This window comes from Lygodium microphyllum, chromosome 14 (genome assembly GCF_053477565.2).
Source record: "Lygodium microphyllum isolate KBCC chromosome 14, Lygodium_microphyllum_v1.1.10, whole genome shotgun sequence".
Classification (NCBI taxonomy): domain Eukaryota; kingdom Viridiplantae; phylum Streptophyta; class Polypodiopsida; order Schizaeales; family Lygodiaceae; genus Lygodium; species Lygodium microphyllum.
In genome coordinates this window covers 35,423,860-35,495,948 of record NC_141148.1, presented here as the reverse complement: position 1 = coordinate 35,495,948, position 72,089 = coordinate 35,423,860, and the positions used below count along the sequence as shown (strand labels likewise).

The following is a 72,089-nucleotide window of genomic DNA, read 5'->3' as shown; positions in this document are numbered from 1 at the left end:
TAAGCTTTCTTTGTTTTTTCCAAAAAAAGAGCTAAATTAATTTTTCTTTCTTAGTCATGCACTCCCCAAAAGCTAATTATTTTTCACCATTTCTTTATTTCTCCAAAATAAAATTAGGGGTTTTTATTTTTCTCTATTTTTCTCTTATTCCACTTAACATTTTATTCCATGAAAAGTGCATTGCCATCTATTCCCTGTGGATTTTTCCAAATACACTCTCAAAATTGGATTAAGATAATGAAAAGTCATAAAGTGACTAGTTTTTTAAGACAAATGCATCTATGCAAATGGTTTCACTTGATTTTGATTTTAATCATTCAATTTTAAATTGTCAAATTTTTGCATGTTTTAATATACGCATTACATTCTACTATTTATGCTCGTGTAATGTGCAAAAGTTGATAATTCACTTTTATTATATGCAAACACTTGTTTGATATCTTTTGCACCATAATTTTTTTCTCTCAAAATTTCATAGCATTTTATTAGTAATCCCAAGGATATGAACTTTTCTTAGCCATCACCCTTAAGAAAATCATGTCTCATTTCAAGTTCCTTGAAGGTGTGTATAATTCTTATGAGTGGGACTCCTACAACTCTTAGGTAGCTTTGATGTTACAAAAAATGGCTTGAAGCTATTGATTCATTTCTTCAAGCATAGCTTTATAAGCCGTCACCTTGAGAATGGGATACAAAAGAAAAAAAAGCACAATTGACATTCTTGTTCATATAGAGCTTAGAATGGGGACGTATTGATTATCCATTAGTATGTAGCATTAGAGGCAAATTCTACAAGTAGTTGATGCTCAATCCACATTCTTAGCTCTATGCCACGTTAGGATATTAAGATACCTTCTATGATCAAATTCACCCTCTTAGTTTGACAATTGTTTTGCAATGATTAGTATTGAAACATAATTGATTGGAACAAGCAAGCCCAAACTTTCAAGACGAAGTTGAAATATCTCTTTGGAAGTTACACTCTTTGGCAATCCAAAAATTCTAAATATCTCCTAACTCAAGATCTATGCAATATCAAAGAATTTGTAGATAGTCTTAGTTGGAACCAAGCAAGTCACTTTGGTCAACCTATCTACCATTACTATGATAGATTCATATCCTTGAACAACAATGGGTAATCCAATTATGAAGTCCGTGCCTATAGAATCCCATTTAATTTGTGAAATGTGTAAGAATTGAAGTCCTCCCAACACCTTAATTCTTTTTCCTTTGACCCTTTAACAAATTAGGCATTGGTTCACGCACCACAATGCATTCCTTTCAATCCTACTAATTATAATAGTTCTTGCAACCTCATTCAGGGTCTTTGCATAACCAAGATGTCCATCTATTCGGCTATCATAAGTTTTCCATAAGATTTTAGCCTAATCACTCTAACTCCTTGGAATACGATGGAAATAAAGACTTCCATTACTCATATGATAATACTCTATCTTGGCATGTCTCTTATCTGAGCTTCTACCTTGGAGCACTCTTTTGATGAGTACTTCATACTCTTTTCATGGGAAATGGCTTGTAAGCTATAGAATAGGGTTGTTAGATGTGGATACAGTTCTTCAATTCAGCACCTTGACACTCCTAGTAAGGAATGCTTTTCAACTTAAGGTGCCTCCAACCACATTATCCCTTCCATGTCTATACACTTCTTTGTCTAATATTGTAGTGTACCTATTCTCAACCCTATTTTATCTAGTGAACTTGACCTTTTTAAGAACCATATTGATAAGTTAAAATGATCCCATAAATTTTTTAATTAGCTTTATTATACTTTATTGGGAATCTGTATGATATTTGAGTTGTTTGACAAAAAATTGTAGAGTACATGTACTTGAAGAGACTTAATAATATATTTTCCTAGTTACTCTAACTTATCTTAGTTATTGTAGCAATCCCATAATTTTTTTTACCTATGCAATCTTATTCCAATAATTTAGCTAGTCTCTTGATTTGACAATTCAAAGTACCTACAGTGATAACCACCGAATACCTATAAATCAGCCTACCTACATAAAAAATATTAATATTCTCAAGGTTTGGAGCAGCCCACTAATATTTAGACCTTATAATGATTGGAGTGTATTTTTAGATTTAATTATTTTAGAAATTTTGGGGGTAAATGTGCTTGTGCATCTACGTCGCCTTGTATTTACTTCACACATCGTGTCAACACACCTGTACACTACACGTGGCATGTAGCCATCACTATCACTTTATTCTTTATTCATTCAATAGTGACTATTGAATAAGGGAAGGCCAGTCACACATTATGACTATTGGAGTTCCCACATTCTCTCTCTCTCTCTCTCTCTCTCTCTCTCTCTCTCTCTCTCTCTCTCTCTCTCTCTCTCTCTCATAGCTCTTGCTTTGCTTTTGCTTTCGCTTGTGTGCTTCCACTCAAGCTCTATCTTTCAACTCGTATCAAAGCTAACCATTCCATGAGCTTCTTCATCCTTTGCTTTAACCCAAATTCAAAGCTTCAAGTAAAGGTTTCATGGTAGCCATTATTTCTTCTTCCCAAGGTATGCATTCATTCTTTTCTTCTCCCAAGTTAGTCTAGCTTGCTCCTAGCCTATTAAGGAGCTTCCTATGGCTTAGTTGAGCATTGTTGAGTGCTTGTTGTTGAGATGAGGAGCATCCATTCTATCCATTTTGAGTGGATATAGAGCATGTTGTAGAAGTTGTGGACAGATATGGCAACTTGACAACAATGTTATATTTTGGCCATAACTTTTGTATATGGTATTAGATTCAATCATTCGATAGTAGTAGCTAAAAATGAAGAGAGCGATGAGAGCTATAGATTTGAGTACTCATAGAGTTTATTATATATAGTTTTTTATTCTTTATTCCACACAAAATAGGATAGCTCTAGTTTGGATAATAAATAATAATAAATTCCATAATGCATGTTTGATGCTTTGGGGATGCTATTTTGATACCTAGAGAGTGTGTTTATGATTTTGTGATGCTATTTGGATTGTTAAGAGCTTGATCAGCTTAATTTTGTAGAGGTTTATTGCTATCATAATAGTTTCGACAGCAAGCATACAATAGTAAGCTTCATGCTTTGAATGCCCATTATATCTACATGGTATTTCAAGTATGCTACATGTCTATGGTGATATCTAGCATTGGTATATGTGCCCGGATATGGTTATGACATGCTTGGGAACTTGGATTTGAGCTACATTTGATGTGCTTAGGCTTTTCTTAGTTGCTTTGAGCTTTTATGCTTACTTACAGGTATTGAAGCTTCATTTGACACTTATGCTCCCGAAAGTATTTGTGATGCGCTAGGGCTTCTTGGATGCTTTGATGTATATGTCTTGAGCTTCGATTGCTCACTTTGAATTCCAAACTTGCTTCCAATGGGAGGCACTTGTACTTACTTGGTAGAGCTTGGTTCTTTGAGACAATGGGACTCTTGATTCACATATATGATATGTTCTCATGTATCCTATTGGATGCAATTACCTCAGCTTGTGGGTTGATTTAATTTTATATGATTTGGACATCAATACTTACCTCTGCTAGTAGTTCCTTAGTGATGTATAGCTTATTGACAATTTGAGTTTGTGACAGTCTTTAGTACTAGTGGTCTATGCTTAGTCACTACTAGTTGCATTCTTTGTATCCTAGTTGCTACTCTGATATCCCTGGTACCGGGAGCTTGCTTTCTTGGCTACTTGCCCATTATTGGATTGACATACACAATTGTCTTTACTTTAGCATTGCTATAATTATAGATTTCCTTCCTTTTGCCTTTGTTTTGATGAGACTGAGTTTTCGGGGTCGATTGGTAGTCATTTATAGTAGCCCATTCTCATGGATTTGACATTGGTCTATAGTATCATTATGGCCGATTCTTCAAATGATTGTGCTTTTTTAAATATTTGAAAGCTTGATGGCACAAACTTCACCTATGGAAGATGTAGATATAGCAGACATTGGTTTTAAAAATAGGAAGTTAGGCCTTTGAAAACCGAGAGTGTAAAGACTGAAGGCATTGATCAAGATACTAGGATGAGTTGGATTATCTATATAAATCCACTCTTATATTATCATTGTCTAAAACGAGTTTAATTCAATGTTGTGGCACCCGAGCATAATGCTTGGCAGCTACTATGGGAAAAGATATGCAATCTTTATGATAAGCAAAGTCCTACTTCACATATGCATTAATTGAAGCAGCTTATGGATCTTTGCATGAAGAAAGGAACTAGTGTGTTAGCGCATTTGAATAATGAGTTTCACTTTATTTTCAACCATTTTACTTCTCAAAGCATTGAGTTTAAGGATAATATTTCTCCCTTGTTGATTGTAACACATCTTGAGTCATGGGACACTTTCCATATTGCTATGTGTGCTAATATACCTAAGGATGGTTTGAAACTCCATGATGTTGATGGTGCCTTATTCACAAAGGAGATAAATAGAAATAATGTGGATATATCCCATCCTTCTCATGCATTGAGTATTAGGGACAAACATGATGGTAAGAGCAATAATAACTACCATGGTTGTAATACTTCCATGGAATAAAAGTTAGTTAGTTAGTTTGAAAGTTCGTTGGTCAATTAATAAGTTAGTAAGATTACTAACTAAAGACTAACTAAAATAAAAACTAACTAATGTTAATTACCAAAAAAAATTATTTCAAGAAAAAAAAACAAGGATTGTAACCCGATATTTTTTTCGGATTGACAAGGACTGTAGCCACCCATCACAGAAGTTATCACATGAATGAGAGTTATGAGCCATATTAGTCATTACTGTCAATGTGTATAGTATGGATGGTCCAAAAATATTAGATTTGTGGATAAAACTAGCATATTTTTTATATTTTGGATATTATTTATTGTAAATATCCTAAAAAGCTAACTTTTAGTACAAGATATGTAAAAAAAGCAAGTGATTTTTTTCAACCAGTTTCGGAGATTTAATGAAAAAGAAAGGATTGGTGAAATCGTGTGTATTGCGATTGCAGTTTATAGGCAGCAAACAACACTTCGAATAGGGAGAAGAAGAAGGAGTGATCTGGAAGATCTCTAATCAAGTGTCTTGGAGTTTTACCCCCCTTTTGGATTCAATAGAACCATCAAATTTGTAATTTGAGCATTAGATTGTTGATTTTGCCAACATCCCCTCCACAAATAGCTCTTCTTCTCAGCCATACAATCCTTCTTCTTTAATTCAGCTATAAATAAGAGGCATGGGAAGCAGTTTAGAGAAGCACAAGGAGACCCCAATAGCCTGCAAGAGAGAGGTAGAGAGAGGAAGGTAAAAGGATACCTCTCTAAGAGGCTACAAGAAGGAGCTTGAGAGAGAGAGAGAGAGAGGATTTACCCCGAGAGGCCCAGGATGGGATCCTGGAACCCTAAATACTAGTTACAAGGGTGAAATCTTAGTGGGCATTATACCCTAGTTGAATTTTGTATATCTTCCACACGGTCAGAAAGATGGAAATTGTAATAAACTTACAATATAATAAAGAAATTTATTTTAGTCAAGGGTTGTTTGAATTGTATGTGTGTCTGTGAGTTAAATTACGTAAAGGAACCTGTGATTTAAAGGACTAATTAAGGAATCTTGTTGTAGATGTTCCAATAAATGTGTTGTAGGTAATTAAAAAACTAAAGATGATTCTGTCATCAAAGGAAAGCGGGTGGGCGTAACCCCCGACGGGTCTATCCCAACAGTATGGCAGTCTCGGTTTGCTAGAAGCTTTTCTAAATCCGCTATAGAAATAGGAAGACGATAAATTGACCAATTAGTCATTAGGTAGAATCGACTTGCATTGTTTTAGGGGGCCAGAATGGGATTTTGCCTTATGGGGGAAAGAGGGTTGACATACCACACTCCCCTCCGTCTCCCATTCTCTTTGAACCAAGTACAATGGCAAGTCTGCTTTATTTCAAGTAATCCTGTAGGAAGTGGGAACTCGAAATTACTGATGCTAGCTGGCTATTAGGAGACTCGTCTGATTTTAGGAACCCAAAAATTCAAATCGATCCTAGTGGGTTCGGTCAAAACACTTTCGTTGTGATGTAGACTCAGTGTGGGGTCTAAGTGACAAACCCCCTGATGTTCCAAGGGAGCATTGGGTGACATCATTTGGAAAACCTATTGATGGACTACAAAAAGGTGCGCCTTGGAATGAGCCTGGTGAATACCTCACAGTTGGTATCAAAGCACACGTTAGTATAGAACATGACATAAGCTTAAGAAAAATATTTTTTTCTCTTTGTTAATGTATGTTTTTGAATTCTCGCAAAGCAACGAATCTTGGAAACGATTATTGATCTTTCAAGTAATGTTTATGTAAGTTATGCATTTATCCAGTTTTGCCGAGAGAAATCAAATAATGCAGATATTATATCAGTTGTACAACCCCTCGCCTCTATATCGTAAAAGACGATGGATGATTAGCGAAGGATACTACTATATCGATGCAAGCCGTCTAACTTATCTTTAGAATAATCTGAAAAGGGTAAAATTGATGGAAGATCTTAAAGTTGTCAAGATCTATCTATTTTATGAAGCTAGTGTAAACTCAACCCTATATACTAGAGGCAAGAAGATCAAACTAAACCAGTATATCTATGAGAAAGTTACGAACATCCTTCAAGCTAACAGAATAAAAGTTGTAGGTCACTCTAGCCATTGCAACTACAAAAAGGACGGATTTCTTGAACTCCCTAAAAAATATAGATTCCTAGATATCTACTCTCAGAATCCAAGTTACTTCATAAAGGATGTATCTGAGTGTCATGCTTAGATTGTAGTAGGGAATCCTTTTCTGGAAGAAAATAAGATGAGATGTGAGCTATTTGAATAATGTATTTATTCCCATTTGATTACCTTGTACATCCATTATAATAAAGATTGATTGCTATTTTATCAATCAGAGAAATAATAGAACCCTACTTTTCCATTGAAACCTTTGAAATTGAAGTTTAACTTTAGTAATGGAAGAGAGTTTTATTTGAAAATTGTTTCAATAAATTAAGCAATAAATAATTTGAGTATCGAACTCTAATATTAACGCTATATGAATTTTGTAAAGTTTAACTTGGGAATTGTTGAAAACTTCCTAGAATTTCGCACCCACAATAATTCCCAACGAAGCCCAAGAGAAAAGGAGTCTTTTGAATCAAGTCAAATCTCTGAAATTTGACAAAAAAGGAAAGAATGTGGAAGCCGATGTAGAAATTTGGATCGAATCTATGGAAGATTATTTCACTGCTGCCTAGAACTGTCCCAACCAACCAAGCCATGATAGCTAAGCTAAAATTAATTGGTGAAGCTCGACTCTAGTGAAAGCAGTGGTGCCGAGATCAAGGTGTCCCTGAAAATACCATTACTTGGGATTTTTTGAAAGAAGCTGTAAGAGAAAGATATTTGCCTCCATCTTATTGCACCCAGAAGATGAATGAGTTATTTAATCTGAAGCAAATGGGACTGTTCCTAGAAGCATATTACTCCAAGTTTGTTTCTCTTCTTAAATATGCACCCTCCACGGATATTGCTCAACAAGTGTCCAAGTTCTGCAATAGGCTAAATTATCCTCTGAACACTGGTTTGGAATCAATGCACCCAATAGACCTCCAAGATGCTTTGATTCGAGGAGCTGCTCCTATTGTGCGGAAAGTACAATTAAAGCCTAACAATAATAAGTTATGGAGCTACAATAACCAAAACAAAGGAGGATTCAAAGGTCAAGCAAAAAGAACCCATGGCCAATTTTATCAAGGTCAGAAGAAAAATGCAAAATCCAATGCAATTGGAAATTTTGTTCCTACCCAGGGAAATAGGAATGGTCTTAGGTGCTTTCACTATAATAAGCCAAGACATTTCTGGAAAGATTGTCCAAAGCTTGGTGGAAATCATCGCCAGGGGTCAAGGTAGAACTACCCAAGGCACGTGGCCAAGTAGCTATGGAAAGAGGAAGAACGTCAAATATCACCCTAAAGAGACTAATGGGGATGAAGACCCTACTATGGAAGAAGATATTGAAAGGGCAATTGTTCATGCTGCATTCCACATGAAGGGTCCAAATCATCAATATTCAATATTATAGACACCAGCTAGTCATCGAGGTAAATCATTTAAAGTTTTTATTGACTGTGGAAGTACACACTCATTTATTTCACCCAAGTGTGCTAAGAAGTTAGGAATAGATATAGTAAATGCATCAAAACTGATTTGGAATTAGCAAATGGAAAGTAAATACTTTCTACACAGCAAACTGCCAAGGTAGAGTTTAACCTAGGAGAAAACCTTTCAAGTATGAGGTTCAGAGTAATGAACTTAGGAGCTTATGAATGTTTACTGGGAATGGATTGGCTGATTCCTAATGATGCTCATATCCATTGTGAAAAAGGTCAAGTCACATTTCAGGATTTGAAAGGTAAAATAGCAACCACACAAGGTGAAACAGGGAAACCTAAAGTTCAATTAGCAAAAGCTTCTCAAATTGTAAAAGGCTTAAAGAAAGGATTACATGTTTACTTAATCAAGCTTGACAAGGCAAATCAAGATGGTCAGAAGAAGAACAATTCTAGTTAAAAGAATATGCCCATATATTTTCTGAAGAGCTAACTAAGTTACCTCCAGAAAGAGAAGTCGATCATGAGATCAAACTTGTTCCAGGAACCGCTCCAATGGCAAAAAGACCTTATAAAATGTCTATTCCTGAAGCCAGCGAACTAAAAGAGCAACTCAAGCAACTTCTAGAACAAGGGTATATTGAGTCAAGTAGTTCATCATGGGGAGCCCCAGTATTATTCCAAAGGAATACAGATGGAACTCTCTGTCTTTGTATCGACTACCAAGGGCTAAACCAAGTAACAGTAAAGAATAAGTACTCGATCCTAATGATAGACGAGCTTCTTGATTGTCTACAAGAAGCAAGTATATTTTCTAAGATCGATCTTTGTCAGGATATTACCAAAATCAGAATCAAGGATGAAGATATTCCTAAAACCACCTTCAACACAAGATACAATCATTTCAAATTCATCGTGATGCCATTTCGGTTGACAAATGCCCCAACTACCTTCAATAGGTTAATGCATGACATTTTTAGACCTCATCTCGATGATTTTGTTCTTGTATTCTTTGATGATATCATAACTTATTCTAAGGAGGAAGAAGATCATGAACCACACCTTCACATTGTCTTAGAGACAATGAGAACACACAAGTTGTATGCCAAGAAAAAATAAGTGTGTCTTCTTCAAAAAGAAGATTGAATACTTGGGATTCATAGTGTCTGTTGAAGGTATATCAGTAGATCCTACCAAGGTCAAAGATGTTCAAGATTGGCCACCTCCAACCACTATCAAGAAAGTGATAAGTTTTCTAGGTCTAATAGGATGGTATAGGATATTCACTAGAAACTATGCCCAAATTGCAGCATCTCTTACAGATCTACTCAAAAAGCAAGTTGCCATTATCTAGACGCCAATTGAACAATCTAGCTTTGAGCAACTAAGGCATAGTTTGGTAACTACTCCTATCTTAAGGCTATCTAACTTAAGCAAGGAATTTGAAGTTGTCACAAATGCCAACTCTCTTGCATTGGGATGCATGCTAATGCAAGAAGGTCACCTTATAGCTTACTCTTCGAGAAAGTTAAAAGCCCATGAAAAGAGATATGCTACTCATGACCCTGTAGAATTTTGATCCACAATCATTGCCTCATATTAAGATCATGAGTAGTATATCATTCCCAGATGAAATTGAAGCTTATTAGCATGGACTTTGTAGTTGGGTTACCTTCTGTACAAGGAGGATATAACTCAATAATAGTGATGGTAGACATGCTAACAAAGGTCACTCATCTTATTCCAACAAAAACCAATTAGAAAGTTTCATATATTACAAGAATTTTTGTAAAATAGATTTTTAGGTTACATGGGTTACCTAAAAGGATCATCAGTGAGATCATGATTCTCTTTTCACATCACATTTTTGGAAAAGTTTATTTGAAGCCATTGGGATGACTTTGTTACAGCTTTTCTTATCATCCATAAACTGATGGGCAGACAGAACAAGTTAATCAAGTAATTGAGGATATTCTGCGCGCATATTGTAGTAAAAAACCTAAAAGGTGGATTCAATATCTACCCTTAGTGGAACTTTCTTATAATGTCTCCTATTATCGAAGTATTCAGATAACTCCATTTCAGGCATTGTATGGTCAAGATTACCATATGCCACTTAATTTTTCCCATCCTACTCTAAGGGTAGAAGCTTCAAGAAAAATGTTAGAAGAAATGGATGATCAAATCAAGACTATTGGACATGATATTCAAGCTGCCAAGGATTGACAAAAGGCGTATGTGGATCTAAAAAGGCAAAAATGAATCTTCAAAGAAGGAGACATGGTCTTCATCTGTATCCATCCAAAGAAGAGTTCTTTGTCTTTAGGAGAATTTAAGAAGCTAAGTCCAAGATATTGTGGACCCTATAAGGTTCTCAAGTGTTTAAGACCAAGCACTTTGGTGTGCAGATCAGATGCTCCATGCGTGCGCAGCGAATGCCATAAGGTTCCCAAGAACAAAGAACTCTACAAACTTTAATAAAAGCAAAAGAAAATTTGCACGACATGAGACCAAAAAGACAAACTTGGTGCAATCTCTCCCCATGCCTTGTGTGAGTGCTTCACAAGGCATGTATTTATAGATTTATTTATCTTTTAGCTCAAAAATAGCCCACTTTACAAATAGCATGCTTTTGCTTTTGTGTTTGCTTTTGCCCAAATATAAAGTAAGGTGTTTGGGCATTCAAAAATCAGGTTGTGCCCAAATACAAATGGCAAATAATGAAATATTTAATTGAGCACCAATGTGTATACAAGATAATAAATATTTTGTAAAGCGCTTTAATAAATAAGTATGCTTAAATAAGTAATGGCACCACACCTTTAGTGAGAAGGTGCACATCCATAAAAAATAGTAATTCTTCTAGGCATTTGGATTCACGTCATCGCCCGGTGCTACCCAACACCACTGCTGCCTACTCTACATATCAACTGAAGCATTTAAAATTGTTAGAAAATAATTAGATAAAACCCAACAAAAGTGAATACCTAGTAGTCTTCAGCTACAAAATAATTAAATAGGTTGGAGCTCTGTCTTGACCTTAATTTAATTTGAGTGTGCACTGTGGAATATGCCTCCTTGCATCATATTCCCAAGGTGGGATAGCAATTGTCCTCAAATGCTATTAGCTCAATGTGGAGCGAGCAGTGAGGGGTAAGCACTTAAGTCGCGGACGTGCATCCATTGAGCCTCTTCCATAGGATGATTTTTAAACTTAACCAAATATCTAGAATATCTATGGCTAGTTCTAATGGTCATAAAGTTAGTGTCTAAAATAGTTTCAGGTTCAAGGATTTTAGTTTCTTCTTCTAACAAAGGAGGGTTTTCATAGATAGGGTGGATAGGTACTTGGCCTCTAAAAGGTTGTAGCAAACTGATATGAAAAGTATTATGGATCTTCCAATGTTTGGGCAGTTCTAATTTAAATGCATTGTCATTGATCTTGCAAATTATTTTGAAAGGTCCATAAAACCTAGGTGCTAAATTAACAACGAGGTGTTTCTCAATACTTTGCAATCTTCTCTTTTCAATGCATAACCATACATAATCACCAATATTGAAACTCGTGGCTTGTCTTTTCTTATTAGCTTGTTTAGTGTGTGATTGCTGAGCTTTTGCAATCATGTCTCTAACTTGAGCAAAAATAGTAGCATGCGTATTGACAATATCATCAGCAACTTTAACTTTATTCGACAATGATGTGACATGTGTAGGAAATCTATGTCCATGAATGATTTCAAAAGGTACTCTATAAGTATCTTGTGTGGTGTATTATTGTATGCAAATTGAAGTAGATGCAAATGTGTGTCCCATGTTTGTGATTTTGAAATTGTGTATGCATGCAAAATATCCAAAATTGTACTATTAGTAGCTTATGTTTGCCCATTGGTTTCAAGATGGAATGCAAATGAAAAATCAATCTTAGTACCCAAATTAGCAAACAAAGTAGTCCAAAAATTATTACAAAATCTAGAATCACGATTAAAAATAATAACTTTTGGCAAACCATGAGTAGTGAAAACAGACTTAAAAAACAATTGTGCAACTTGAGACGTAGTTAATGTTTTCTTGCATGGTAGAAAATATGCTTGTTTACTAAATCAATCTACTATAGTCCAAATCATATCATGATGAGCTTCAGTATTAGGCAAACCAGTTATAAAATCCATTGAAATATGTTCCCATGGATGGTCAATAATTGGTAAAGGCATCAACAAACCATATTGCTTACCATGGTGTCGCTTGACTCTTTGGAAAATTAAACACTCAGAAACAAAGTTAGAAATATCAGATTCCATTTACGGGCCAGTAAAAATCTTCAACCAATGTTCTTAAAGTGGAAATAATACCTCTGTGGCCTTGATATGGAGGACAATGAATTTCGCGCAACACAAATGATCTAAATTGAATAGTGACACACAATCTTTTCTCATAAAACATAAATCCATCAAAATAAGGCAAAGAATCAATTGGAATCCAGTTATTAGTGACTAATTTGTTCCAATCAATTTGAAAACCGGGGTCATGGTCTTAGGTATCCTTCATAGGAGTAAGAGAATCAAAAGATAGAACATAAGTATTATGGATACTTGGTCTTCTACTCAAGGCATCTGCAACAACATTTTCTCTTCCTAGTTGATATTCAATAAGTGGATGAAAGCTTTGAATGAAAGCATCTCATTTAATATGACAGTCAGAAATTTGTGGCCGACTAAAGAGATGTTTGATACTTTGCTTGTCAGTTTTAATCATAAATTCAGATCCCATCATATAGTGTTTCCATTTATGTAAGGCTTGAACTATAGCTAATAATTATTTATCATAGGTGGAATACTTCAACTCATAAGGTTTAAGTTTGCAACTAGAATAGGCTATGGGATGTGAATCTTGCATGAAGACAGCTCCTATTACTGATCTGCTAGCATTAGTGACTCCTAGGAAGAATAGTCAATTAAAATCAGGTAATTGCAAGACAGGTGCACGTGTTAAAGCATGTTTCGACAAATCAAAAGACTTTTGATGGTTATCAGACCAATGATACACAACACCTTTCTTTAACAATTTTATCAAAGGCAATGCAAGCAATGAAAAAGTTCTCACAAATTTTCTATAAAAGCTGACAAGGCCTAAGAAAGAACGTAACTCATGCACATTTTTAGAGATTGGTCAATTCAAAATTGACTCTATCTTTTTAGGATCAATGCGAATACCATCAGAAGAAACAATGTGACCTAAGTATTCAATCTGGGTTTGGAAATATTCACTCTTGTTAGGATTAGCATACAATTGATTCTCTTTCAACAATTTGAAAACTAAAGATAAATGTTCACAATGCTCATTCTCATACTTACTAAAAACCAATATATCATCAAAGAAAACAATCACACAATTCTGATACTTCAAAAATATACGATTCATCATACGATTGAATGTAGCTGGTGCATTAGTCAAACCGAAAGGCACAACAAGAAATTCATAATGACCAAACTGAGTTCTAAATGCAGTCTTAAAAATATCAAGTGTATCCAAACATACTTAATGATATCTAGATTTGAGATCTATCTTGCTAAAAGCATTGGCCCCTTGTAGTTTATCCATGAGGTCATCTACCCTAGGGATTAGATATCTATTCGTATAACAATGATTTTGTTTAGGGCACAATAGTCAATGCACATCGTATAGGTATTATTTTTCTTCTTAACTAATAGGACAAGTGTACCAAAAGGAGAAATATTAGGCCTAACGAGTCCTTGGTTCAACAGTTCCTCAACTTGTGTTTGGATTTCTTTTTGTTCAATCTGATTATGTCTATAAGGTGCTTTACATGGTGGTTGAGGACCTAGGATTAAATCTATTATATGGTCTTCAAGGCGTGTAGGTGGTAAACCAAGTGGTAAATCAGTAGCAAAATAATCTTTAAATTGTGAAAGAAATTGTGCATGCTTAGGATGCATTTGATTTTCCTTAGCTTCAATTTCATTCACCCATACTAAATATGATTTACTACCTTTTCTCAATGCACGTTTAGCCTATGTATGACTAAGTAGTGGAAATTTATCAAAGGTGTGCAATCCATGTAATGTGATTTGGTTTCCATTAAGATGAATTTTCATGAAATGTGTGAAATAATCTATGTCAGGATTATATGTATGATGCCAAGGCATTCCTAAAATAATATCACTAGCTTGCAAAGGCACAACTAAGAAATTTCTATGTTCAACATAATCACCGATTTTAATCTCTAAATCATGCAATTCTTGTGTACCATTATATCTAATGCCTAAGAATGTAGCCTTTATGTGATAATGAGTAAGAACATTAGATAAATTCAATTCTTTTACCAAATTTGCGGAAATAAAATCATGCGTGCTTCCATCATCATGCAAAACAATCTTTTCTTGGCCATGCACAAAACATTTCATTGTTAATAATAAATGAGGATTTGGCATACTTGGTAAAGTATTTGAAGCATCACTGATATCATCATCTTCTTCAGTGAAGTCTGGCATATCTTCATGATTCTCATCATCAGTTGCTCCCAAGTAATTGATTTGAACAGCTTGCTTTTTGGACTGACAGTTTACTGCTAAGTGTCTAGGCTAATGATACTTGTAGCAAACCATAGGCTTTGCTTTGGAGACATTGTTGGTAAGGGCTGGAAGTTTGGGTATATTGAGATTTGGCTGGAGGGAAGGCTTAGGGTTTGAATTTGTATTTGATGGTAAAGCAAGAGGTTGAGTCCAAGGTTTATGAAAAGAAGAATGAGCAAAGAGATTTTGATTGAATCTTCGGAAGTTAGAATTGAATTGCTTTGTACCAAAGTTACCATTAATAAAAAATTATTGTAGTCGCTTTTCTCGTCCATGAATTTTATCATCCGCATCATGCACTAAAAAATTTGCATCCTCCAAAGTCTTTGGCTTGAACATATTTACTTTTGCATAGAAGTAAAATTTTGCAAAAATTTCTTTTGAAAGGCTTCCCAAGTAGAGGGACAATCAACACTCTTGCGGACAACAATCCACCATAATGATGCTCTGTCTGCTAGATGGTTAGTGACGCATTTAAGTTTATATTTTTCAACATATTGCTCTTTATGAAAATAGTCATCGAACTGACTAGTGAAAGCAATAATAATTTTGCCATCACGTTGCCCATTAAAAGTGCGGAATTTAAAATTTCTTTTACTTATCTTGGCCTCTTTCTTGAGAGCCTGTGCATCGAGTGTCGCATCAATAGTACGTCGAATAACATCTTTAGGTTGCGCTCTGTCTTGATCGAAAGTAGATTGTTGAAGTGTAGCCAATTGTGCTTGCAAGTTTTGACGTGCCCTTCGTTCTTCTTAAAGTTGCATCATGATTATATCCAATTGTTGCTCCATAGTCGGCTGTGGCAAATTTCATTCACCCATAAAATCGTCCATATTATGATCCAACATCGTGGATTTGATTGAAGATCCGTCGCTAATCCTCTAGTCATTTGTGAAGAAGCTCACCACGAACTTGCTTTGGTTATTAGGATGCCTTTGCTTTTATGATCTTGCTTTTCTCGAGTACGACAATTGATAATGATCTTCTTCCAAGCAAAACAATCTTCCGTATAGACTACACATGATAGCCTTCTTGTTGTAAATCCGTTCAACCAAGTTGTAGATGGGAACACGGTCTTGCTGGAACTTCAAAACTAGTTCGAGAGTACCATGATATGGACACCCGCTAGGTAAGAGATTAATAATTGAACTTTAAACTTTAGTTTAAGCTTAGTATCTTCAAGCTTTTTAATAAAAACTTAAGCAAAATGTTGGATCAGTGCATAGAACGGCGGCACGTTCTGGACGTAATCATCATCAACAAGTTCATGCCAAATTACAAAATTGAAAAGTTTAGATCTTAATCTCTCTAAGCTTAATCATTAAGCTTAACATTGCACTAATCATGAATTGCTTTATCTCTGAGAAAAAACAACTCGAAGAGGTGACTCCTTGAGTGGTCCTCTGCCTCTTGGGAGAGGTCCTTTACGATCAGAGGGTATAGCAAGGGGTTCTTCACTACTAGGAATACGCCTGTGTTGTCAGTTCATCATGAGACAGCCTTTGTAGAACCCATTCATTCTAGGAGCTTCACCTTCAAGCGAGATGGTAAGCGATTGGAAGCTCTTGATCTCAGCTTCACTCTGATATTACTGATGTGTAGATCGGATGATGTATGTGTGCGTAGTAAATGCTGGAAGGTTCTCAAGAACAAAGAACTCTACAAACTTTCATAAAAGCAAAAGAGAATTTGCACGATATGAGACCAAAAAGACCAATTGGGTGCAATCTCCCTCCCATGCCTTGTGTGAGCGCTTCACAAGGCATGTATTTATAGATTTATTTATCTTTTAGATAAAAAAATAACCCACTTTACAAATAGCATGCTTTTGCTTTTGCCCAAATATAAAGTAAGACATTTGGGCGTCCAAAAATCGGGATGTGCCCAAATACAAATGTCAAATAATGAAATATTTAACCGAGCACCTATGTGTATACAAGATAATAAATATTTTGTTAAGTTCTTTAATAAATAATTGTGCTTAAATAAATATTGGCGCTATGCCTTTAGTGATAAGGCACGCACCCATAAAAAATGGTAATTCTTCTAGGCATTTGGATTCACGTCATCGCCCTATGCTACCCAATGCCACCGCCTCCTGCTCTACACATCAACTGAAGCATTCACAATTGTTAGAAAATAATTAGATAAAACCCAACAAAAGTGAATACCTAGCAGTTTTTAGCTACAAAATAATTAAATAGGTTGGAACTCTGTCTCCTGATCTTAATTTAATTTGAGTGCGCACTCTAAACTCGTAAATGTCCATTAATTTAATATATATTTTATGAAATCACCTACTGTGGAATCACCCACGTGCACATTCAATTAATCTGACTCTCGAAAAGGACAGACATCCCCGTCAACTTCTTGCACAAGGAATCCATCTTGTGTACGAGCCCTTACAAATAAATATGATCATGGAATGCACCGTGGAATATACCTCCTGGCATCACGCTTATAAGATACAACTCCCCGAGAATATAAAAATCCACAATGTATTTCATGTTAGCTTATCGAAAGCATACGTAGCTAACCCTAACCATATCCTTGACGATCGACAAGTTGTAATACCTAGCCAAGGAGTCCTTGAGCTACAACCTGATAGAGTAATTGATGTAAGGAAGAGAAAATTGAGAAGCAGAACCCTTAGAGAATACGTTGTTCAATGGAAGGATTATCCTAAAGAATATGCGACATGGATAGATGAGAATATTATTTATCAACAATACCCATAGTTTCTCTCGAGATGAGGACATCTCAATTTCTCTAAGGAAGGGGAGGAGGATGTAATACTTCCACGCAATAAAAGTTAGTTGGTTACATTACAAGATATAGGCCTTATACTGACGTTTAAAGCGACGAAAATATAAACAACAAAATTTGCCCCCGTCGTCGCAAAAAGCGTCATTATTAACGATGCCATAGAAAAAATAGCGACACTAATAGAGACGGTTTGCGACGCGCATAGCGACGCCAATAGCGACGCGAGCAGTAAAATTTGCGATACTAATAGCGACGGTAACTTATAGCACTGTGTGCTTTATGAGAGCCATACAAAATAGTTTTTGCACTACTGTGTACAAAGCGCTTGCAAACAAAAAGAATGTATACTGAAATCATAAAACTGATACATGAAATAAATACATGATCGCATCAAAAGCGATTGTTACAGTCATGACAAGATATCACTAATACATAGTACATATCTACATAGATCAGGCGACTCAAAAATAAAGGTGTGTGAGCTCCAAGGATCCAAGGGCGAGCTATGCATCCTCCTCCCCCGAAAGCTCGTCCCGCCGCAAAGGAGCATCGAACAGACTCTGCAGAAAAAGAAACAACACATTAGTCCACCATACAATAATGCATTCAAATATCTCATGGTAACTACGAACAAGAAAGATGAGTGACTTACAAGGCCGTTGTGTCTATACAATCGATCGATCAATGCATTGAGACCGTGCCTCTCTACATATCGAGTCTCAAGGCCGGTCGGATCGCGATTTGTAATGGAGTGCCGCAAAGAAAATAAAATGCTAACTGTTAGAAACATGATTGTCAGTACAAAGAATATTTCAAATAAACAAACAAGCAAAACAAAAGAAAAACTTACAAAGTCCTCCAAATATGTCCTGTGGCCGCCGCCACTCCCAAGATGATGGACCACTCCGGCCTCGAGTCGTGCCCTTGTCGCCTCGCGCTCCTGACTCCAATGTCCTGGAGAATCTGTAGCCTCCTCGTCTGCATCTAACCACTCGGGCTTTGCAGCCCCACTCTTGATTGCCTTGCGGCGTCGAATCGTCTATGTGACATGTATGCACGCATGCAATCCATCATCCAACCCTTAGAGAATCTATCTAGTGCGGCTGGCACCAGAAACTCCTCGTGCAAGGATGCTACTATATAGTCATTGCTCCCCTCCGGTATGTTCTTCCAATGATCCAAGACGTTGTGCCAAAAAACTTGTTGGCACAACTCTCTCATGCGAGCCATCACCCTCCTCCCCTCATCATTTATGATAATGGCTCCTGACCTACTATCGACCAGATATCTATAACCCCTAGGAGTCTACCTAAGATGGGTCCTCTCCCATGTGCGCCCACGCTCCTGGGCATATTCAGGAGACCGCTCTGCATCCGGTGTACCGAAAGGGGTAATCTCTCTTGGAGTGGCACCCAAAGGGGTGCCACCCTGCTGACGGCTGCGCAAAAGCCAGAGTAATTGGAGTAGATGTCCCCACAGGTGTGACAAATCTTGGAGGTGATGCAGCTCCAACTGAACGACGAGACAGAGACACCACATCTGTGTCTCCACATCAACATCCCCTTGATCCCGATGCACTCCCTCCCTCTGGCCCAACTCGTGAGCATCGAGATCGTCTGCTCAAAGCCGAAGAATCTGATCGTGCTGAAGCAGATCTAGCAGAGCGCCCTGACGAAGAACGAGACAGCTCCTGGTCTGCTATCTCTTTGAATTTGGCGAGCTGGTCTGGAGACATGTGTGCGAAGATGTCCTGTAACTCCTCATCGCTCATCCCTCAACTCATCCTGAAAATGTCACCTGCACAGACAAAAAATGATGTTAGAATAATCAATTTAAATCATATAAAACACAGTAATATAAATTATTTTTAAAAAATCTCACTTAAAAGGCATATCTTATGTACCTTTATAAGAGATTGGTCAACGAATTGAGTAAGTGGATGCTCCAAGTATGAAGTATCCTATGGTCCCATGTTAATCTCCTAGCACAACTCCGCATACACTGGAAGGTCGATAGACATATCACCACAAAAGAATGAGTTCGTCTCGTTCTCAAAAAATTCTTGGACTCCTGTATTTCCATCATTGTTAGCCGATGTTGGATCCAAGATTTCGACGACCTCCATCCCTTGCAATATTGGCCCCTCTATTTGCATATTATCTTCATCTATGCTCGGAACATCGCTTTGATCATATACTCTCGCACTTCGGGGAGTTGAAGGTATAATATACCACCATCGAGGTTGTCGGGGGTTTGAATAGAAGATTACATGTTCACAAACACGTACAAGAGAGTTCAAACCATTGTGGCATAAACCATGTCGTAATAGAATTAGCAAGCAAATGACTCCATGCAATTGTTCACAATGGGCCGGCAACACAAAGGTGTCGCACAAATCCGTCCATTTTTTTTGGAATCTATTTCGAGAAATCTAGATGGACCTCCTCGAATTGTTGCTCCAGCTCCTCCAAGTACCACTTTGAACCACTACACATCGAATAGTATCATGGAGAAGCTATGATAATCCACCGTAATAATACTTTGCAAGTTCCCAAAATCAATGAAGCCTATGTACAAGGTACCTGAACAACTTGGTCACACTCGTATCAATCCACATGTATTTTGCTTGCACACTTAAGAGTGCAAGCAGTGTCTTCAACCGAGATACTCGGCACCCATCATATAATGGTATGGATGCTTCCTCTCTAAGCGGATCAGAAGTCTCGACGTCCATGGGAATCAATGCATCGATCATTGCCTCCATTTCAGGCTCCAAGATTGTAGGTAGGTCTGGAAGGTTGTCTGTCTCCTCTGGCATTGACGGTATAGATTGGCCTTGCGAGTGGTGGATTGGCTCATGCACTCCATCCATCGCACGCCCACAAACTCTTCTAATTGGCCGCAAAGGGTGCACTCCCCCTTGGAATGAGACATCACCTCCTTGGATAGAAAATTTTCCAGCAATACCTAATCTTATTGTATATTGTATTCAATTAGCTTGCGAGTACAATGCATGATTGATATTAACTTCAAATTACCATTTGCTGAAAATCCGCAATCGCTTGATTAATAATCTGAGATTGAAACTCGCCAAATCGTCGTACGTGTTCTATAGACAATCGGTGTTTTCGTCTAATTGCCAACTTGCATTGAGAGCAAGGACATGGGACACGCTGATTAAGATACGCCTCGCGATCTTGAACAACAAGACCTTCCTCGTTTTCCATCTTGTCTACATTACAACAAATAATTTAATGACTTGTAATACAATTTGGGAAAATGAGGCTCAAATGGATAGCTTTATGGAGATGTATGTCAAGTTGCAAGTTGAACATAAGCTCTTGCTTGAGAGGTTTTAGCCTCTACAAGAGGTTGAGAAGCAAATTTTGAAAAACATTGAGGTTGATATTGAGATGGTGTTGAAATCTAAACTTCAAGATATAAAAAATGCATGGGACGTGTAGTTGAGAGATTTATTGATGTTATATCTCGGCCATATACCATGCTCAAGGATTTGTTTGTCCCGGTAGATAATTATTCATTATTGTAGAAAAAAAAGGCATTGGTTCATAAGGTTCATGAGTTGAAGACTAAATGTTTGGACTTGACTAAAAGATTGGATAATGCCTTAGATGCTAAAAGGAAAAGTGATGAATATGTTACTTCATCATTGCAACAAAAAGATTGGTGACAATGAGAAGCTCCCCATCTCCTCTATTCATCTTCTTCTCTTCTCTACTCTTCTCTTGTCTCGCACAGCTATGGAGGATGGAGCTTGTTGGAGAGGGATTGAGGTTGCTTGAGCTTTCTTGAGCTTGCCTCAAGGATCGTGGAGCTACCGGCGTGCACGGGAGAGGAGGGTACTTGATCGAGCATCAAGGTAAGCTCACTACACCCCATAGGTAGGGAGGGCGCGTCGGCTATGTGAGAGGTAGCCATGGCCGCTCGGCTTGAAACACTTGACCAATAAGCAGTCCGTAGGTCTCGGGGGTTGAGCTTGTAGCTCCCTTCAAAGCATGACCTTCACTTTTCCTCATCTTATGCAACATTTTCAATCATGCCAGATGGCAAGCCCTACACCTTTCTTGTTGACATATGTGCCTGAATTTAAGAGATACATTGAGGGATACTTGTGTGATTCCAAAGATACACTTGTTGGTCACTCAAAACCTCTTCAATTTTGTCTTTATATGCAAGGAGATACACCTCTCATGCAATATAAGATGCATCCAAATTCCCCAGATTGGTTACCAAGAGAAGGTGGCATTGAATTATGGAAGAGAGACCTTGCAAGAAAGTGTACTCTTCCAAAGGGTGTTCCAATGTTGCTGCCCATGTTTGAGTACGTTAAGGATCATCAAGAAGCAATAAGTGGAGTCAAAGATTATTTGAAGTATTGGGAAAGATGGTCAAATGTACAAGGACCTAAAGCAGATTTCACAAAGTTAATAACACCAGTGATTGATTATTGGAAATATATGATCTACGCTCTTCAAACTCCAAATGTCCAAGAAGATTTATTTTTCATTTATTTTTGGCCAAGAACACAAAGTGATGTAACCAATATAGATGTAGATAATGAAGATGAATTTATTGGATTGGAAGAGTTGAATGATCACTATTGTGGTCCTCTAAGCAAACGACCCAAACATGCATTTGAACCAAATGCTTGATGTTAAGAAAGATGACTTTGTGCTTGTTAGACCTTCAGATCCAGTATATCCAATATGGCTTGGTGTTGCACAAAGTGAGGTTGATACAAATAAAAATTCCAAAAACTTCAACAAGGTACGTATACAATATTGGGCACCAGTTTGTAGTTGTCAAAATGCTATAGATACAAAGGTGTATTTTAACTGTTGGGATAAATATTGGATGTGCAACAAAAAATATCTTGAGCAATGGGAAAAAATAAATAGCATTCTCTTCTCTTGGATGAAGAAAGGTACAAAATCTCTCAAAATTTTTAAAATTCCCCCAAAGGTTGTATTGAAGGCCAAAGAGAGTCTACAAGAATCCATCGATTGAAGATTTTCCTTGAATATTTTCAAGGATATTAAAACTAAGGTGTTTATTAACACCACCTTTTTGAGTTTTTTTCAATCTCTTGGAAACAATCATAAGCAGTAATATGTTCCATTTCACCAACTTCCAAATTAATGAAATTCCCAAAATTTACGAAATCCATTTTGATTTGGTTTTCCCATATTTATGGGAAATTCCCAAAATCCTGAATATAGAGTTGTTGCTCATTAGAGGGAGATGGTACATAAAAATGATCGTAAAAGAATATGCCCCTCTTAGCCAGTGCCGCTTCAGTCCTTCCATTATAAAGGTCCTCACAAATCGAGAAGTGGAGACATCTAGTGAAACACGAACCTTCATTCATACTAGAAAGTAAACTTAACTAAAGTGCACTTATAGTTGGATCTATGCAAAGGAAGATTGAAGGCATTTGGCTCAAGATGAAGCTTATTGTACATGAAAATATTTTTCACAAGCACTTCTTTGACTGTCCTCTTGGAGCCACTGAGCCTAAAATATGTTGCCATGCCCCTCCAACATGATAAGAAAGGGTTGGCTATCAAGGATCTCTTTTTCCTTTTTTGCTATATAATTATCCAACTTTCCCTTGTTATAGTCAAGGAAACCCACTTTTCTTGCTCATTGAGCATATTATAAGTGTCTATGGACTCAATGGAAGCAATGGGCATTTGGCACCGGGTAGACACCTTCGTGGAGTGGGAAGATAGAGAGCAAAAATGTGCAGCAACTTCCTCTTGTTATAGTCAGGAAAACCCACTTGTCTTGTTCATTGAGCATATTATAAGTGACTATGGACTCAATGGAACCACTAGGCCTTTGGCACCAAGCAGACACCTCCATGGAGAGGGAAGATAGAGAGCAAAAATGTGCGGCGAAGTGGATAGAAAACAAAGAGGAACTCCCACAATTGTCTAGTGGAGGGAAGAGAGGAGGATATGAATGCCAAAAGATTTCAAATAGGAGGATTTTGCCACTTTCTTTTTGCCTTGATATGAGAAATGGTTGAAATGTGGCAACAAAACATTACTATTGGAAAATGACAATCACTTCAACCCATCTCAGTGAAACTAACAATTGATCCACTTTACTATTGGAAAGTGCAATTACTCGAGCCATTTCAATAAAACTAAAATTTTTAAAAATCCCAAAATGATTTTCTAAAGATGCCAAAATGATATTTGAAAAAGAAGTTATATAACGAAAACTTTCTCCTCATTGGTGGAGCACACTCTCTCTCCTCCCACTAAAAGGCCAAAAAGTGACGTCAAACTCCTACTAATGGGGTGTCCCATTCACTTTGGCTCTTTTATGCATGAACATTAGGGTCAGGGTTTTGACCCAATATAGGATCAGGATTAGTGTTTCTACACATGTGGGATGCCCTACTCATCTTTATGGCTCATGATTGATAGTTTCCTTAATTAATGCTTCCACCTTAGGTTAATTGGGCTTAGTCTAGTGGGTCTAGTCTAGGCTAAAGTGAATAGAGTTACATTACCATCTATTGGGTCATCTAATTATCCATCATCGAGAAATATTATGAACTACATAGGAGTGAGCTTGACTCTCACAAAATATCACAAAAATCATGGTTTTATTATGGAATAAATTGTCAATTTTTTAAAATTGTATAGTGAAGCCTTAGAAAATACCCCTTTCAAAAATAAATTCTAGTACTTTAACTTTGACTTCCATCACGACTTTGCCATTCACTTTTTTAATTAACTTGTATCCCCTTCTAAACAAGTGCTAATCCCTTGCCATTCACTATCAAAGGTAGCACAATGAAACTTGCACCATAGATGTGGAATTCTATGGAAAGTTGTGATGATGTGCTCCTATTGGAAGACTAGTGGTTGTCTTTGATGTGATGAAGTTGAAGACCAATTTTGATACTTTACTAAATGATAGTTGAAGTTATGGTTGATGTCTTTGGTTGTAGTGGAGGTTGTCATTGTGCTTCCTTTTGCTGAAGAACAAGTGAAGGGTATATAGGCCACTAATCTTGATGGATCTTCCTCTTGGGTTTTCAAAAAGAACATACAACCAAATATGGTCTTCCTAAGGATTTGACTACCTTACCATACAATGAAGAATGTGCTTATACAAGTACAATGAGAGATGGTTCAAACTCCAAGTATTGTCCCACACTTTATGACTCGCTTAGTGTAAAGTTACTCATGTAATGGTAAGATAAGGGTGGTAGGTCGTCAATCGAGTAAGTTCAGGAGGTCCTAACCTTGATGTGCCTTGAGGTTTTCCTTCGGAGAAAAAGGGTTATGGGGTGAGATGGAGCCATCCACTCAAGCCACAAGGCATCTCTAACTTGAGGACCCCTAGCGATGATGAATGTGCATATGCCTATTCTAATCTTTTGCTCACTTTTTTTTTTCTTTTCCTTTTTAAAAATTCATGATAGTCAAGATTCATGGTGTGGTTTCAAAGTTCATGATAAGCAACCCTCACTAAATAGATAATCATTCATTGATTCCTGTAGTTTGATAAAGAACTCTAGATAGATAGGATGTATGGATAGGTGAGCCAACTATAGACCATGTCTTCTAATAGAGCAGCACAAGATGATGGAAGGAGCAATCCTTTAAGGTGTTATGCCATTGCATCACAATCAATCCCAGCATTCATGTAGAAAAATAATTGTGGTGGTAGACCATCTTTACAAGGAGTCGATGGTAGAACAAATTCACCAATAGTTGAAGTTAATTGCATGTTTTCATGAATGATGGGGTCTAGGTAGCTATTGAATTATCTGATGAAGCTATTGAATTATGTCTTAAGGTCTCATGGTTGGAACATATAGATATTTTCTAGTATCACAACTTGCATATCATGATTTTTTGAAAAAATATACCTCATGAAGGTGGAAATTATGTTCTTTGTCATGCCTTCTGAGATATGGATAGTTAAGTACATTGGCCCACTTATATAAAAGTGAACTAGGCATGGTCATCTATCTCTAAGATAACATATCACCATTTTGGCTACATCTTCCACATACTGGTGGGGGTGCAAGTGTGACTCAAAAAAGGTTTCTTACGAGCCCAAAGCTCCAATAACTTGTCTTGGTTTTAGGATTGCAATTTCAAGTAAAGTCTACACAGAGTTAATGTTGGTGGTTTTGTTGATTACCTTAGCATATCTTTTTGAGCCTACACTACTCCACCAACCTTCTCGTCATATCATACTTGTCTATTATCTTCTCAAGTTTGGTCAACAACCAGAATTTTAGGTTTCCAAGGGCTCACATGACTGGTCAAAGGTCAAATTCTTTTTATTGATCCATTGTGAACATAATCTTGTCATCATTGTGAAGGCCTATGATGGGAACTAGTACTTGGGATTCTATTGTCTTTAATGATGATACTTGGAAATTTTCCATAAACACATAAGGCAAAAGGACCTTTCATGATAAGTTTCAAGTAGTCAAAGGAAAAACAAAAACAATTGACAACACACATTATCTTCATCGGTTACCACAAATTCACAGTATATCTCTCCCCCTACAAAAGAAAGACTCCAAGGAGCAATAAAAAGGGAATTCAATGCTTCTAAAATACATTTCAATAGCAAGACCTCTTTACAATCTCTTGATCATCTAGGAATGAACTAATGAGTACCAAATTGCTTATGAAGCATTGCAGAAGGATCTTGCCACAGCCCCTATCTTACAAGCCCCGAATTGGACCATAATGTTTCTTTTGTACATTAATGCTTCCAAGGTTGCAATTGGAGTAGTAGAACTTGTGAGTAGTTCAAGAGGAAAAGTCATAAGAATAGTTATCCGATAAATTCTAGACTAATATGAGGCAAAGACGAAGAAAGACAAGGAATTAGATAAGATAAGACAACATGTGGGCATGGTTAGATGTATAGGAACATCAGAGGACTCAATCTTAGACCTAGTGCAATGCCAATTGCTAAACACTCTACTAGCGTGTAAGCCTACTCATTGCAAGTAATGAATTTACTAAGTGACCTAGGTCATCTCATTGCAAGTAATAAAGCGCACCCAAAGATCCCTCTAGTTTTTAAGAAATTGAAATACAATGGGATACAATCCATACAACTTCATAGTAAATTTTGAGTAAGTAGGCAAGGCTAACAACCTTATGACATGTGAGATGAAGGCACAACCTTTCAAGTTGTGTCTTGGAGGCAGGGGATAGACTAGGCTCACTAGTCTCAAACTAATAGAAAATAATAGCTTCTCAACTCTCAAAAACCTACTCACCAAGCAACATTCCAAAGTTAGTTATGCAAATAACTTTATATTAACACTCATAGAGATAGGAATATAAAGAAAACAAAGCCATTATAGAATATATGACTATTGAGCTAGTCACATAGTCAATTCACACTTCATTATCATCAACATCTCATCTCCTCACATTGTCGCAAGAAAGCAAGCAATGAGAGCTTATAGTAGGCTCATCTTCTCACCTCTGTGCACTCGTGAAGGCTCAATGATGGCCTCATGATCCAAGTTGCACTCCCTTGACCTACTCCTATTGCTCCTTTATCATTGATCCACTCCTCTACTGCTCCCCCAAAAAGGAGAAGCTAGAGAAGAAGAAGGAGAATAGCTTCTCCACTTCTAATTCCTCACTCTCTCACACTCTCACTCCCTCATATAACCCTCTCACCACAAATGTGAAGAAAAGAAGAGTGGCAAGAGCTAAGGAGAGCTTCACTCTACGAAGTTCTTCACTCTCACTCTCAAGTTTGCACAAACCTGAATCAGCTCTTCAATGCATCTTTAGCATTATACATGGGTTTGGGATTTAGGGTTCTTACCAATAAATTGGGTGCTCATCCACTTTTTGGGATTGTGGCATATCCCTTTCCAATACATGCATACATCTTATGATAAGTGGACCGATCTCGTCGAAAAGTGAATGGAAGATGAACACCCACAACCTCTCATGGCTATGGGTGTTAATCCTTGGATATTCTACAATTTTCACAGGATTAATCTAATCTCTAAAATTAATGTTACAAAATAAATGTGCAACTGTAAGAAATAATATAGATACGATCACATATAGTGGATGATATTGCCTAAAATATTCAATTTGGAGACTAATCCCTTTCAAAATGTTTCTAGCACATCATATTTGAATGTCTCTATTGTGCTACTTTGAACTTGCATCCTTCTTCATGCACCCAGTAACATTACCCCCCCCCCCCCCCCTAGATGAGAACTAGTTCCATGGCACTCACCACGATAGGTAGCATGCTTCAATGTGCAGTAAAGACATAGAATGCTCCAGATATCTAGAGATTGTTGTGGTATTCTTTGATTAGGGGTGTTGCTTGGTACTTAGTGGTTGATGGTTGAAGACATTGTTGGTGGTGAAGTTAATGAAGAGCTTAGGGTCATTGGTTGTTCTCTTGATTGATAGCCCCTCCTAGTTGGATAAAACTTCCATGGGTAGGGGATTATAGAGTGTAGAAAGTGGATGAGGCATGGTTCATGAATAGGTGATGGCACAAGAGTCCTCATAATCTTCTCTACCTACAATAGAAAACCTCTCATACACTCTCTCCCTAGGGGAAGTGAGTCTTCTTTTTTCATACACCAAACATACTTTAATGGTTTGGGAAATGTGTCAATAAGCCTAGAGTTTTTTCTCATGCTTTAAGGACCCAAAACCATGCATAGGCTATCATATGAATAGGTCATATGAGTGTGCATATGCTTACTTAAGTATTTACTTAGGTAGAAGATGGCTTTGTTGGTTCTTCAAGGTGACTTGGATGATAAAATAAGGGTATTTTGGAAGATGGAAGAATTTTTGCTATGGAGGAAAGGGTGCTTAAAAGAGGTTATGGGGGGATACAATTGGTTGCTTGATTCAAGAAGTAGCAATGGGTTCCCAAAAGCCTCCTAGGTGCTCAAGAATTGTCACTATGGAGGAAGGGTGCTTGAAAGAGGTTATGGGGGGACAAAGTTGGTTGGTTGTTCATTGGAGAAATCAATAGCCAAGCCCATAAAAGACAAAACCTCTAGCAACCATAGGCACTACACTTCTATTGACCACCACCACAGCAACCACCTCAAGAGCTTGTATTTTCCACAATCACAATATGTTAGTAATATACTCAACTCATGAGTGAGTCTAGGCATGCAATTTAGTGGGCCAAATATTATAGTGATTTTAGGCATTTTATATGTGCCATTATTATGGTGATTTTGGCATTTATTGCTTGTCAACCATCATTTAATGTTGACCAACTTGATCATATCTATGGCATATTTTTGTGCTATATATTCAGGCTCCTTCCTCCATAGACATTCATTCATCATCTACAGATTCCAATGTAGGCCCTATTGGAAAGAGGGAGCCGATGCCAGTTTCCACCATGTAGCTTGTGAGTCACTGTTGTATATGAATATCTCATGTTTGGTATGTAGATTCTAGTTTTCGAGCATATCTCTGAGTTGTATGTTCTACAATGTTCTTTGTTTTCTTCTATTTTCTCTTTTTCTTATAAAGTGTAGTCTATTACAGCAGTCTTCTATGCTTCCATCAGTGCACCAACTTCTAATATGATATTAGACATTTGTGTTCTAGCTCTAGGTTGTTGTGGATAGTCTATCCTCACAATTCTTTGGTGCTCATCAATTTTCATATGTATATTGCATCTTAGGAAACCAAATTTCAAAGATTGTTAGCCTTTCATGCTTTGTTTTTTAATGCTATAGTTTACATTTTTATTTTTTGCAATGTTTTATTGTAGCAAAACAATGCTTCTACTACCTACATTTTGTACTCAACATTTGTGTCCCTTAAATTTTTGTGTCCTGTAGGAGGATGACAATGTTTTTAGCCTCTACCTATGTTTGCTAGCTATTGTCATTCTAATTCTCCCAAATAATACAGAAGTTTTGTGATCAACTTCCCTTGACACTACATGTGAACTCATACTTTGTGCAGTTTGTGTTGTGCTTTGATGTACTTTCTCTCTCTCTATACTTTATCTTCTCTTCCTAGCCTCTCCAAATGGCTTCTCCCTATTGTTCTACCTATGACAATCTTTATGGCCCTAATTATTTAACATGGAGTGTTGTTATGAAATCATGGTTTGTGCTGAAGCAATCGTGGTACATGGTTTATGAAGCTATTGAGCATCCTCAACCTTCCACTCCTCTTCCAAATGATTGGGACTAGGACAAACACAAGGAAGTTGTGCTAACATGGGATTTTGATTATATTGGTGCATATTCTACTCTTCTTCATTATATCTCTAAAGGGTTTCTACTAGTGGTCAAATCCTTTGGAGGACACTTCAACAATATGGGAGCACTAATAGAAATGTACTTCATACCTAGGATGTGGTATACAAGAATTTGACAAATGCCTCTTACAAATGCCTTAAACAAGGTCACTTCATAAGAAACTACCTTGATTAGGGCACCACCCAAAAAAAAAAAAGACACCTCCAACACAAATTTGAATGGGGTGGATGAACAAGGATTTCAAAAGGTTAACAACAACAAGAATAAGCCCAAGACCCACAAAAACTTCATCCAAAAAAAAACTAGCCAAGCTAAGGGTAAAAACAACAACAGGTATGTTGCATTCCTCTTTAATCTGGAAGAGACGAATACTTCTACTCATGATAAAGGGGATAATACAATGGATGTTGATGAACTTGATTCATCTAAAGAAAAAGATTTTGTTAATGGAACACAATTCTTTTAGGAGGAAAACATGTAGAAGGAAGATTTCAAAAAGGAAATCAATGATTACAACCTAAACCGACCCCGCTGGAGGAATCGGACAAACAAGGAGATTTATTGGAAGAGTCTCAAGCACAGGAGGAGGTCCTACTAAGGGAGAATACTATAGGTATGAAAGCAATCGAGGCAAGTATGAGCTCTTCTACCCCCCTCCCCCTTCCTACACCAATAGTAGGACTAAACAAAAGAGGACTCTCCAAAGTCGATCATGGTGTTGATAGTCCTATTGCTGCTAGCAAGAGCTCCAAAGGAAAAGGATCAAACAGTAAACTTAGTAAGAAATAATGTCAAAAACAAAGCAATCTCATACAATACCAAGGGGCTCACCAACCCCGTACATGCCAAAGTCATCCGAGGTTGGCTCCAACAAGAATCCTTATGGCTAGATTTTGTTTGCCTACAAGAAATCAAAGCCTAAGGCACACCATGCAGCATGATTTAGGGAGTGAAGGAGCTTCCATAGGATTCCATAAACGAGCTGACTCCAAGAAATTATTGGGTGGCAGCTAGGGTACAAATAGAGGAAGAACTGGCGGTAGTCTCAATGTACGCACAATGGCAAATAGGGTTAGACTCTAGAAATCCTTGAAGAGCATTCAATGCCCAATCATTCTAATAGGGAATTTCAGCATGGTGGAGTCAATAGAGGATAGATTTGAGAGGAGAGGCCTTACCATTAAGGGTATAGAGTACCGTGAATGGGAGAGTCTTAATGCATTCCATGGGCCCCTTTGTAGGATTTACACGGTCTAATAACCAACGGTCCACCTCATCTATGTAAATCCTACTTGAACCAATGCTACATATCTTCTAGGTTGCTTGGGACCTACATAGACTGTAGGCCAAAAAAACTCCAAACCATAGTGCTTTCCAGCCACAAACCTATCTTGACCACTTTGTCCTGAAATCAAGATACCATTCCTAAATTTGGGTGGTTTCAAGCTAACCCAAGCCTTTTCAAGTTTCAATATGTCCAAAGAGGGATCAAAGAAATATGAAACAAATATTTTCCAACCCTGGGAAGACCCTCCAAGGCCTAGACTGTGGCAGTGAAGGAGTCCTAGTCTTTCCTTAGTGCTACTAAACACACATTGATGTGAATTAGGCAACAAAGGAGAGATCAAACCTATTTAGAGGTCATCCAAACTAGAGAATGAAATTAAGTAAGGAGCATATCACTTGTGCAAGAGGAATTGCTATTAGCCAAAGCTGCTCTACAAAAAGAGGAAATCATTGAAGCTAAAAGCCTACATAATTATCTCCAATCGTGGTTGGCAGATAAAGGGGATAGACCCACCAAGGAAACCTTTCATGCATTGAAGCAAAAGCAAACAAAAAGAAAATTAAGAGACAGCACATTAGTATTTCTATGAAATATTTAGAATGATCAGGCCACCTAATGAGCAACTAACAAAAGCTAAGGCAAAGGTTTCCTTATGTAAACAAAAATTAGTTCCTTAAGAAATTGCTAAACTTCTTGATCAAGATCTTGAGGAAATCGAATTGGAGGATACAATTAAGGCACTTGCTAATGGTAAGTCTCTTGGGTTGGATGGGCTACCCAATGAATTCTTCCAAACGTTTACGTTTAAGGACATTATAGTCCACCCCCTACTTGTAGTATGGAAGGAGGCTATACACTATGGTGCTCTTCCCTCCATCAATGAAGAGGTCATCAAGTTAAAACACAAAAAAGATGAGAAGGAGAACCTAGGGAATTGGAGACCTATCACATGCCTCAATATGGCATATAAAATATTTTCAAAAATGATAGCTCGAAGGACGTTTTTCCATCTAGACATCTGGATTAGAAAAGAGCAAAAAAGGTTCATTAACGGTAGATACATTATGGATGCCATCATTAGCCTTTGGGAGGAATTAGAGTATGTAGAAAAAAAACCAACAAGACTACTTCTTACTTAAGATAGATTTTGACAAAGAGTATGATAGGTTAGAATGGGACTTTATCCTCCAGTCATTACTTGATATGGGATTAGGTAGAAGACACATAAAATTTGTTTCAGTCCTATTTGGGAATGCAACCACCCAAGCAGAAATTAATGGAGAGCTATCCAAACCCTTTCCCCTCAAACGCTCCATAAGACAAGGCTACCCACTAGCCCCATTGTTGTTTGCCATAAGGGCAAATGGTCTTGGGTGGTTAATTCAAGATTAGGTGCTAAAAGGAAATATAAAAGGCATAAATCTGCTAGGAGGGCAAAGAGAAATGATACTAAATTTGTTTGCTAATGACACAATGCTACCCTGAACAATGACCCAACATCCATAACTGCCTTTTGGGATTGCCTGGAGGTTCTCTGCAGGGCATCACGATCGCAGGTGAACCATAGTAAAATAGTGATCAAGACCCTCATCAAAACCCCCCTAAATGGATTCTTGATGCAGGATGTCAACCCATATAAGAAGGAAAAATCATTAGTCTTTTAGGAATCCCTATGGGGTTGAATGTTACACTAAAATAAAGGTGGGAGTGGATAATGCAAAGACTGAGAAATAAACTAGATAGATGGAATAATCTTAACCAAAACTTTACATGTCGAGTGGTCATCCTAAACCACATCATTATTCCTACATGCTTATTATACTACTTGGCATGTTGGAGACCCCCCAAAGCAAGTGTTAACCAACTAGAGGCCCTCTATGTACTCTGCCCAAAGATTGTAGAGGATTTGGAATAATAGATGTTCAGAGCATGGCTGGTAAGCTAGTAAGTAAATGGATCCTTAGGTGCCTCCAAAAGCCTAAGGAGGATTGGGCTATCCTCTTCACTAGTAATGTCAAAACTTTCAGACCCTCACTATGCCCTAGATGGCAAACCTCCCAGTCCGCACTGTTATTCTCTCCCCAATTCTATTTCTTCTCAAAAGAAGTCTCTCCTCTTAATAAGAATATTTGGGAGGCATGGTAGAAGTATAATCCTAGCATAACTTACATGAAAAATGCCAAAATGATGAGCTGGTCTAAAGTAGGATTCATTTCCTCTTCCTCCACACAATCCACTTGTGCTATGCAACATGCAAGAACACTAGAAAAGGACGCCTTAAATAAGTTTCTTTTTTTTGGAGAAAAGAAAAGTCTATTAGTGACACCTTAGAGGAAACCCCCACCCCAAAAAAAGAAGGTAAAAATATATAGCATAAAGAACGCTCTGTAAAGAGCACCTAGGTACATCATGAAAACAATGGTTGAGTGAACAAACAATCTAGTGGGCTATTAGGCCACAAAGCATAAAATGCATTAAAAACTTGAAAGAGTAATATGAAATATTTCTGCATTCCTTGTCATCAATGGACAGACTACACATTCCCTTCTTATCAGTGGACAAACCGTTAATTATAATCACTTCACAAATCACTTAGGACACATATTGGAGTGCATATTATACAATGTCTTTAACTACAACCAGTATACAATTAATACCAGTCAACCCACTTCGTTGACATGGTTGGCTCTCTTTTCTTTGGAGTATATCTACCATTCTCATAAGTAGCACGAGTCAGTAGACTTTCCAATAGAGCAATTTCATCAGAATAGAGAGTCCCTTCCAATGCCCTGCAAATTTTGTGAACAAAACACCCACAAATGAGCTCAATTGTGACTTTTGTCTCTGTGGATCATGAGCTGTTTTATGCCGTAAGTGCATTACATCATTGAAAATCTTCAATTTAGTCTCCCTCATTGACAAAAAACAAGCATTTTGGGATACATGAAATGCAAATTGGAAAGACACATGCAATATGATTTCAACGCTAGCCATCATCTCTCTGCTGAAAAAGGGGTAGATAAGAAAATACCTTTCAAGAACTCGTTCAAGCACATTGCGCTGGAGAGGGGTCACATAATAGATGCAGTTTCTTGGACATTGGCCAACAGCGAGCTGTACAGCATAGTCATCAGGGGGACCTAGAACAGAGATAATCTTATCTGAGACAGCCACAAGAAGCACCAAAAGCACTCAAGAGCGTACAGAATCAAAAGGTCACCTTGAGCCACAGCTCTTGCACGACCTGTGTCAGGAGCAAATCTGAAAACTGTAGGAGCCCTTTCCACACAAGAGTATGGACAGCCTGCAATATCAGCAAAATGGATTTTATTGGCACAGAAAAACACAGATCTAGAGCATTTTGCTGCTAGAATGAGCAGTTACCTCTGCCAATGCACTTCAATTCATAAACAAATACATTTTGAGCCTCACACTCGGGATTCTCAAAAGGATCATAGCTCTTCCTGGCAGTACATAGCCCTCACCATATGAGAACTACTAACCATATCCAGTCTCTTGACAACAAAGGATAGTACTCTGCAAATAACGTCAGAAGCTGTATTCATTAAAATGATGTACCTTTGTGAGATGCCTTGAACCCCTTGCTTCAATAATTGCTACCAAGAAAACAAAATAGTAAGTTCCACAACTTCCCAAACATCAACTTCTTATACTAACCGACCCCAACACACCAGCCACACACTTGATGCTCTTTTCCTTGAACACCCACTATTGACTATGATAGTCTATCAATAGCCATATGATCATTATCATGAGCTCAAAGTCTTGCAAAGAATGGTTCACACATGTTAATATTATGTATAATTACATTGAAAGTCCAAAAGTTTACAATTGAAGGAGAAGAAGGGAAGAGATGGTAAGCAACCTAATATCTTGACCTGAATTTCTCAAATTATTGGCTAATTTCTTTGGCTCTCTTATAGCCCCAAACAAAAAATCTAGACAATGAATTAAAAGAATGACAATCAAGAATTTTGGTAGGAAAATTGGTTCAAAAAGTTCTATAAAAGGGATACATATGCTTGTTGGGCCAGAAAAATTAAAGCATGATATAGATCTTATTTTAATCATTATTTTCTGGCATAAGTCAAATCCAAAAACAACACAAATAATTTTATTCCAAAAAGAGTATATTTTCAATTTGGTAGGACAATAGGCTCAAAAAATATTATAAGCAAGCAGTCATGGGCTCATCAATCCTATTCAAAACACCAACTTTTCATCACCATCATTGCCTATATTCTTCCTTGATGGTCATTCCCATCATCCTCCAAGTTTGTGTTTTGTTTACTAGTGTTGGGAATAAAAGGCTATTGTGCCTTTTATATGTCCACAGGTGTGAACGCACCCTTAGCACTTGTACTTTTATATATCTATCCCAAAAACCTAAAAGAGGTACACTCTATTGCACCCACACATCGTGCATCTCTCTCACTCTCTACTACTCTACTACTGCTCACGTTTTTCTCTCTATCTGCCATCACCATCTTTGACCATTGCATCTCCACTGCATATCGCTCACTTCGAACTGGTATCAGAGCTTTGGTTATCCCGAGTGCACCTTCCGAAGTCCGTTCAAGCTATGTCAGCTCATCCCACATGAAGAAAACAGCTTCCAGGTCATGTTTTCAGTCAGCAACAGTGATTTACAGTCCAGTGACACCTTTCTCAGGTCAGGGCAGGTCAAGCGCAGCCATTCCAGGCCAGGCACAGGTCATGCAGGTTCATCCTTTTCAGCAAATTTGCAAGCTGTCACGTGCTGTTAAGCACATATTGAAGAATCTTAGAGATTGTGCATGCATTTACTCCCGGAATTTGGGGCTTTTGATGTATGGTCAGAGATTTTACTTGGCTGAGTAAAAATTGTGAAATTTGCACACATTCAGGTCTTGGAAATTGGGGTTTTTCACGTATTTGTGAAAATTGCACAATACAATTTCTTGAAATTTTGACACATTGAGCCTCGTGCAATTTGGGGCTTTTGCAAAATTTGCAAAATTTGTGTCAAATTTGGTCTCAAAATGCACTTCCCATACAATTTCTATGCAAATTGCGCACATTGGACCCATGCAAATTTGGGGCTTTTGCAAAATTTGTGAAATTTTGGCAATATTGGCTTGTGGAATCTACTTAGGAGTTATGTCTCATGCAATTCGAGCAGTTTGAGAAAAGGAATTTTGGCGCCTTCAACCATGTGGGTCAAATTTTGCCCATGGATGCATTTGGAGTAGAAATTGCAGCTAAAATTTTGGGCTTTCTCATACAATTTGATCTAATGCTCAAAAATTTAATTTCATTGGCCAATAATTAAATTGGCTAGGCTAATTTGTCTTCCAAGTATCCTTGAGTAGTTATTAGCCCTTAGACCGCCATTAATTAATTAATTAATTCCCAATCTCTAATGTCCCCACTAATATTAGTAGCCAATAAATTCGTCTAGGCCAAAATCTAACACCGAGTACCACCTAGTACTTATCAAGCATAACTTATTACAACTTTTGCCTTTGGCACCAACTGATATCTTGGGATCCTAGGTTCCACACTATAAAATAATTGACTTACACCTCACATGTGCAAGTGACATTAGCACATTTGATTAACTTTTAATCAAATGCTAAGCAAAGCAATAATATTTCACGTCCTCATGATAAATTACCCCCTTGAAATCTCAGCAATCGTCCTTGATTGCCTTGCATTGTGTCAAAGGAAAAGCAAACTACACTAGAATTTCCATGAGACATTACGATCGCAACATTGACCACAGTTGTCCAACCATGCCGTATACTCTAAATCTGCTGAAATTTTCCAGCCAACATATGCATAACATAAAACCAAAAATGAGTCCAGAACTATTGCTAGACACCCATTGGATGCATCCATAACTCATGTTTTTCAAATTGTTCTAAATTCAAAACCATAGGAAAGCATATTTTCAGCATAAACCATAGTTGAAGATGTCAATGGTATTTACTAACATGCTATTAATAGTCCATGAAACCAATTGTAAACCATTGAAAACTAAGTATCAGCTGATCATAAACTAATCACTTTCTAATCTGAGAACTAATCACAAACTATTGCAAATGCGACCCCAAACTGATCACAAACCAATTGCAAAAACTGATCAATAACTAATGCAAAAACCGATGTAAAACTGATCCCAAAAGTGACAAAAAACGGTTCTCAAACTGAGCTGAAACTTATCAGTATTTTTTCTCGAACTAAGGCAAACACTCATGCCAAACTAATCATAAACTAATGGAAAAGTATAGTTTCAGTGCCGGTGTGAAACTCGAACTCATCTGCATACATCTCACAGTGACTAATTGAAACCAGACTGTTCACTGGAAAGGGCGGTAGTATACAACCAAAATACATAAATGCTTTCACCCAATTTATAGTCGTCCACTTTACCTAAACTTAAAGATACGGAATCAAAAAGAAAAACAGGAAGCTAAAATGCTCCTGTTGCCACATCGACACCCTGTTGGCCCCTAAGTTAGGCGCCCCTTGCAATATTTCTTTATTTTTAAAAAGAGTCGGGCTGTCTTTCACCTATTCTGGGTGCTCTAATAAGTATCAAGTAGACCAATCAAGACTATAGATACAAAAAATGCATTGAGAATGATTTCATCAATATTAGCAAGCTACTCTGTAATGTCCTTGACACGTGTATTATAGGCATACACAGAGTCACCCTATGTCATGTGCTCCATCTCAATCTACTTACACAAGTAGGCTACACGAGCCTCATTATGCACCTAATACAGTGAGGCAAGCTTATCCCAAGCATCCTTGGCCATTGTGCATGACCAAATATGCGGGATAGCTTGTCTCTTGCACAAAAGTGCAATCAAAGCATAAGCTTGGGCATCATGCCTATCCCATCTCAACTAATCTGTTGTGGAAGATACAAAAGGAGCCAAAGCTAAAGATCCACTCATAACTATGGATGAGCTTCAAGAACCTGTGATACATGCAAGCCTAGCTTCTAGACCACATACATAACCCCAAAGCTATTTGGCAACAAGTACATGCTTCATCATGTATGCCCATATGGGGTAATTAGTGCCATCTTATTTGTTTGAGTCTCCAAACAAGTTAAGTAAATCATTTTGTCCCGACCATTGCTTACTAATTTTTTTTATTTTTCTATAACCAATTGTGATCTAAGTACAAATGTAGGTGCAACTCAAAAAGAGAGCAAAGAAAATACCAAAAAACTCCCAATTTTTCAAAAAATTGATGGCATCAATGAAAAAATCGTAGTTGAAATGACTCTAATGTGCACGAATGTCATGATAGAATGTGTAATTGGCCTCATATGTTGGTGAATTTGGAAATTTTTTACATAATCCCCAAATTTAATCGGTGAAATTTGGTGAAATCGAATCCTGAATGTGAAAAGCCCCAAATTTTGACACAAGTCCGAGCAATTTTTGAGTACCAAGTGCAAATCTCCCAAAATCTTTGCGAGATTTAAGGTTTTGAGGTAAAAACACCCAAATTCGAGAAAAAAATTTGAGCGAAATTAGGGATTTGCTACAAAATCCCAAAATTTTGTATTTCGCACGGCATTACGCGCAAACAGGATCAATTTAAGGGCTTAACATTGATTATGGTTTGGGGGCTTAATAATTTAATGAAAAAAATTATCAGGGAGAGACAAAACCAGCACATACACAACAAATGGGCGACTGCTATCGACGCATTAACAATATTACGTGGTGCAAGCTATCGACAACTTGCATAGAAGCAACTAACGTGATGTGTGGAGAATGTCGAGGCAGAAGAGGATCCAAATGCACAACAAGTCGTCACTTGTTGAACGAACATAGTTTGACAAGGCAGCAAGTCGACGCTTCACGGAACAGAGCACAGCTATCTAGCGGACAGCATACAATCGAGCCGGCTACAACAGATATGTCCACATAGGCAGGGAGCATAAGAAGCCTTAGTCAAAATTTTGTCCATGTCACCTCAGCTGGAAACTGTCATGGAGACAACTATGATGGGCTAACTTCGCTTGTTGGATGGGCATGATGGGGTAGAGAGCGCCTGACTTTGCTAGTGCGAACACACAACATGCAACCAAGCTCAAACCAAAGGTGGCTAACAAGAGGTAGGGCTCTAATACCACTGTTAGGTCGGGATTTAGCAACACGCACACACTCATGCATACTCACAATAAACAAATAAATAGCAAGAGAGAAAAGTGGTGGAAGGTCACATCCACTATGTAAGAATGAATGAAAGTACAATCCCTCCAGTACTAACTACCACACCCAATAACGGGTGTTCACATGGAGAAAAAACCCTTCTTCAGCCAGAAGGTAAAAGGTGCCCATGAGATAAGGAAGCGTTCACACTAGAGCACACGAGGAGCATAATAAGTGTAACATGTATGAGGTGGGGAATAGGTGGGTGGCATAGGATAGAAGTATGGGTGACTAGGTGCTACATGTGGCATCGAAATGCCTAGCATGGTGACTCTAGATGTGTATCCCAAAGAAGGTTACCAGCTGGTGTGTGGTGCTAATGTCGAAAAGATGCAAGGTGACTCACCACATAGTCACATGAGATGGGAGAGTAGACTCGAGCTCGAGACACATTGGTGGGATACCCTTGCGGATAGATCCCCGTGAACGCTTGATCGGGGAATAAAGCCCTACATTGATACAAAGGATCTAAAGAAAAAGGGCGTTGTCATAAGGACATGTATTTTTGAAACCTCACTTCAAATGGTTAAGTAAATGTTGCACATGTGAGGTGTAACTGGGGTTAGAGTAAGTTTACGAGCCCGGGACCCGAGAAAACCACGAGATGTCAAAGGCAAAAGTTGCTATAAGTTATGCTGCTGGTGGTATCTCGTGCCAGTTGTTGACCTAGGTCATTCATTTGGCCATAAGTATCAATTAGTGACACTAGAGAAGTGGCATTTAATGGTACCTAACGCCAATCTAATGGTCAAAGATAACGCAGAGACACTCGGGAATGGAAGTTGCCTAGCCAATTTAATTATTGGCCAATCTGATTATTTTTCAAGGCACTGAAATAATTGTTAAATTAATTTTCAGTATATTTAAAGATTGAAAATTAATATTTAATTATGGATAATGCTGAAAAAACCATTTGGGAAGATTGTCACTTGTCAAAAATGCCCATGCAAGACTAAAAAACGTCTTTAGAAGTTGGAGAGAGGCATTTTTAGTGTATTCAACCTACAAGAGACAGGGAGGAGATGCTGCTGGTCTGATTTGCAGCCATTGGAGGACCTTCTAAGGCAGCCAAGGACAGGAGAAGACCAATCAATAGCAGGTGACAGCATCTACAAGGTGTTGAGATAGGGCAACAATAGTAAATGACTAATTTTCTTCTGTTGGGATACCATCAAATCCTTTGAATTAGTGGGCCCTGATACTTGATTGCAACTTAAGACTATTGCATTATTGCTGAAATTGTTCTCAATAGTGAATTACAGCAAGCATGTCTTCCAATGGTGATACGGGATCAAGTAGAGAGGATGCATCACTCCTTGGTCAATCACATGGTGGAGGGGAAAATGCAATGATTGATATTGGACATGGTTCCCAGCATAGACAGCATGCTGAAAATGTGGAAAATGACCCAAATGTTGGCACTTCAGTGCATACAAAGGTTGATGATCGGCAAGGGGCTGAAGAAATTGATAATAGCTTCAAGGATCGAATGCATACAGCAGCGAATCTTTTTGCTGAATTGGCAAAGGATTCCCAGTTTACTCGATTCTTGAATGCCCCAAAGAAGGACAGCAAAGGCAAAGAGAAGAAGACACCTTCTACAGCTTCGAGACAGCCACAAGAACCGAAGAAAATGCCTAAGCCTTCTTTAGAAGAGCCCAAAATGCTTCATGAGCACAAATAGTTGGTATCCGTGGGGTAGCAAGTGCAAATGCATGGCCCACTTGGTGGTGCCAATCCATAGGAACATGGGCAACGAGGCAATCATACATATGCAAGCATGGGACAAAAATGATACTTTGGTGGTGGTACCATTTTTCGTGCTATGATTGGATACGCACCGCATATGGGAATGTATGGCACAAATCCCTATGGTATGTAGCAGCCAATGCATGGCTCACAACACCCAATGTATCCGGGTAATGCCAATGGAATGCCTAAGCCCTTGTATGGAAGCATAAGCACGATACTTGGGGCACAAAGTGGACCATATGGACATGTATCGGCACCCCCAAGGACTATTGGAGCACAAGGATTTGGGGCTGGTCATGTAGGTGCTTCAGATAGTGCTGGTTTTTATGCAAATACAACCAATGCACCCTTTTTGCAGCAACCCATTTATGATCACTTGACTCCCATAGATCTGCCAAAGGACTATGATGAAGGTGGCAAAAGCATGAAGTTTGAGCCTTTCAATGGTGCACAAGACAGACTGAAAGCACTTGTTTTTATTTAGCAGTTTGATGCATCCTATTTTGGAGACAACTTCACAGAGGCATCTAAGATACGCAAGGCACCACATTTTTGAAGAGAAATGCATTGCAATGGTGGTCTACACTTCTTATTCAAGGGAAGTCACCTACCACTTGGGTCGAGTTCAAGCAAATATTTGCTTCAAATTGGTTGACAAGTACATTTGAAGTAGACATTATGACATCTTGGAATTAGTTGAATTCCAAAGATTACAAGAACTTAGATCAATATAATAAGAAGTTTTGGGATGCATTATTGCCAGTTACTTCTTATCGCACAATACCCCTCCATGAGCAGGTGGAGATGTATATTTGTGGTTTGCCAAAGGGTATTTGGGATTTTTACATTAAGTTCACTGTTTCTAGTATGTCTCAACTTATAGAAACTGCTACTACAGCCGACACATTGTTGCGTGAAAAGGATGCACGATTCCACAATGATGATGCCAAGTCACATGTCAAAGAGGCAAAGGCTAAGAAAAGGGTAAATCTGAAAATAAAGCTGAAAATCAAGGCAGATCTGAAAAATAGAGCTAGAAAAAGGAACAGATTGTAGAGAAAGAGTGGGAAAAGTGATACACTGTCACATAAACCTCAGTTGTCGGCTATCAATATGGTTTATCACACTAAGTTGAATGCCATGAAAGAGCAATATGTTGCTAATTCGAACTTTGCTAATGTTTATGATCAGCTTTGCAATGGCCAAAGGCATGGACACTTTGTGTAAGAGATGGATTTTTTATGATGCATGGACAACTATGTGTCACAAAGCAGTTAAGGCCTAGAGTTATCATTGAAAGCCATGCTCCTCTGTATGCAGGACATAGAGGTATTGATGCCACAGTTGAGGCAATGGAGAATTTCTTTTATTGGCCAGCTTTGATGTCACAACTCTATAGAAACAGAATTTGTATCCCTTTTCATTAATTTGTCTATATAATGATTTATTAAATTTATTTCCTTTGCACTAATTAGATATAAAGAAAAGTGCATTGGAGCTCGCCACTGATGAGTGGTCACAGGTTATGGTGGACCCACGCGGTGGGTTAGAGAAAAGATAGTTCACACTTCCACCTATATGGCCCGATTGGGCGCCTGTGACTAGAACTCACGCATATCAGGATTAGACTCGCACACAGAAAGGATTGATGCCTTGAAGTGTGGGCTAGATCCACCAGAACAGACAGTTACAATCAACAAGATGGCATGATCATGAAATGCTTGTATAGTGTGCATGTGTGGGCTGAAAGCTTGAAATGCACATTTCTTTGCATAGGAAAGTCACATGAAGATTCGGATACCATTTTTGCGATGTACACGAAAAAATCTTTCATATGACACCCATATTGGGGGGTCCCTAAATTTTAGGAGATCCCTAAATTTTAGGAGCCTCGAATTAGCCTAAAAATGCTAGTCCTAAAAAATAGGGATGCCATTCTAAAAATAGTAAGTTCTGTATTCTGACTGTGCTTACTAAATTTTATTGTTTCTATTCTTGACAGTATTCAACCCAAAAAAGAAGGCCATAGAGAAGAGACAAGTGTCAAGACACTTGTCACACAAGTTTCCAAGTGTCCCACCACTTGTCACATCTCATGACATATGGCTGGACACTTGTCTTGTGCTACTCAACTTTCCCCTTTTGTATTAGCTCTCCCCTCTCCTATAAATAAGAGCTCGTTTTTCTTCATTGAACATCATTTTTCTTTACTGTAAACTCATGTACAGCACCCACAGATAGCCAAAAATTGGCCCCATCTATCCCCATCATCATCCCCCACTTCTTCATTATCAAATTCCTCCATATTCCCTCTTCTATCACTGCTGTTTTACAAGACAACAAGCCTGTAAATTCATTACAGCACCTCCTTCTCGAGCTCTATCTTCCATTTTAGCAATAAGAAGCAAGCCCTATCCATGTACTGCTGATCAACGATGGAGAAAGGCTGATTTTCCCTTTTTCTTCTCTCATACTGTAAAGAAATCAGTTCTTATCATTGCATAATAGATAATGCATGTGTGTTTGTACATCTTTGCATGATCTTGTGAGAGTGATAATTACTTCTTCTCACTCTCAGGTTGATTGTAACTGAGCTCTTCCCTAAGGGACTTGGGTTGAGCAGAAATACATTCCTTCGGGGGAGGGGGGGGGGAGAGGATTGCCCATCTTCAACCCTCAATCTTGTCTCCATTACTTTTACACTTTCATGGCTGTAATTTTGTGAGTAATTTTCATTTTCAGCTTTAAGTGTTCATTCTCTTTTATATTAAATCTCAAAAACAAGCGAATATCATAATTGTTAAGCATACTACGTTGTTCGGGGCGTTTACATTTGAGGTATGATGTAAAACAGTTTGTTAAGACATGCATCGTATGCCAAAGGTAAAGCATGATAGGCAAAAGATGCCGAGTTTGTTGCAGCCCTTGCCTATTCCAGATAGGCCTTGGCAGAGCATTACAATGGACTTTATTTTTTAGCTTCCTAAGACACCTACACGGAATGATGGGATATGGACTATCATTTGCAGGTTTGGCCCATTTCATTCCGATGAGAAAGAAAATTAAGGCTGATCATACGGCACGATTGTTTTTACAGCACATCTTTAAGTATCATGGTATGCCAGAGTCGATCATTAGTGATCGCAACCCCCGAATGACTAGTTTATTTTGGAAGGGCTTGTTTGAGAATATGGGTACCACGCTGAAATTCTCATCATCCTTCCATCCGCAGACAAATGGTCAGCCTAAGGAAGTAAATTCCACAGTGTTAGATCTTTTGAGGTGCTATGTTTCAAACCACAAGACACAGTGGGAGCAATATTTGCCCTTAGTTGAGTTTGCTTATAACAACACAGTGAATACTTCTACGGGCAAAGCTCCATTTGATGTGGTTGAGGGTGGCAAGAAGATACCACCTATTTTGCAAACTAAGGATAAGAACTTTGAGGATGATCCTTATGTGGAAAACTTGGATGTAGTCTATGCAAATATAAAATATGCACTTCAGAGATCGCAAGAAAAGCAAAAGAGGGTAATTGATCACCACAGACGTGCTTTGCAGTTTGTAGAGGGTGATTATGTATTGTTGTGTTTTGAAAAGGCAAGGCTAAAAAAGATGAAAGGAAGAGAAAGATTGTATTCGAAGTTGAGTATGAGATACTATGGACCCTTCCAAGTGTTGGAGAAGATCAACGATGTGGCATATCGGCTAAAATTACCTCCACGTTGGAGGATACACAATGCCTTTCATGTCAGTTTGTTGAGGCCTTTTCATGGTGATATGCCAAAGGATATGTCTACTGAAATTCAGCTTGAGGTTGAGGAGCTAGATAAGATTTTGGTGTATATTTTAGCATATAAAGAAAGAAATGTCAAAGGTAAAGTTTCCAAGAGATACTTGGTGAAATTTCAGAATTATTCACCAATGGATGCCAAATGGATGGAAGAGGATGACTTGGCAAACCATCCTCAGTTGTTGCAGCTTTACCTAGATGCCTTTCAGTTAGAATGGTTTGGGCTCCGTCAAGTTCAGCAGAGCAAGGGTCTAGAGTATTGATTGATGCTCAAGAGGGAGGTAGCACTTTCCCTCCTCCACTTATGGACAGCTCTCGTATGTAGTCGATCTCGGATGTATTCAGCATGCATCCAAGGTACTACATTGACAGTATATTTGCCATGAGGTCACTACTTAGTGTACTAGTCACTATGAGATGTATGCATATGAGTATGAGTTTCACCCGGGCACTGGAACTATACTATTGCATCAGCTTATGATCAATTTAGCATGAATTTTCCCTCAATTTTGAGACAATTTCTTATCAGTTTCAGCTCAGTTTTTTATCAACTTGAGAACCGTTTATGGCCACTTTTTGAATCAGTTGTGCATCAGTTTTTGCACTGATTGCTGGTCAGTTTTTGCAATGAGTTTGTGATAAGTTTGGGGTCACATTTGCAGCAGTTTGTGATCAGTTCTCAGATCAGCAAGTGATCAGTTTATGATCAGATTATGCTCAATTTTCAATGGTTTACATCTAGTTCCATGGACAACAGCATATGTTATGATGCCATTGATGTTTTAGCCATCGTTTCTGCTTGGTTATGCTATGCTAGGTTTGGTTTTGCCAGATGAGTTGAGCTCATGAGAAATAGACATCACATGATAATCTGGCAATGTTTTTGAGATTCTTTGTGAGTCTTATGTTATACTATGTTGGTTGGTAATTTTCAGCATATGTTGGGCATATGGAATGGTTGAACAGCAGTGCACAATGTTGTGTTGACTATGATGCCCTATGGAAATTCCAACGTAGTACTTTGCTTTTGATGCATTTGGCAGTGCAATCGAGGACGATTGCAAGGATTTCAAGGGGGAGGGTTGTCATGAGAACATGTATTTTTGAAACTTCACTTCACATGGTTAAGTAAATGTTCCACATGTGAGTGTAACTGGGGTTAGAGTAAGTTTACGAGCCTGGGACCAGAGGAAATCAGGGAATATCAAAGGCAAAAGTTGCTATAAATTATGCTGGACAGGTACTTGGTATAGGAGTTTCCGTTGGTATCTGGTGCTAGCAATTAGCCTGGGGCATTCATTCGACTATAAGTGTCAATTAGTAACACTAGAGAAGTGGCGTTTAAAAGACTGAAAATTAATATTTAACAATTATTTCAGTGCCTTGAAAAATAATCTGACTGGTCAATAATTAAAATCGCTAGGTAACTTCCATTCCCAAGTGTCTCTACACCATCTTTGACCATCAAATTTGCATTAGGTGTCATTAAACGCCACTTCTCTAGTGTCACTAACTAACATTTATGGCTGAATGAATGACCTAAGCCAACAATTGGCACCAAATACCACCAAGTATCTGTGCGGCATAACTTATAGCAACTTTTGCCTTTGACATCCCGCGATTTCCTCTGGTCCCAGTTTCGTAAACTTACTCTAATCCCAGTTATACCTCACATGTGCAACATTTACTTAAGCATGAGAAGTGAGGTTTCAAAAATACATGTCCTCATGACAAATGTACCTATGGTTGAAGATCCCCCCATTATAGTGTGTGGTTGGATAGATAAAATGATGAAAGTTTATGCGAATGATGGTATAAACAAAGGTGTAAAAGCAACGAAAGAGAAGGGTGGGATTGAAAACCATGGTGTAAAGAGGATAGATGTGAGTGGAGATGAATGATTGTGTTGAAATTAAAAAGATGATGATGATGGAAATGATGATGCACCAACTTCAAACTCACTATGAGGAACAAAAATTAAAAGTTAAAATTGAAGGAGGGTTTGCTGAATTTTTCTTATATGGGCCTCTTTTTGTGTTTACATAAAGTATATATCCTTAAACACAAAAAGTATATATCCTCTTCAAGACTTAGACTTGTATGGACATATTCAAGGTTACCTTCTTCTTGAACATTACTAAAATCTTGCTTAGAAACAGCAAGTGGAAGTTTGTGTACATGACACCATGGAAGGAGAGAAACAAAGTGAAGGTTTGTGCTCTATGTCTTTCTCTGCAATAGGATGGCCAATCCCAAAGAAAGGTTACATGCTTCATGCAAAATCTTTGTATCTGTGCACTAAATCTAAAGGAAAATAATCGACATTACCTTCCAGTTGTTGCTCGGCTCACTGCATAAGAATCAAATCATATCTAGCCCGTGAAATCTCGTGTGGTCTATAAGATCCATAGTCAAGGTTTACACTCCGTGTTTGTTTCTCCATTAGGATGGCCAATCCCAAAGGAAGGTTCCATCCTTTATGTAAAATCTTCAAATTTGTGCACTAAATCTAAAGGGAAATAATCAAGGTTACCCTTCAATTGTTGTTGGGCTTGGTGCATAAGAATCAAATCGTATCTAGCCTGTGAAATCTCATATGGCTTGTAAGATCCATGGTAGTCAAATGTCTCTCCTCCTCTATCGAGATCTCAAGGGATTAGTTGAGAGATCCACCCCTACTCGATTCTCAACAAAGATTGTTCAAGAGACTGAAGTGGTGTACAACAATTTGAGACCATTTTTTTTTCAAAGTTCTTTATCTCAAATGTCGAGCTTTCTAATCAAGGCCTAGGTTTCTTCAAAGAGTACCTAGATTTGATACCATGTAAAGAAATACTCAAGCACCAAAGGTAAACACAAACATATAACAAAACACAAAGTGACAATGGAAGAATACAAAGGTGAACAATAACTCAAAGAAAATGAAGATTGAAAAACGAATAATAAATGACTGTGAATCATGGTGCTCAATGCAATAAACACCATGCAAGAGTGAATATAAAACCTCCAACTCCCGTGTTTTTAAAAGGACCGGGATAGAAATGAGTTGGAGACTACATCGCACTCTGAACAGATCCCTAATCGCAACAGGTGACCTCCAAACAGTGACCAAGTGTTGTAACTGGCTGAGAACAACTACACAGGCTGCATTGTCTCAAGGCTGAAGATGTCATGACTCATCTGCACAGTTAATACAGTAGCAAACTGACAACTCCTAGAGACACTATGCATGAAGGTAACTACTATAGGCTAAAAACACAGCAATCTAGGATGATGGCAATGGCAAGCTAACTACAAAACCTAGCTTATGTTGAGAAACCACTTCTTCATTTACACGCTTTATTTAGGGTTTCACATTGACAAGCCCAAAAAGGGCTGATGTCCACATTTTGGCCACTTTTTCAGCTGTGTGGTTCCGCCACTCTAGACAGCTTATGCCTATAAATAGATAGTCACTTCATTCATTCTTAGCCACTCTCTTTAGTCATTCTTTACCACCTTCGGTCACCACCACCACTTCCCTTCTCTCACCAACCCCTTCCACTGCCCTCACACCCCTTCAGGAGGACATTGTGATTCATGGCTTGTGACTGCCTTCACCCTTCATCATCTACTTCAAGCATCGTATTCCATCATTAGGCCTTGCATTTGGAGCATCTTAAACCTAGCGTCACCATAATCTGCTTGGCCTTAGCACCCTTCTCCTTCAAGCTCCACCTTCACTTGCGTTTTTCAGTTTGGAGATCTTCTCTTTGCCTAATGTCAACATCTCTAGCTTGGCATTAGCATCCTGGTCTCTGGCCACAATCTACACCACCTAGCGTCAGTGATTTCATCATTCATCTATCACAAGGGCTGCTGAGACCTGCCTTTTTGCAACCTAGCTCCTCCTCTATCACCTGGCATCGCTTCTCTATCACAAGGTTTGTTGGGACGTGCGTTTTTGCAGCCTAGCTCCTCCTCCATCACCTAGCGTCACTCATCTATCACAAAGGCTGCTCGGACCTGCGTTTTTGCAGCCCAGCTCATCCTCCATCATCTGACGTCATCATTATCCAGTTAGAGTCAATATTTGGGCTGATCTCCCTAGGTTTGACAGCTCTGACACTAGTTTTGGAGCCAACAAGTTGTTGGCTCTGACAGCTCGAAAATTGGCCTTCAATTCTACTCCTTAGGTGACAAATTCAGCCCCAAATGTTTATTGATTGAATAGCCACTTCCCAAAATTGCCCCAATTTTTTAACACGCTTCTCAAGATGGTTGTCAAACCCTAATCTCTACTATAAATTAGGGTTTGCATCGCAAATTAGCCAAAATCTCCACCTTCAATTGCCCTTTTTGCTGTAAATTGCTAAGGATGAGAATAGGTTGGAGGACGAGAGAGAATGCTCAAGTAAGAAAAAATTAAAACTTCCATTGTGAGAAAATGGAAAAAATCAATTGTTACCCTGTCGAAGCAACCATTAAAGCTAGCTTTACTGATGGAACACCCTAAATATGATGTTGCTTGGCTCAAACAGCACTCAAACTGCTATCACCTGTTTTTGTAGTCTCTTCTAGGCTCCTAGAGGATCTCCTACTGACTGGAAATGGCTTATCAATTGTTGCCGCAGCAATGGCAGCCTTCTCTCTCTCTCTCTCTCTCAGCTTGCACAAGGCTAGAATGACTCTCTCTCTCTCTCTCTCTCTCTCTCTCTCTCTCTCTCTCTCTCTCCTCAAAAACGTTTTTTCCAAGGCAAGGTTTCTGATAGGCCAACAATTAAATTGGATAGGCCAATTTATCACCCAAGTGATCCTAAGCACTCATTAGCCCAAAACTAGCATTACCTAATTAAGTAATGCCAATTTTCTAGTGTCACAACTAACACTAATGGCTAATTAAATGTTGTAGGTCAAGTTCCGACACACGGTATCACGTAGTACCCGTCAGGCATAACTTATTACAACTTTTGCCTTTAACACTAACTGATATTTCATGGTCCTGAGTCCCACATTGCAAAATAAAATTAACTTGCACCTCTATGTAAGTCACATTTACACATTTGATTAACTTTTAATCAAATGCTAAGCAAAGAATTAAAATTTCACATCCTCCTGACACACAGCAAGGATAAAGGCTAAATACAGGTGCCTAGCTGGTGAATAAGAGCATGAATTGAGGTATCTGCCTAGAGAGGGATACACACAAAAGCAGGTAGGGTGCCACTATATACAAGACAAGATGGCGGTGGGCATCCTTCTATTTAAAGATGTGGATCCTTCCAAATTAGGTTTTGGCTGATGGGACACATACAATCTCTAAGAAAGTTTGGTAATTTACTAGTTTGGGGATGTTTTAAAGAGCTCAATGAATGTTTTAAGTTTGTAATGCATTTATTGGCTCAACACAATATTAGAATGCTTTTTGAAAAGTTTTCTTGTGAAGAAAGTCTACTTGAGGAAGATTTGTCTCACGAGAACCGACCTCATTTGTGAGAGAAACAAAGGAGTGAGCCAATATGACGAATCAAGGCAACAAAAGGAACAAATGTGCTATAGATTCAGAGTGTAAAGTGCTACCGTTATTTTTTTAGGGTTTGGTAGGCCAAAGTTGGTAGATGAATTTGTGGTTAACCTAGAGCTGGATTGACACCATTTCTCAAGGTGATAGAGCCATGGCCCATGCACATATGAAGATCAAGTATGGTGCATGAAACTACTAAAATATCACTAATTCATACCCAATCCAAGCCATTCTCAATAATCTAAACAAATACAAAAAGAGACAACAATCGTTGGGGCAAATCAGTGTCTATGCCGAGTAGGGGCACTCTAGCTCCGATTTGTGAGTATTTAATTTGTTGATCCTATGTTTATATTGTGATTAATGATTGTAGTTTAAGGTTTACTGCCCCTCCCCCTCCCCCTCCCCCCCCAAAAAAAGGCATGTGCACACATTGTTTTTGGGAAACCATTATTGATTAAGTGATGAAATCAAAAAAGTATAAGGAGGAGAAGTTTAGTGAAAATAGAGAATAGTAATCAATGAGATTCTATCAATGGCTACACTCAATTAATAACTGAACTAATCTACAAAGTCCCCCTATATTTTATAGATTGCTTATGAAATAATAAGAATCAAGTGAATTTTAGTTAAAACTTGCAAGCATATTCGTCATTAAGATCCAATTAACCAAGTATTCACAAAGCACTTAAATCTTTAACCATCAATTATCTTTATTTAGAGTATATGAATAATGTGCAAACATGAAAGGAAATTCATCACGCAGGCAATGCACATTACTAACCTCATAAGCTTCTATCAATTTTTGTGTGATAAGAACCGGATTTCCCGAACCCTTGTAAACATCAGGATGAAATTCTTTGACCTGAAACACATCCTCCACTAATTATAAAAGTAGCATTTACATGTTCTTCAAATGAGCAACCAAAATAGCAAACTATAAACAAACTATTTGACTAGGAAAAGGTAAAAACTAAATATACATACGAGTGCTTAAATTTGTGGCTAAGGTCATCAATACCATTATTAGCTTGGAAAGCAGGGATAAAAAAACTTTCAAGGCTATGAGAATAATAGATGAAGGACTTCATGTAACACAAGCAATATGCATTGCTAGTATCACCAAAATGACAAATGGACTTGATTTGATTAAAATGAACTCTAATTTTGATACTCCTTGCTCTTAGCACTATGAGCATTGCACTATCAATGAAAGATTTGGCATCGAGGCATGCAATGGACAAGTTGCAAGCTATGCGATACAAGGACGGGGTAAAAGAAGCCAGGTGCAATGTGAAACTTTCATTAAATTGAAAGTTTGCACCTTAGAATTGGATTACATTGAAAGTTTCACTTAGTGAGCAACTCACTTAAGGACACTTAAGTTATAGAGCAAGCCCTAAGCTTAAGTTTTGGTCCAGTGGGCAACTCACTTACAATTAAAGATCAAGTCATGCCCTTAATCAAAAACATGATTTGATCACGGAGCAAATCATTATTCATTTGGAAACTTGATCTTTGTTGTTTGGGGGCTCTCTTTCTCTCTCATTTTTTTAGCATCCCTAGTTAAGCGAGTTGCAGCACGAAAAGGAGATGCATGCTTTACTAATTCTTTTGTAATGAACAACAAGAGGAGAGTGTTTTGTAACCATCCCAAGGTGCTGGACAACTGGGAATCAATCTCTATCTTCTCCTTTCTCTCTTTCAAGATATGCAAGCTCTATTTTAAACCAAATGAAAGTTAGGGTTTGTTGTTAAAAGTAGATCAATAGCTAGGGTTTGCAAAAAATCAATGATTTTGGGAGTGAAATTGCTCGCTGAAGACATTCCAACCAAAATCCTCAATTAGCCCCTTGCTTTGGATCACCAAATCATTGAAGATTCGAGGCAGATATTAGGGCAAATGTATTCAAATATTCACGTCTAATTTTCAAGCCACTAAAAGCATTAAATTCAGCATCCAATTTCAAAGCAAATGCATGTCAGAGGATAAGGCTTATGGACAATAGGTTTACAAGTTTGAACTACTTCAATTTGAAAGGGAGTTGAAGGTTCATTGGTTAGGGCTGAGGCTTCATTTAACAACCAAATCAGGCTCGGACTGAGATTTATGCAAATTCCTAATTGATTGTAGTGTGGCAGTAGTGAGAGGCCACAGAGACATTTTTCAATGTCACGTTGATCAACATTGGAGTGATTGCAGCTTTGTGTACTTGAAGACACTAGTTTGAGTGTGTGTAATTGAGACACAATCAAAGCTCGTTTGTTGATAAAGGTTGGTGAAAGCAACTAAGGACATAGCAATTGGAGTGAATCTAATCTATTGAAGAGCCAGGCATGTGAGGAATCAGAAGCAAAGAGGGTGTTGTCTATGGCAATTGTGTTGATCACATAGATGGGCCTCTTTCCAATTCAATAGCTTCCATGACCCTCCACTTTGCAATTCTCTCTATTAAGAGACAATGATCGTTTGCCACCACATTTGGCTCCGCAACTCACTCTATTGAGAGACAATGGTTGTTTGCCACCATCTTCATATCCATAGTCTACTCCATCAAGAGACAAAACCTATCACCCACCCATGGCTCCACAAGAATTGGGAATTCCCACTCTATCGTATGGCTCCACACATATCAACTCCGATGAGAGTATCAAGGATTCTCCATGATACCCCTACTTCCTTTCTAAGTGGATCCATGCTATCCCTCCCTCCCATCCCTCTTCTACTCAGTTTCAAAAGGAGACTTTTGAGAGCTCTTGAGCCTCTATCCCATCGCAGCCTCAAACATCTTCTTCAACATTATCCGCACTCTTTCCTTCTTTATCAGACATATCAAAGGCTGTGATTCATGAGTTTTCAAATTCCCTCTCCTTTGGAGGGAGATCCATAGGGTGTTTTGAAAGGGTCTCTTTCCTTTGGAGGAAGATCCAAAGGGTGTTTTGGAAGGGGACCTTCCTCCTTCAATTTGAGAGGGGGTCACCATTCTTCATATAGACATTCGCACACCTTGGGTGATAGGCCTTGTGTGAAGATATGATAGGGTTTTCATTGAGAAAACATAGCATGTACAACCAAGGCTGAAACACAAAGACTCAAACAAAGAGAAGAAAAACTCAAACCCTAAATACAAAATGCAAAAACTCAAAACTCAAACACAAAGGCAAACACAGAGAGAAGAAACTCTGAAGTGAGCTATAAATGAATGTAAGAGTATACAAAATGCCCAAGAGCAGAGCAATGTCGTGTCAAAGAGTGATGTCCACCACAGACGGATCCAAAGTGCAGTAACCACCAATTGGAAATGAGAGAGTGCTGAATAATTAAGGGTAACAAGCTGGTCACCAAAACACAGCAGTCAAAGGCTGAAATCTAGTAAATGCAGCAGTGTACCACCAAAGGAAGGCTGAAAACTGATCACCCAAGGCAAAGAACTCTCATGTGATAACAAGAGAGGCATTTCCTAAAGTAGACGGCCTATTGGACAACAAAAACACAAGTACTGCAGTAGTTGCACAGTGGGAGAGGTGGCAAAAGCCTATTGCCTAGCAGTAGATGTTGAAAACGTAGACTTATCAGGTGCTATGATGACGCAGCAGATGGACAATGGCTGAAAATAGGCCGCCTAGGGCTGGATAGTGATGGGTTGTAGTCGATGATGGCTAGACAACAGAAATCTATACAGTAGAGTGAGAAACCTACACCAAAGGAGAAGGCTGAATGGTGGGCAGCCTATCTATTTATGATATTGAAGGGTGCCCTTAATCAGGGTTTGGGGGGACCACTAAAGCTCTCTCAAATCATGCACCAAATTTGTGTTTTTCATTAATTAAGCGTCTAGTGAGGTTGTTTAAAAGTGCTAATCAGCTAGAAAGCACGATTTAGCTCAACACCCCCTCTCAGGCCCAAAACTAAGCCTAAAAGGAAAGGTTGGCAATATTTACCCCAAGGCATCCCACCCCAAAGCAGCCAGGGCATCAAACAAAGGGTGCACGTTGACCGCCTAGGACTTACCAAGACTACAAAGACAATGGTTATCTTACCAACAAGGAAGTCCAAGTAGTCAACCCAAAGAGAACAAAGCATCAAATAAAGGGTGCACATCAGCTGCCCAATGGCCTACCAAGCCCTACAAAGATGGATTGCACCACATTGAACTTTTTTTTTTTTGTGAAAAGTTAATTTTAGATAGGGATGGTGGCCGAGTAAGTAATAGTGACCCAAAAGACTAAAGTAGGGATGATACATCCAACACATCACAGACTAGTACAAGCTTACCTAAACACTCGAGGATGCCAATAACAAGAGAAAGGGTGATGAAGTATCGTGGGAAGAAGGATGGTGGTGTAATCCGCCAGTGGAAACAACTTAGGATCTGTCCAATGGTGCTCTACACAAAGGGATACATAGTACGCTACATGTTCATGCAGCAGGTGCTACTTGGACAGTGTCCCTTGTGGGGAAATCATTCACGTGCCCAACCATCCTAGTACAAAGATGATGAAATCATACAATACATGGGGGAAGATACACCAAGGGGAAAAGACTAATGTCAAATATAAGTGCTAAAACTTGTAGAATACTAAGGGTAGAAACCCCCTCTCAACTTGGATGTCAATGTCGAAGAAGGAAGAGGAGTCTGAAGATGTCAATCTTCGTGTGGTGCCAAGAACCATGTGGATAAAGATGATGAAGCATCCCTAATGAAAGAGCAAGGATAGAAGTCACCGCCATATGATAACATCAAGAGATATGCTGCACAATCCGGTATGGGAGGAAAAGCCTCCATGCTAGTAGAAGAGCAAAACTCCAAGTAGATGGAATCGTAAAAGGAACTTTCTCCAATTCAAAAAGGACTCGTGCAAGCCTGCATATTAGCCCTACACTAAAATACGAAACCCTGTAAAAGAGATCAAAATCTACAAGCACAAAGGTGAGCAGTGAGTTGTTTCAAAAAACAAAACTAAAAATTAAAAAAAGTCTTGGTACAATAATCCCTTATGACTTCAGACAAACCTCAACAATACTTTTCAATTTGTTCTGACACGAGCACTGTCCTGTAAGAACTCACGGGCAAAAGTGCTTTCCAAAATTTCTTATTGTACTCTTCTAAATCCGCACAAATTGCCACGTTCAATTTATGCCATGCAGTCATGACATCTACTTCAAACATGTTAGTTAACCATGAAGCTACAAATAACTGTTTAAAATGGACCCAAGTTGCAAGTGCATATCCTTGCATCAACAATATGTTCCACCACTGCAAAGCATTACCTTTCAAAAAAGTTGTAGCCTTCCGCACCTTAGAAGTCTCAGTAAAATTCCCTCTAATGTAAGCTGCGTCAAACTGCTATATAAATGTCAAAGCTTATCCACATAAAGTACCAAAATAAGCAATGAGCCATCACGGGCTGTCTTCGTGTAAAGGCACGGATCCATAGCACTCCTGCTGTAGCCCCGAGGAGTCCACCTTATAGAACATGTAAGATACCACGTGAGTTCAAAAGAAAAGATATTATATTTAGTAAAATTTACAGGATTATATTTACAAAAGGGTTTTTTTTAATTACAATTTGAAATAAAATTGTAAATTTAATAAAGTAAAAGGGATCATTTTAAAGCCTTATAGAGCATGTAAAGAAAGAATATTTCTTAAAATCCTTTAAACGCACGTTATATAGATGATTTCTTATAGGTAGACCCCCTGGGGCTATAGCCCTGTGATTGCATAAAGGCATCAAACTTATGATACCACTCCCTAGGTGCTTGCTTCAAGCCATAAAAACTTTTCCACTTGCACACTAGGTGCTCCCTGCCTGCAAAGCCCTTAGCCTTCTTCATGTAAATCTCATCGTGCAAATCCCCATGCAAGAATGAAGTCTTGATATCCATCTAATACATGTCCAAGTCAAGCTGCACGACTAAGGCTAAAACCAAGCGTAGGGTGGTCATCCTGACCACAAGAGAAAAAGACTTCATCAAAGTCAACTCCATGCTCCTACTTAAAACCCTTAGCAACAAGTGTCTAACCATCCTCTTTATAGTCTTAAGGCTTTGCACTTTTTGGTATCACGTTGTCATAGACAAGTGGCTATAAAAATAGGAGTCCCTTAAGGGCATTATCAGCATTAATTTCACCTGTCTTAGCTGCCATATGCCCACTAGGCTGAGAAAAACCAGCCACTGCATTTTGTACGCCAGGCATCAAATAAGGACTCTGCAAAGTCTGATAACAGGGTTGTAGACCAACATTAGCATAGAGTGGGTTCACTGCCTCAATAAGCATCATTCCTAGTGGCCCTCTAGGCAAGTATCCCTGATAACCAATGGGTAATCCAGCCATTGCTTGAAAAAGTGACCCACCACCAAAGTAATCAGGATAAGTAACAAACAAAGGAGGAATAGTCTGTTGTGCCACTTGTGCATTATTGCCTTGACCATTCACTCCCTAGCCCTGTGCTTGTGCTTCTTGTTGCATTGGACCTATCTCCATGTTTGTTGTCTTAACCATACTAAGGAGTTGTGCCATAAACAAGTTCTCTTGTTCTTGCTCCTTATCCTGTGGTTCAATGTCGGTTCTAGAAGGTGCTGACACCTATGTACCAATACTCTCTCTTCAGTGTCTATGAGCACAAGAAGAACTATCTTCTTCATGAGGGAGTTTTCCTTTGCCTTTGTCCATGTCTACCATCTCTCTTGTCTTGTATCCAGCAAATACTGTATCCAAGAAAAATCTCGTAGTCTTTCTCACCTGTAATCTCTGTAAAACCTATGTGTATGGCCTCTTTACCCAAAACTGTTTAAGCTTAAATTCTTACCAAAAATAATTCAAATCCCGGGGATGGAACCATAAAACTGGTCTATGACTCACATAAAACCGTAGTCCCTTACAATTAATACCTGGTCTTTTCACATACACAAACAGAGACCTCACGCCCTCACTCTGGCCTCGAAGTGCAGCGCCCCTTTCGGTATCTCTTTATCAATTAAAAGATGGAAAGTTACTGTAAACAGTTGGCTTTCATCTTTTCTGAGCAAATTTCAGCTGCATAAGGACAATATAGCATATCCAGAACAACATCCCAAGTAGGAAAACACCTTCTATGAGCATAACTCAATAATTCAAGTGCAGAATCGCAACCTACAGAACTCTATATTTACTGTTTTTACCTGTTTCTTGACCTGTCCTCAATCTTATTCCATTCCAGATCTGTACCATACCAATTGGACTACAAACCCTTTGACCTTGGCATCATTCTAGTAGTAAAACAGTCCCACAAATAGCACTAAATCAGAGCTGAAAACCATGTTTCCATGTGGCATGGTCATCACTTTCTTTAGTTCCTGCATTGGAGAAGCAATCAGATGCTCCTGAACCTAGATAGTGAGACTCTTGCCTCAGCAAAAGTGCAAAGAAAATACAGAGCTATACATTCAATGAAATCAGCCCATCATGCAAAGCATTTCCTCTGAGAATAGTAACAGAGGGAGAGCTCAGATCTGCCCCTCTTACCTATTACGTTTTTTTTTTAATGCTCTCTCTCTCTCTTTTGGGAATTTGTACCCAAATTATTGCACGTGGCATACATGTAACAATTTTTCTGTTTAAACCTTACAGTCTAAAATTCTCCATGATCGGTGACCTCGGAACAAACTAGACAATAAATCCTCGTGCAAAAACGAAGATAATGACGCGAACAGATTCTGGGGTCCAAAAATAGTAACTCCCTAAATTTTAGGGATGGTGACCCTTATTTCCTCAAGTTGTTCTAAGTGACTTTTATCATTGCAACCACATCAAAAAGTGTAATGTGGCTCAGTTACGGTGACTTTTATTCCGTGAGCATTCTCATATGTGCATCTTCTATCTTGGCCAGGCTCATTGTCCTGCACCATCTCCAATGGCTAAGCACACAATCCCAAACCATTGGTATTCTATTCTTCAGTGCCCATTCAATATGGAACTGGTCCCAAGGCTCAAACAAACCATTAGTCCAATTTGTCCCGATGGCTGCCTCTTCTAGCCATGCAAAGATCCCAGCTTAATCTGAGAGAACTCTAGGGATAAAGAGCAACAACAACTAAAGAAAAGAAAAATAAAATATTTATAAGTAAATAAGGAAATCAACTGCAAAAAGTATCACCACCTGGTGACAGCAAATCCAAATGTGTACAAGGGAGGCATGGTAACCACCTGTGGAGCCCATGGTGGAGAGAGGGACATGGGGAGCAGTGGATGGAAGTCCTTGTGTAGAATAGACCCAATGGATGTGGAATGACAATCCATAAGCAGAGGATGGATATCCTTGTGTCTGAAAGGTCATGTGGGGGGGTTGTGAGTATCCGAGGGCAGTGAGGGTGATGCCCATCACAACCGACCTAGAGTACAGGCATGTGGTAAAGTGGGGGTATATGGAAGGTACAATGTCAAAGGGTGGCCTTCCCCCTAACAATGCTGCAAGAGGTGGAGCAAAAGGCGACCTGCACCAGACCAGTTACAGCAGTTTATGACCTGCCTCTCCTTGCTTCACAGGCCGCCCAACATCTCTACTCTATTCTATAGCAATCGACCTCACATTCAGCCTTGGGTTTGCTATTGGGGGGTTATTCACAAGCTGAGACAACTGTGTTTTCGGGCCTTCACAGCACGTCCTGGTGGTTGCCAGCCTTCAAGAGTTCTTTCGGCTGCTGGTCATCATTCCTTCTTAGCGAGGTTTGCGTTTTATGCTGCCGGATACTCAATCACTTCAGACAACCTCAATCATCTTCAGCTAACATCATTTTGGAGCTGTTCCATCATCAGCGACTTTGCATTTTGGGACTACTACAGCAACTGTCATTCTCAACCATTATTGACTGCATGCTGGAGTCCCATCTTCATCAGCACTTTTGTGTTTTCTCCTCTAGTATGGCTGACCATCAGTCATCTGATAGCAGCCATCATTCCACAAAGATTACATTGTCATCTACGGCTCCTAAGGATTGCACTTCATTCCCTCTACTGCTGGCCATCATCGTCTGGTGTCTTCTCCAACATCCCCTTGTCCAAAGGACTGTGTTTCAATCCTTCTACAAAGCATCCTCATCTGCAAGTGCTGTCACCTAATCAACCAGAACAGTGCAATCATCTCCGAGCTTTGATCAACATCATCGACTCGGCTTTGCTTACCTCAGTACCAGTCCTTGAGACATGGAACCTTGAGGCTCCTCCATTGTTTCATCATTGTAGATGATTCATCATTTCATTCAATTTCTATGTTTCTGAGTTCCGTGTTACAATATTTGTCATACACACTATAGCTTCCTCCCTGCAAACCCTACCGTTTCTTTACATGCATCCATCTCCACCACCACCTTCTCATCACCCATATCCCCACCGTCACCCTCCTCCCCATCGTCACCCCTTCTCACTCCCCCATCACTACCACCCCTAGCTCCCCCCCCCTTTGTAGGTGATGTGATGAGTCCCACACCCCCTGGCCTGCCCTCATCAACAGCAAAGTGACCCCTCTCATCTGGTGGGAGGCTCCGTGTCATCATCCACAATCCATGCATTCCCCCATCATGCCCACCTCCTTCCACATGAGTTTTACCATTGTATGCCATCACCCTGCCGCCTCACCCCAAGCTCCAAAACCCCCCTTTCCAAGCTCCCTTTCCCTCCCCTTTCCCATGGCCTTCACCTCCGCCTCCCCAACCACCTTCTCATCCCCCAGATCCCAGGTGTCACCCTGCCGCCTCACCCCAAGCTCCAAAACCCCCCTTCCCCCCCTTTCCAAGCTCCCTTTCCCTCCCCTTTCCCATGGCCTTCACCTCCGCCTCCCCAACCACCTTCTCATCCCCCAGATCCCAGGTGTCACCCTCCTCTACCCAGCATCACCCCTTCTCACTATCCCCCTGTCACTACTAGCCACCACCCCTTCCAGGTCACGACAAGTTCCACAGCCTGATGTCCTCTCCTCATTAGCAAAGCAACCTGGCTCCGCATTATAATTGGCAGATTGTGCATTCACCCGTCATGCCCAGTGAGAGGTTGGAGACGAAGGTGATGGAGGTCCTCCATGGCCAGGTGACAAAGCATGTGTCCCAGGTTGGAGCTGCTCTCGGAGCAGTGGCCTAGGTGCCTGATCGACATGAACTGGAGGCCTGAAGCAGAGTTTGCTCGCCTCAACATTCTTGTATACCTCACACAGCAGTGGCATCTCGCCTTAGACATGCTGATTGAGGCGCACCACCCTCCATCTACACATTATTAGGACAATTTAAAGTGCAGACACCGCCAGCAAAGCAATGCCACAGAGAATCAACGGATCGATTTTTTTAGTTAGACGATCTTTGAGCCAGACAAGACAGCTAGAATTTTAGTCTATGAAAGGAGCTTCCAGCATGATTTTGTTAGTGCATGGGCCTTATCAGGCCGATTTCAGCTGTTAACAAAAGTAGATCAAAACCTTTGACTAGTGAATCTCATGCTGATGAATGTATTGCTGTCGTTACAAGTTTCCTGGTTCGATGCGACGTAGAATCAAAATTCTCTTACGAATGAAGCTTTACAAAATGAATAATAGGGCCGACCTTGTTCCTGAAGGCAGCTTTGACATCCTCTTCTGTGCAGTCTTCTGACAGACCCAAAATCTCGTAAGGGCTTAATGGTGCAGGCGAGCTTTCATGATTAGCGAGACAAAAAGGCCTCAGTTTCCTCTTTGGGCAGGCCATTGTGTACGAATTGAGTATGCCCCAGATGCCATTTGCATTGTGGGGAGTGAGCTTGGGGATGGAAGGTTGCAGAAGAGCATTCTGGGCTGACAAGTTTGTTCCTGTTTCATACAGAGATCTTGCTGATGCATGGCTGAGAAGCATATTGGCTGTCTAATTTAAGAGACTAATTAATCATCACACCTTAGCGTTGCGCGCAAAGCCTAAAGGCGTCCTAGGCCTATTGTAAGGCCTGTGCATTTTGGCTCGTGCAATTCCCTTACCTAACGCTACATTGGGTCACGGGTGTCTTTTTCCCCCTTTTTATCGCGTTTTTCTAGGTGACATCAACACACACACTAACACATCTACACATGTACATATACACACCTACACATATAAACGTAGAGAAAAGAGGGAGAGAGAGAGAGTGTGTGTGTGTGTTCCATGTTAAGTAATAGGAGTTGCTCCTAGCGGCAAAGGGATGATTTGAGATAATAGGAGGATCTAAAATGACAAAGCAGCGGAATGTCCATTGCAGTAGATTGGATAGTCATAGAAGAGTTTCCTCTTTTGGGAGTTATGTGCAAGATGCACGCATGTAGGAGCACTTAATGCATAGGTGATGTTGTCGCGATCTCGACAATGGGACATGATACTATAGTCTCGATGAAAATGTAACACTTTATATTCTCTAGCATAAACATCGTAGTTAGTTGCTTACATTACAAATGGAGTTCTCAAAAGGAAAAATAAATAAACAAACAGAAAAGTGCAAATGGCACATGTATAAGCCTACAAAAAATAAAAGCAATTAACTAGGGTAGGGAATTGAGGTTGCAAATCTAATGGGTGACACATATTTGATTGGTGCAACACAACAATGCATCACAAGTCATGACACTCCAATCATTTATTAAACATGTGGGATGGGAAAACCATACATGTGGGATGGGATAATAACTTTATGGTTGAACATATTCGTGTAATGTATATTTACTCTAAAACCACACACAAATGCACATATACTATAAAAACATATGTACATATATGCATGCATAAACGATACATATACATACATACATACATATATGTGTGTGCTCATTGTAAAAAGTTGATTGAAAAGGCTGATGTGCATATAAATGATGTCACTGAACTCGACTATGAAGGACGTGTCTATAAAGCTACTCCTTATCTCCATCCTCAAGATGATGTAAATTGGTCTGCAAAGCTATAGACTACCAACTGGACACATCTTGCATTAACTGGCTTAATGGAAAGCATTGATAAGCTTGTGTTAATCTGTGAAACGTTGCAAGATATATTACAAAAGGTTCAAAGGAAATTGGATTCTGTACATCCCTCTCCTATTCCTACTACTCCTACTACTATTTTGACTACCCTATCAGCTACCAACGTTGCTTCTTTCATGACTCCTCCTAATATTACTTGGGATGCGTTCTCCGAAAAATGTCTCAAGAAAGGATGGAATCCTCTCTTCAATTCCCCACAATCTGTTTCTCTAAATGTGCATATTGTACTTCCTACAGACAAAGGTAAAGCCCCTATGCAAGAAAATGATGATGTAGATGTTGAGACTTTATTGTCACAGATCCAACAAATCTACGTACCTCTCTTGGCTTCTGAACCAAGATCAAGTTGTCCCTACCCATTCTGCTGAAACTAATCCTTCAACTTCTCGAAGGCATGTACATTCTAATTGTATTGGATATGCTTCTGGGGTACCTCTCTCTGATCGGTTTACAAAACTAGATGACTAGGTGTTGCATGAATTTTTAGATCAAATGTATTCTACTAATTGGTATGATGATGAAGCTAAAGAAGAACTGAAGGAACTCCTTCTTAAATCTTGACAATAGAAATAAGATGCTCTACTTAGAGCAATGCCCCTTAAGGTGGATCCCGAAAGAGCTGACATGGATGATGGTAGCTGCTATATTAACAACAAAATGGATTCCAAATTTATGGGTGAGTTCGTGGAATTCACAACTACAAAAAGCTTGCATGCATGGTACTATATACATGCCAATACATACAATCATCGCATCTACAATATCTCCTCCTTGAATGAAGATGGTGATAGTATGTATTGGCATGTATATAGTACCATGCATGCAAGCTTTTTGTAGTTGTGAATTCCACGAACTCACCCATAAATTTTCGAATGCATTTTGTTGTTAATATAGCAGCTACCATCATCCATGTAGCTCTTGCATGTCGATGTTCTAGAGAAAGGTAGAAGTTTTCCTATTTGGTCAATAGATGGTAAGACACTTGAGGAAATTAAGCTTTTGATCTACATGATGTATGCATATGTAGGACAAAAGTTATTGGATAAGCCCAATGCTAATCGTGTGGGTGTGCTCAATGCCATGACACATGGATTTGTTGGTGGTTTAAGATAGTGGTGGATGTCTATACATCTCTAGATAAAACTGGCCATTGCTCACAACAATCGGATCCAGCTAGTTTATTATTTGAGCTATTACTTGGTGATCATTGGGAACAAGTTAGATGAAGTTGTAGAGGGCCGTGAGGCTTTCTTCAAAGCAAAATTATGTGACCCAAGGCAATATAAGAATGATCTTATTTACATGCGTGATTCATTGTATGAAGGCATGGATGCACATGATGCCTGTATGAAAGAACATATTGTGTGTTCTTTCCCAGAGCCTATCCTTTTCTTTTGCAAACAAAAGATGCAACTGGAGAAAAGAGACTTCAATGATAGTGTAGGTCAAATTATCCAGACCATTGAGAAACTATTAAAGAAGTGTGCCGCCAACAACAAAAACTCATTACTCTTCAACAAAAATTTCCCTTAGATGTATGCAAACATAGTAAGAAATTCTATAAAGATTTTGGTTGTGATGATAAATGCAGTTGTTCCCCATGGAACAACTCTTCTTGGAAATCCTCTTCAAGAGCTCCCTATAAATCTCATCACAGTTCTTCTAGATCACATCGACATCACCGTCTGAATAGATATTGAGTCAAATGATCGAGCCAAATACAACAAGAATAAAAGCTCTCGGTCTCGCAAAAACAAAAAGGTTTTGAAATGCTATACATGTGGAAGCAAAAATAAATGTCCACAAAAGGACAAAGACAATACCAAAGCAACCAAGAAGGATGATAAACCCAAAGTGGTCAATTTGAACCATTATTTGTCAGACTCTTCTACTTCTTCCAATTCTTCCTCGAGCTACTCTAAGGATTCCTATGATTTTGGTATTGATATTGAATCCTCTTATGATGACAACAAATCTACCCTATCGGATGATTCTAGTAGTGCTTCATGCCTTGAATGGCATAACTCTGTTTCCTTTGATGATGATTTGACTTCAAATGATGAATAGGAAACTACTCTAACAAGCCCTAGTCATTCGGATGAATCTATCTCACAGATGCAAACAATTAATGCTCATCGTATGTCATCCTTTTCCTCTAAAGGAAAAGAAAACTTTTTTTCTGCTCCTTCCACATCTAAAGCCCAAAAATCTAAAAGACACGAGCACCGCAAAGATTCTTCATCTGATGAAGACAAAACACACGGTGCTTCTTCCTCTTCAAAAACGAAAACTTCTTCTTCGAAAAACAAGAAGAAACAAAAGGAAAAATTAAAAGTCAATCCACATGACTTCCCAAGACATGGGACTCTCAGCAGAGATACTCTCAAGAAGGCTAATCTATTCATTCCTCACAAACTGGAAAATATACATAACTGCAGGATTGTGCAACAATCGGTTGATGAACTTACAAAACCCACTACTTCTACTTCTGGTGAAATCACTAAAATGGTGAATATGTTTCAAGCAATGCATGAACAACTCCAATCTTTGTGTAAAAGTTTGAAAAAGTCAATCAGACCACAAAAACATATTTCTCAAGCCACAACTAAGGTATTGAGAGAACTCGTGACTTCTTCTCCTTCAGAAGTAAATCCCATCAACCCTATCCAGGTGACTTCTTCTAAAAATTCTGTGCATGCTCATATTATGAACCAACTAAAAGAAGGTGGACCTATCCCTACTGTAAGTATTAGACTCTGCTCATCTGGTAAATTCCAATTTTACCTCAATGCCCTCATTGATACTGGTTCTCACGCTTTTTGACTCTTGCTCCCTCATGAATTGTTTGATCCATCTCTCATCCAAGAGAGTAGCCCTATCATTGTGGAACTATCAAATGACAAGCGACTGACTTTGACTAAAATAGTCAAAGCATTTCTCTATTTGGGTGAAATTAAGCTCCGTATTGAGATTGAACTCATGTGCCATATGCTCTATGATCTTTTAATTGGGACTAACATTCTTCAACACCTCACTCCCTATACCTTCTAGAAAGATCATAATATTGTGTTTTCCTACAAGGATCAAACCTCTCGGGTTCCTCTTTTGGCAAAATTTGGCCACAGTATTTATTCTGTTACTCCCTCTACTCCAAAACAAAAAATACAATAGAGTGAAGCTTGGCTTCAATAGGAGATGGTGAAATATCAAAAAGAGATTCAAGAGATAACAACTAAGCTAAGACAATTTATGAATGATGACCCTTTAGTGTTTCAAGAGAAATGACAAGGCTATGTTATTGGACTCCCACTCAAAGAGAATGATGTTCCCTCTAAAGCTGTCTATAAAGGTATGAAGGAGGAAGATTTGGCTCTTTGCAAAACTGAGATTGAAGACCTCCTCCAAAGGAAATTGATTGAACCAACCACTTCAGAATGGGCATGCCAAGCATTTTATGTAAACAAACATTTTGAACAAAAAAGAGGTAAAAAAGGCTAGTAATTAACTACAAGCCTTTGAACAAATATCTCATCGGACACAGACATCCGATTCCTCTCAAAATAAGGACCTCTTAATCAAGAGGATTAAAAAAGCCAAAGTGTTTAGTAAGTTTGATCTAAAATCTGGCTTCTGGGTGGCAACTACTTATCAAGCATGTTGATCGGTACAAAATTGCCTTCTGTGTACCACATGGTCATAACTAATAGACTATTCTTCCCTTTGGTATTAAGACCGCTCCAACCTATTTCCAGGGTTGGACAGATATGGTCTTTTCAAAGTTCCCATTTTGCTTAGTGTATATAGATCATATTTTAGTGTTTTCTAAAATAATAAAGAAACACTTAGATAATCTCACTCAGTTCATGCTTGGTGTTGAACAAGATGGCATGGTGCTCTCCCCTACAAAATCTAAAATTTTTAAAACAAAGATTGAGTTTTTAGGTCTAAATATGCATCATGGAATGGTAGAACTCCAAGAACATGTATTAAAAAATATATTGAGTTTTCTCGATCAACTCCCAAATGTAAAATGCTTCAACAGCTCTTAGGATGCTTGAATTGGATAAATTCCTCTACACCCAACCTAGCTTTATATACTCAAGATATCTACCTGCATTGCTACGAAAAAACCACTTTATTCAGAAAGATCTACATACTACTGATGTGCAGCAAATCAAGGCTATTATCTAGAAATTGCCACCTCTCCATTTACCCTCTGGACATCCCTTGGTAATTTACACTAACGCCTCTGATCTTGGTTGGGGTGCTATCCTCTGTGAATGTACTTCTCCATCAACTCCACCAACCCAAATTCAACACCTACAAATTTGCCACTATATGCATTAGGAGTCTTCTCTCGACTACCCAAAAAAATTATCTGACATATCAAAGAGAAATCTTAGCCATCATGAAAGCTATCAAAGCCTTACGTCTCTTTGTGGAGTTCGAATCTTTCACTATCTGCACAAATCTACAACATGTGGTGCAAGGATACTTGACAAAAAAGGCATCTACAAAAATCAAAATAAAAGACTTCTTCAGTGCTGCTCACTCTTTTTTTATGATTTGGACATCCACTTTGAACATGTACCTGGAAAAGATAATGTCCTTGTGGACTTATTTTCCCGCTCTCATCCACCTTGACACTTGGCACTTTACTTTGTATTCTATTGTACTGTATACTGCAGACTGTACACTATAGCCACCATCTTGTGTCGACCACTAGCCTTTTTTTTTTCAATGCACATGCATCGGTACTGTACAATCTTGTACAACAGAAAAAATTGATACCCACTCACAACACAAGTGGAAGCTAGCTCATACCACACTTTGCAATCCCTATAAATATGGGCTTGGGGAAAGTCCTCAACACATTGTCCTACACATTGTGAGTCTTCGGCATTCAGCAATCTGCAATATAGAAAACATTCTTTCTCCACTCTTAAGCACGTCTCTATGTTCCGTTGTCTTCTTCCCGTGTGTCTGTGTTCCTTTCGATGTTTTTGTATAGCTACAATGTGCAATTCTAAACATGTGTGTTTGTGTTCCTTCCAATGTTTCTGTATAGTTATGCTGCATGACTTTAAACCTATAGTGATTTTGTTTTTGTTTTTGTAGTTTTTGCATAATTAAGGAAAGTAATTTAACATGTTGATCTTGGGCAAGAGTATCATCCACTATCAAAATACCTTGATCTTCAACTTGGATACATAGCTATAGGTATCATTCCCCTTTTCCACAGAGGTTTGCCTGTAAATTGCATGGTTGTAGTATTGGATAGTAGACATCAAGTACTGATGGACATGATAGTTGGAGCTGCAATATCTCCACTATCCAATGGAGCAATCTTCTTCAAACTACATCCTAATTATGTAATCTTAGTTGATGATCCTTATCTTCCTGATCTATTACTTCTCCATATCCATACTTCTAGTTTGAACATGAAGGCTGCTTTACATTACAGAATGGTTTTCAGAGCTATGTCTTTAGCCATACCTAGAGTTTTAGAAGGTGTGAATAGTGATAAGGATAAGGGCCAAACTATTATAATGAAAGCTGATGAAACAACCCAAAGGTTTTTGTCAGAATGTATTAATTGGTATGAGATTCAACTTCCCACTAAATGGCAGTTAGATATTTCCTCCATTCAAAAGAAAGAGCTTGTGCCTCCAAAGCAGATTTCTGTAAAAAAACATCAAGGGTAAAAGTTTGATACTCCATGTTGGAAATGTTGAACCTGTCAAAGAACATAACATTGTTGTTGCTTCTTCTGTCCAGCCTACTTTAAGGGTTTCCCCTTCACAACGGGCTAACTCCTAAAAGTTCCCGACACATCAATTTCACATTCTCAAATCACAAATGGTGTTTGTACTCATTGTAAAAAGTTGATTAAAAAGGCTGTTGTGCATATAGTAAATGGTGTCATTGAATTCGACTATGAAGGACATGTTTATAAAGCTACTCCTTATCTCCATCCTCAAGATGATGTAAATTGGTCTGCAGAGCTACACACTACCAGCTAGACACATCTTGCATTAACTAGCTTAATGGAAAGAATTGATAATCTTGTGTTAATTTGTGAAACGTTGCAATATATATTACAAAAAGGTTCAAAGGAAATTGGATTATGTACATCCCTCACCTATTCCTACTACTCCTCCTACTATTTCGACTACCTATTAGCTACTAGTGCTCCTTCTTTCATGACTCCTCTTGATACTAGTTGGGATGCATTCTCCGAAAAATGTCTCAAAAAAGGATCCCCACAATCTGATTCTCTGAATGTGCATACTATACTTCCTACAGACAAAGGTAAAGCCCCTATGCAAGAAAATGATGACGTAGATGTTGAGACTCTATTGTCACAAATCCAATAGATTTATTTACCTCTCTTGGCTTCTGAACCAAGATCAAGTTATCCCTACCCATTCTCCTAAATTTGGTCCTTCAACTTCTCAAAGGCCTATACATTCTGATTGTATTGGATATGCTTCTAGGGTACTTCTAGACAATGCATACAATCATCGCATCTACACTATCTCCTCCTCGAATGAAGATGGTGATAGTATCATTGATGATGATGTGGTGGATGATTCCTTCCAATCCATCAATCCCCATTGAAGCCCTTAATGCTCATACTTCCTCCTCCAAATCTTCCAAAGGCTAAGATAAAAAGCCTGATAAACTCGATGTTCTAGAGAAAGCCAGAAATTTTCCTATTTGATCAATAGATGGTAAGACACTTGAAGAAATTAAGCTTTTGATCTACATGATGTATGCATATGTAGGACAAAAATTGGATAAGCCCAATGCTAGTCGTGTGGATGTGCTCAATGCCATGACACATGGATTTGTTGGTGGTTTAAGATAGTGGTGGATGTCTATACATCTCTAGATAAAACTGGCCATTGCTCACAACAATCGAATCCGGTTAGTTTATTATTTGAGCTATTACTTGGTGAACTCATTGGGAACAATTTAGATGAAGTTGTAGAGGCCCCTGAGGCTTTCTTCAAAGCAAAATTATGTGACCCAAGGCAATATAAGAATGATCTTATTTACATGCGTGATTCATTGTATGAAGGCATGGATGCACATGATGCCTGTATGAAAGAACATATTGTGTGTTCTTTCCTAGAGCCTATCCCTTGCTTTTGCAAACAAAAGATGCAACTAGAGAAAAGAGACTTCAATGATAGTGTAGGTCAAATTATCCAGACCATTGAGTAAACTATCAAAGAAGTGTGCCACCAACAACAAAAACTCATTACCCTTCAACAAAAATTCCCCTCAGATGTATGCAAACATAGTAAGAAATTCTATAAAGATTTTGGTTATGATAAATGTAGTTGTTCCCCATGGAACAACTCTTCTTGGAAATCCTCTTCAAGAGCTCCCTATAAATCTCATCACAGATCTTCCAGATCACATCGACATCACCATCGAAATAGATATTTTAATCAGTCTAGATTTGAATCAAATGATCGAGCCAAATACAAGTATAAAAGGACAAAGACAATACCAAAGCAACCAAGAAGGATGATAAACCCAAAGTGGCCAATTTGCACCATTATTTGTCCCTTGGCCAACAAATGTCCACAAAAGGACAAAGACAATACCAAAGCAACCAAGAAGGATGATAAACCCAAAGTGGCCAATTTGCACCATTATTTGTCAGACTCTTCTACTTCTTCCAATTCTTCATCGAGCTACCCTGAGGATTCCTATGATTTTGTTATTACTGATACTGAATCCTCTTAAGATGAATTTATTATTGAGTACCACATCCCCATATATTGCATTTTTGTGCATTCAATATTATATTATTCTAAGTTGCCAAAGCTTTCAAAGTTTGGATTAGGTTTCTTATATCAACCTCCACCAAGAGCCCTCTTGCTATATGAAACTTGCTTTCAAACCTTGACGCAAAGCATATGGTGTTGAGATTCAAGCTCAGTTGAGTTAGTCACCGACATCAACTCTATCTCAACATATGTAGTCCTAGCTATCACCATCCATTTGTGTTTTAATAACAAAGTCAGTCAGAATCAATAGCAATTAGTGGTACAATTAGTTGACCTAGTTTATTTAGTTATGTGTGACGAGACCTTAGTTGATGAGTAACTCAGTTGAGTATTGTAGAATAATGGAAACGATGAGAGTACATTTCTTTCTATTGCAGCTCCATGTCTTTGTCTATCTCTTTCCCTCTCTTTGTACATGGAATCAGAATTGGAGAAGTCAACTTCACTGTGCATAATAGCTAGGTCTTGAAGGAGCTAGAAGCTAAAGAGTGACCTTGACTTGCAGCTTGAAGAAGGAACCATGTAGAGGTTCATTGATAGCCATAGCTTGAACTTGGAATGGTATATATTAGTGTTTTGAAGCCTACATTTGGCAAAAGCCTATTGAGGCTTGTAAAGAGGGGCTATTAGCTTGCATTAAAGCTCTGAATGAGCTGATAAAGACTAGCATCAATGGTCAGCCTATCAGTATGAATTTCCTAGGATTGTGCCTATTTTTGGATGAATGGAGAAACATTACTAGAGTAGATTTACTTTAGCCTAGATCAATCTGATCTACCCTTGAAATTTGCATGTTTTTTAAGTGAATGACATACATGTTTCAACTATAAAATGCTTGGATTTGGAATACTCAACTTCATGGGATGTTTGACAATGAGCATGGCTTCAATCACATGCATTTGGGCATGATTAGGAGGATCTCAAACTCAAATATGAAGATGAATTTTCAGATAGGGTGTTGTCTTGAAGTAATGATAGCTCATACTTGACTTCTTGAAGCTCAATGAAGCTTGGTTGGTACCTGCAAATGCTTGGATATTGCTCCATGAATGTAAGATGGTTTGTGGAGTGCAATGAGCATTGAATGCTTAGATCTAGATTAGTTTATTACTTGTTATGATAGAATGGTGGTCGTTTACAACCTATGAGAAGTGTATCTGACACTATTACTTGAAGATGGGACAAGCAATGATGCTCCTATGGCCATATTTTGACTCCCAGATACTATGGTACATGCATACTATGGTTTGAGACTATTTCAAGCTGAGAATACCTTAGTTTTAGTAGAGAATTCAGTGTTGGAAATTTTAGAATGTTGTTTGTCTCAATGAATGTTGAGACATAACTACTTGAAATGTATGTACTCAATGAGATCTACATGCAATGCTACTATCCCCGGATGTTAGGACAAATGTCTGGAGATGTTTTACATGGTTCTAAGTTGAGAAATATTTAAGCAGTGAAAACACACATTGGACTACAAGGAGCTAGGCATTAATAGTTGCCTATTGCATCCAATACTTTCAGTTGCAAATATGAAAAATGCTATATTTATTGATAATATCACTCAAATTGTGGGAGAAAAGCTAGACAACAAGAACTTTGCTCTATGGAAGTCCAGGATGCAAAACTTTTTTATCATTAGAGGCTATTGGGATCTATGTATAGGAGTTGAAGCTAAACCTAAATTGCCTAAAAGAAATCTGACTCATGAGCAGCAAAGGGCTCACCAATAGTGGTCGACAAGAGCGAGTAGAGATGTTATCTTTTACTCCAGTCACAGCAAGCTAGAGGTGGTAGAGCTTGTGGAGATTTTCGAAGTCATGGTGACACTCGGAATACCTATGGACAATAGCAACAAAATGCATGGTAGAGTTTGAATACACAATACCAGAGAGGATCTGAAGCCTTT

At 38.6% G+C, this 72,089-nt stretch overlaps 1 protein-coding gene across 2 annotated transcripts; it reads right to left on the bottom strand.

Annotated features, from left to right (window-relative positions):
* Positions 1-33,518: 33,518 nt before the first annotated feature.
* On the bottom strand, positions 33,519-61,360 carry LOC148025489 (Chaperone DnaJ-domain superfamily protein). 2 transcript variants are annotated; one of them, XM_087692646.1, is made up of 7 exons: positions 60,940-61,356; positions 51,151-51,231; positions 34,657-34,694; positions 34,462-34,541; positions 34,298-34,381; positions 34,109-34,217; positions 33,526-33,866 (listed from the first exon to the last, which is right to left on the bottom strand). In XM_087692646.1, exons 1-7 carry the CDS (start codon positions 61,222-61,224, stop codon positions 33,728-33,730), a joined length of 816 nt encoding a protein of 271 aa, XP_087548772.1. In that variant the 5' UTR covers positions 61,225-61,356; the 3' UTR covers positions 33,526-33,727. The 2 variants fall into 2 exon arrangements, with proteins under 2 accessions (XP_087548774.1, XP_087548772.1); XM_087692648.1 differs by lacking the exons at positions 34,462-34,541; positions 34,657-34,694 and having other exon boundaries at positions 33,519-33,866; positions 34,109-34,191; positions 60,940-61,360.
* Between the last annotated feature and the right edge of the window lie 10,729 nt (positions 61,361-72,089).

Excerpts from the sequence above, each read along its gene's own strand:
- LOC148025489 (XM_087692646.1), bottom strand. The coding sequence starts at position 61,224 with ATGCTTCTCAGCCATGCATCAGCAAGATCTCTGTATGAAACAGGAACA. Across the intron at positions 34,695-51,150 it reads AATTGATAGAAGCTTATGAG|CAATTATTGAAGCAAGGGGT; the intron begins GTTAGTAATGTG and ends TTTTCTTGGTAG. Across the intron at positions 33,867-34,108 it reads CTTGAACGAGTTCTTGAAAG|GGCATTGGAAGGGACTCTCT; the intron begins GTATTTTCTTAT and ends CAAAATTTGCAG.